General features: G+C 43.2%; 4 protein-coding genes and 1 pseudogene across 4 annotated transcripts; 3 read left to right on the top strand and 2 right to left on the bottom strand.

Annotated features, from left to right (window-relative positions):
• Nucleotides 1–24,341: 24,341 nt before the first annotated feature.
• On the bottom strand, nucleotides 24,342–30,955 carry LOC102712356 (protein CHROMATIN REMODELING 19). Its single transcript, XM_015836895.2, has 12 exons — nucleotides 29,915–30,955; nucleotides 29,724–29,841; nucleotides 28,705–28,745; nucleotides 28,155–28,405; nucleotides 27,873–28,053; nucleotides 26,799–26,984; nucleotides 26,553–26,726; nucleotides 26,319–26,477; nucleotides 25,906–25,983; nucleotides 25,377–25,513; nucleotides 25,082–25,300; nucleotides 24,342–24,914 (listed from the first exon to the last, which is right to left on the bottom strand). The coding sequence occupies exons 1-12, from the start codon at nucleotides 30,791–30,793 to the stop codon at nucleotides 24,752–24,754; spliced, it is 2,586 nt and encodes an 861-aa protein (XP_015692381.1). The 5' UTR covers nucleotides 30,794–30,955; the 3' UTR covers nucleotides 24,342–24,751.
• Nucleotides 30,956–33,213: 2,258 nt separating this feature from the next.
• LOC102712079 lies at nucleotides 33,214–35,329 on the top strand. The gene is made up of 2 exons (XM_006653618.3): nucleotides 33,214–33,627; nucleotides 34,753–35,329. The coding sequence occupies exon 1, from the start codon at nucleotides 33,264–33,266 to the stop codon at nucleotides 33,624–33,626; it is 363 nt and encodes a 120-aa protein (XP_006653681.1). The 5' UTR covers nucleotides 33,214–33,263; the 3' UTR covers nucleotide 33,627; nucleotides 34,753–35,329.
• LOC102711802 lies at nucleotides 34,885–41,277 on the top strand (annotated as a pseudogene).
• A 1,932-nt stretch (nucleotides 41,278–43,209) lies between these two features.
• LOC102700331 (amino acid transporter AVT3B-like) lies at nucleotides 43,210–44,743 on the top strand. The gene has a single exon (XM_040523335.1). The coding sequence runs from the start codon at nucleotides 43,297–43,299 to the stop codon at nucleotides 44,581–44,583; it is 1,287 nt and encodes a 428-aa protein (XP_040379269.1). The 5' UTR covers nucleotides 43,210–43,296; the 3' UTR covers nucleotides 44,584–44,743.
• Nucleotides 44,744–49,614: 4,871 nt separating this feature from the next.
• Nucleotides 49,615–51,264, bottom strand: LOC102700050 (cis-zeatin O-glucosyltransferase 1-like). Its single transcript, XM_006652584.3, has one exon. It carries the CDS (start codon nucleotides 51,243–51,245, stop codon nucleotides 49,842–49,844), a length of 1,404 nt encoding a protein of 467 aa, XP_006652647.1. The 5' UTR covers nucleotides 51,246–51,264; the 3' UTR covers nucleotides 49,615–49,841.
• Nucleotides 51,265–51,540: the final 276 nt, after the last annotated feature.

Genomic DNA, 51,540 nt, shown 5'->3' with positions numbered 1-51,540 from the left:
AGGACTGATGAATAGTCTAATTCGCATGGTGACCCCAACCAATATAACACTCACAGAAGGCATGGTAAAACTAGCGCACGATATCTCGTCGCTAATCTATGTCAAAAATATGCACAACTTGATTTTGTTTATAGCACACAAAGCATAATTTAATCAGCCGGCCGGCAACATATATAAGAAATAAGAGAAAAATAAATAAAACTAAACTGTGGGTGAGAGAGAGAGAGACTCTTATTGTAGACTTGTGACCTCAGTACTGTATATACGCCATGGTCCCGTCTCTGTCTCTCCTCCTTTCTCTCTCCCCCTGCGTGAGATGTCAACCTCATGGATCGCAGCTTATCCCGGAGTTATTCTCGGGCATTCTCCTCTTCAGCTCGATCGCATCCATGACCTTTGCAAAATGCAAGGACGGGGAACTGATCGAAGGGAAGGAATAACGAGGCAGCAAAGAGCCCTTCTTTCCTCTTTCAGCTCGATGAGGGAGCTTGTGGACGAAAGGCATTAGGCATGCAGAATATATAGCATCCAGAGCTCCTCTCATCAGCTAGCTAAGCTTTCCCCATGGCAGCACGTCACCCAGCTGGGAAGCTCAGCGGCAGCTTGTGACGATCTACCTGCACACACACACGCACATCCAGCAGTTGGAATGACGAACAGAATAAAAATTTGAGGCCCAATCCAGCACGCACGCGCATGTACAGTCTGATTCCAACGTTTGTTTCTTCTGCTCGATCGAAGCCATGCCTCTTGTCTCCCTTGAAAAGTAGTAGAAGTATTGCAGGCTATGTACGCCCCGTGCGTATGTACGTATTACGTTAAGTTGCTTATCTTAAACGGATGCATGTACAGATGTACTGACAGATGCCGTAAGTAACTAAGGATCGATCGATCACTGACTCATGTAGTTCATGTGTGTACTGCCCATGTGAATAGTCTATGGAACTCGCCTGTAGAAGATTGTACTACGTATAGGAAGTGTACAGTAGCTACTCCAACTAGCAGCCATGTTACCGGTCATGCTGTATTGTCAGATAATGCTAGGAACAATGCTGCACTGTGACGTGTGGTCTCGCCTGGCCACGTCGGCGAGAAACTACCACGGTGGAGAGACTGAGAGAAAGAGGGCAAAAAAAAAAAAAAAAACAAGTGGCTTGTAAAGGTTTCACCTGCCTTGCACGAAAACGGTTCAGGCACTATGTTGGGTGAGGATGGGACCGTACCCTTGCCCCATGAAACAGTCCTTCCTTCCAATCAGCAGTAAGAAGAAATGGGTGGTGTGGTGAACGAAATTTGTAGAAGATAATGGACATGGTAGAGGGGAAGAGAAAAGGAGCCTACCATCATCGGCGTGGCAGATCCTTCAGTCGCATACCTCAACCGCCCCAGCTATTGTTAGATTCACTCGCTAGAGAAAAAAAAGAGATGTGACGGCGACAGATCTAGAAGAGCAGGTATAATAGCATGCTATAAGCCAGCTATAAGCATATTTTAAGAAGATAAGAGAGGAGAGAGAAGGACAGCACCAGCTGCAGCACGGACTTCAAGACACATATGTATATGATAGGTGGGACCAAATATTGGTTATGTAATTTATGCTATTGTATAAATTGGTTATTAAGTTGGCTATAAACAAGTTAGAGCCAACAGTTAGCTATATTATTGAACTTGCTCGAAGGGCACAACATAGATCCATCAAAGAGGCTCATAGGCAGTGGTGCTATGGGTCCGGTGTAGAAGTTTGTTCACCATAGCCACCATTGACTTCCATTAGTGTCCTCGTCGCCTATCCGGCCATGATTTTTCTAAGAGATTTAAGAAATATTAAATAAATTATTTTTATAAATTATATTAAATTATTGAATAAATTAGCAAGTGAATTAATTAGGGATATTTCCATTAATAAATGATGGCTAGAAATATTTTTGTGATTCTCTTCATGCCCTAAATACTCTCTTGATTTTTCATGGAATTTTAAGAGGTCGACCACTAATTTAGATTGAATAAACTTCATTTCAACAATTAAATTTAATCAGAAAAACAAATGAGAAATCTCCTTCCTTGGCAGGGGCTGGCTACGATCCATCACCCTTTCTCTCCTCGGTCCAACCAACCCACTTGCTCGCTCCATCCCTTCTCTCGTGGATAGGTTAGGACCGCTTGTGAGTTGTACCCCTAACCTCCAGCCAATTCAGCCAAACAGGACCGTCGTGCTTCGCCACCGTCGATATCTACCCTTAATATCACCCATGCAACCGCGGTCGTCCACGTGAGCATATTTGAAGTCATGCATGCCCCTATTTTCCCCCTTCCGCATGGTTGTGCCCCACGTCGTCGCCGCACCAGCCCAACGCGCTTCTGGCCTTAGCTTGTCCAGTCCTATTTGAACCAAGGTTGCCTCTTCCATGCCATGGAGCCGCACCAGAACATCGCCCTCACCAACATCCCGAGTAGGCAGGCCTTGTCGTCAACCTGGTGCACCTGTGCCTATGTGCCCGTGGACAACGTCCACCATGCACCACCTCCCCTCTCTCGTTGATGCATGGGGGCCCAGTATATAGTCAGTGGTGGTTCCCATGTTGACGCAATAAATCTTGACTTTTAGTTTAAAAAATAATTAGTGTGTCATAAATCATGTATAATTCAAGAAATTCATTTTAATGGCTCAAAATTTCTAAAAGTCATAACAAATTCATATGAATTTTAAATTAGGTCATTTTAAGTATCAAGATTCTTCTAAAATTGAGTTCTGCGTTAGTTTTCTTTTATGTATTGTTTCAGTAGTTTTGTTTACTATTTTTCGTTGTATAGCATGTTGATGCACAGATTCTGCAGATATCAAGGTTGAAAAACAGAGAATAATCTAGATAAAAGCTTACAGAGAATAATCTAGATAAAAGCATACATCAAGGTTGAAAAGAAAATACTATAATGGTCTTTAATAATGAGGAATTGATGAGAGTGAGAGTGTAGTTGGCGATAAAATAAGAAGAATCTTGAATAAAAGTTATTGAGGTGATAAATAGTGTTGTAAATAGTAATAGAAATATTTATTTTAGAATAAGATTTAAATGCTAGAAATGATTATATTTTTAGATGGAGGGTGTATATACGTACTTCTATTTGGTATTTGATGCGTTGGAATTTCATGTGGCAACTAATACTCCCTCCGTTTCATAATATAAAATATTTGACTTTTTGCTTGCAATATTTAATCATTTGTCTTATTTAAAAATTTTGAAATATCATTTATTTTGCTTGTGACTTACTTTATTATCAAAAGAACTTTAAACATGACTTGTCATTTTTTATATTTATATTAAATTTTTGAATAAGACAAATGGTAAAAATTGTAACAAAAAATTAAACATCTTACGTATGAAACAGAGGTAGTATATCACAGTACGTATTGTCGCTGAATGTGACATGGGCTGTCAGCTGGGTCTCCATCAGTGCACAAAGTCCATCGAGTTTCCACCTTAGCTGGTAATACTACTCTACCAGATCTCTGGTAGCTTATCCTTCAGTTTACTTACCTGTAGATGTATCTATCTTAGGGAGAGATTTTAACTACCGGATCTCTGCACATATATATACGTCGTTGAGTCAAAAGATCGAATTTGTAGCTTCTCTTAGGTTTTATCATCTAGAGGGCAACATTGATACCGATCGACTGTTGTAGTGTATATATGGAGGGATTTCTCACGTTTTATGCAAGGATATTTTTAATCTTACGTGTATTCCCTTATAATATAAGATTTCTGTTTTTTCTAGATTTATTCACACATCAATTTATATATTTTTTATATGTGTCTAGACTTATTAATATATATATAAATCAAACAAAATTAAAAAGTCTTATAATAGTATAAAACCGAGGAATACTACTGACAATCGGTCCCATCGCCGGCGATGTATACGTGATCACAAGAGGGACTTGTCGTGGATGGAGAGGCAACACGGAGGAGGAGCTCGGCTAAGACCCGTTTCTCAAGCGTACGCCTACCACACGCGTGACGCTGCGGAGATGAGGAAATCTCACCGGCGTAATCCGTGCTCTATCGATCGGTCCAAACGGGGACATATTTCTAAATATTTCCACTGGAATTCCAGGTGAAAAAGGAGGGAGGGAGAGAGAAAGGATATTTTTGCTTTCAATTCACTGGATGTGACTTGATGTCGTAGTATACTGATTAAATTAACCGAATTTGTTTATTTAGAATTGATTGAGTAGCAGGGCGTTTTCCTCTTCCTGTCGAACCCGTCAGTTTTCCTTAGCTCCGGGCTTTGAAAACGACTCGAATTTGGACTTTTTGGGTCTCCGGCCGTATCGTCTAGCTCTCTATGAACACTGATGCATGCGTTGATAAAATCACGCGAGCGTTGATCTGATGAGCTTGCGCTCGTCGTCGTTTCCACAGAACCCATCATTAGCACAGCGAATTAATGGTCCGCGGATGCGTAATTAGATCGACCGATTGGTTTGTTTATTCAGGGAAGTCAGGCCGGCCGGCAGGGTGCTGCCAATCCACGGAATGTAGTGGTTGGCCGCGTTTTCTTCCTTTCCGGCCAAGAAAGACGCCGCTACAGGGACGCGAAAAGTACAGTCTCTTTTGCGTTTTTGCGTGACATCAGTGCTAGCCACGCACCAAGAACGGAACCTGTACGTAGTAGTGTAGCATAAAGTAGTAGCACATATGTTGTCGGTCTCAGAAATATATTATTATAAGATGTAAACGTATATATATATAAACGTATAGTACCGCCTGTAACTGATATGTACTAGCACAGGGTGTTTGATCAAAAAGAAAAAAGAAAAAGATGTAACACATGCAATTAACCGCGGATTAGCATGTCGAATTGCGTGGTGTAAAAATTTTGTAAGGTCTAGTTGTGTGATGTGCGGTCAAAGTTTCAAAATCGTAATTTTAATTTGCATTTCTTAGTTTGAGAAGAAAATTAATCTGGACCTTTTAATTTGCATCCGATTGGCACAATTGATTAAGTTTTTTTCTACTAGAACAGAATGAATTCACTTTTGGTGCCCTAGCATCTAGGCGATAACTCACAAGATATCTGTCTGTTTCAGATCCTACCAGGATTTGTTTTGACGAACCGGTTAAATAAATTCAGAACCATTTGGATTTCTTCGAATTTTGATCAAGCAGGTCAAATTGGAATTGAATTAAATTTCTTCCTAATTTGGAATTCGCTAGATGAGATTTTTCTCGAGATAGCACACATTAATTATTACTCCATGTTTCACATGCTCGACCGGGCCGGATGGCCGTCAGAAATTCAGAACACAGCATTACACGCAGGCAGACGCAAGCATGCAGGACAAGTCGATCCATATCGATCGATCCCGGCCAATTCCCAACTGCAAAGTAGATCCATCCTGTCGGATCTGCACGGCAACGGCAAAGTCACATGCGTGTGCGCGGTAGCGCGAGAGCTACGTACGCTGGTGTCCGTGTCCTTAATCAGAACGAAACCCTAATTAACCTGCAGACGACTCGATCGATCGAAATATCGGACTCGATCTACCGCGACGACGGCACGGTCGTACGCACAGCTACCCGTGTCTGGAGTAGTGTAGTGAGTAGTAGTAGTCCTGGACCATCGGCCGGTGGGCACTGGGCAGCAGGCCTGCCGGCAGCGTCGTCTTCGTGTCCGTCGTCGTCGATCGGCTCGTCGTGGCGTTGCCGCCCCCACGCCCACCCCCCTGCAAGCTGCCGGCACGTCGGGGCCCCGGCGCGCGATGGCTAGCTGCGCCCGCGCCGCTGCGTGGCATGCAGGACCGCTCGCTGGGCGCGTACGTACGGATGCGTGACGCCACCGGCCGGCCGCCAGCCGCTCACAACAGCGCGGCCGGGCGCTGCCCCGGTTGGTCGGTCTCGTACCGTCGTACGCGCGCGCGGTTCCACCACCGTGAAACCTGAAACGGCATCGGTCTGACCCCCCGGGCCGTTGCATACGGCCGCGCGCGCGCCCGCGTACGTGGGGGGCGTTGGCCGGCCGTGTCCGTCCAAAGCCGGGCGCTGTTGCTTAGCCGCACCTGGTGGGTTTCCCAACAGTGCGGTGGTGTGGATGGGCGCGCGTACGTGTAACGTGGCGCGCCCGCGCGCGTGCCCGCGGCTGCGCTGTGGCCAAAGCTGTCGTCTCGTGACTACGTGAGCGGCCAGCACGATGAAACCACCACCCCGCGAGCCCGACCGGAGTACTGGTCACCGGACTACCGGAGAGAGTAACTAGTACTGGTACGTGCACGCGATGTAATCACTACGGTGAGGCGGGAGAGACAGAGAGGGCGGAGGCATGTGATTTGGAGCCTTGGACCGATGGTGATGGATTGTAGATCAAGACAAGGTTTACAGATTTTATCCGATGATCCACCTGATGATTACATCTCAGACGGCACGCATGCATGGAAAAGGTAGTACTAATTATTAACCCTTTCCTTCTCTGGGCCTATATGTATGTGATCACGGGAGAGGTAGAGGGGACTTGAGCAATGCTGCAACAGGCTGTTAGGCAGTTGCAGACTCGCAGGCTAGCATGCACTCCAGAACGCCGCCAGGACAGATGCCTGTAGGGGTGTGCACATATATAGGACCAGCGTGCACGGACGGACATGGAGGAGGGAGAGCTAGCGTCGCCGTCCTTTTTCCCCCTGAGTTGTTCCAGTACCTCACTACCCCTGCCCCTGCCGGTGCATAACAGCGGCTATCCGGCTAATCCAACAGCCCAACACACTTCGCTCTGTTGTCTTGTGAGCGACTGACCGAGCACTGACTGCTACGTACAGGGTGGCCCCAATATACTTTTCCCTCTTGATTTACTGTCAGGACTGCGATCTCACGATTGTTCATGTGCACGCAGCCTCATGCAAGGCGCAGCATGTGGCAGTAATACACAGTCGCGCAAATGCACACAATACAGTAACATACAGGCCGGTCACTCCGACTTGATCTCCTTGCAGTAAAAGGCCCTGGTGCTACTTTGCCAAGTCGCTGGAATGTAAATAAACGACCATAAAACAAATTAAAGCAGTTGTGTCTGTTTGTGAGAGAGAGAGAGGGTAAAAGATGATGAGTGGGAGGCCGGAGAAGCAGCTTGCGACGTTCCCTCCCGTGACTGAGTGGTCCTTGCATGCAGCTGATGATCTCTCTCTCCGAATCCATTCCTCTTTCCTCTCTCTCTCTCTCTCACCTCCATGCGTGTCGTCCATTCTCTTTCCAGTGCCCATGCATGCACGGCGAGCATACCGAGAGGTAGAAAGAAGAGCAGGGCTGCGCTGCACACTGCACTGCACTGTAAAAGCCATGGCTTGTGTCATGTGGAAGGCACAAAAGGGGAAAGGGAAAGAGGGGCAGGGAAGAGGAGACAGACATCCAAAGGCCATGCAGGATAGATGCAGGCAGCTGCCTGCCCGGCGCCATGGAGCGGCTTCTTTCCGCGGACACACACACATTGCGCCGGACTGATCCGTCATGCGCGCGCACACACACACACGGAGACACACACGCAAGCCAGCGTTGGCTCTCGTACCGAAACCGAAGCCCCGCCCCCGCGGGCTCAAAAGCATAAACCTGGCGTTTTATTGCTGCAACATAGTAGTAGTAGTAGCAAAGGCGTGCATGCATGCTGCTGCAGCTATGTAGCGCGCGCGGCGCCGTGCCTGCAGGGTCGCCGCAGGCAGGCAGGCAGGCGCGCGGCCGCTCGATCGAGGGCTTTGCTTCCTTTGCTTGTCCGCACCCGCTTGGAGCGACGCGTTTGCACGTATATATGTGCTGATGTGCGTACGCGCGCGCCGGCCGGAGGGGCGCCAACGTTGGCGCGGTGGCGTGGACACGCGTGAGTGCGTGACTCGTAGCTAATAATATAGGGATTTCGGAAACCGGCCGGCACCCGGGCGTGTGTTGTGGTTTTTCACTTTTGTGCAGAGGTTATCAGACAGGTTGTGTCGAAAAACAGTCAGGGCTAGCTCATTTGAAACACAGATAGAAATAAAATGTATAAATGAAAAAACACATGATTTTGACAGTGTTGTAAACACAAAATCGGAGGACTGTAAAACATAGAAAAATGTATAGCAATGATTATTTAAATACACCATAGGACAAACACGGAAACCGGATGACAGAGATAAACTCAAAGAAAATTTTCTAAGACGATGGAGCTTTTGGTAACCGTCCAAAATTTCTGTAGGATTATCCATTCTATAGAAATTTCAAAGTAACTGATATAATTCTATACTTTTTTTAAGAACTTATTACTAGAAAATTTTCTTATAGGATTGAAATCCTCTAAGTTTTCTATGTTTTTCTCTCAAAGGGCTCCCCAAAATATTTGAACAATATTAAGAGAGTGGTTTGGTGAAGCAATCACCTTTGCACGGAACTATCACCCTCCGTTTTTTTTTTGCTTTACTTTATGCGTATAACCCAAAATTTAATTTTTAAATAAATTTGGAGTTGATTTTGGGTTTTTTTTCACTGAAGTTTATTTTACAACATTGTCTTCTAGATTACTAAGGATACATATATAAAAGTTTTTATTCACAAATTATTTTTTATTTGCAAATATTTCGTTTGATTTTTCGTAAAAAAGCCAGAAAAAGTTAAACAATCACCCCCTATAACATATAACTGTATTTTCTATTCAACTCTATTTTTTCTTTATTTCCCTTTTTGAGCGAACTAGCACATGATTGTTTCATTTTCATTGAATATATCCAGCAAAAAATACAATATTATGGAGGCTGCAATCAGGAAAAGAAAAACAAAATACACCATCACCACGCGCTAGCGGCTCCAAAAACACCCTTGAAGAAAAGAAACTAGCACCAAGTCGGCCACCATTGTGCGTGTGACTGGTCGCCACTAGTCTGCCATGGTTGTAAAAGAAGAACATCGACAGGCTTCTGGTCATCCGCACACAGGTGGGTTGGGGAGGAAGAGGGTGAGAGAGAAGAAGATCGGCTCGTCCCTCACACCAATCTATACAATTGTATTTTTATATAACTTGATAATATCAATCCATATCATTGTAATCTTTAAACCCATGATTAGATGGTGAAATTCGTCCTTTGGTTAATACAATAATTTGTACACTAGTCTCTTAGAGAAAATATAGGGACTCGTATTTACACCCTCTCACAAATTCTAATAGATTTTATGAACTTCCCTTCGTTTTAGATTATTACCATTCTAGCTACCATTCAAACTTTTTATCAAAATATTTGTCATTCTCATACTCCAAAACATTATAAGATATGACCTTTGAGAGATGATTGAGATGTAGTTTTGATGAGGTTAATTAATGATGTAATTTGTCACATCACCATAATTAATGTGAAAACTGCTAAAGTAACAAATAATCTGAAACTCGGGGGTGACAACATATATAGCCCATCAGTGCCTGGTGAACCATGGTTAGTGTCCGTGCAACTTTATGAACACATGATACATCACCCATATATATATATATATATATATATATATATTCTCTAACTACGGTGAGTTGCAACTCACGTGTTGCTCCGTGTCAGAGTCTAAAAACATATCAAATCACTTATAAATTTTGATTTATATGGCTCACTAGATTCTTTGTATCAAAATCTTGTCGCACGTAATTTTTTTTCATTTTTGGAGATTTTAAAGTATTTTTCTGATATTTTTAAAAGTGATACATAACACATTGATTATTTTAATAATATATTACAGTCACTTTTAAAAATCTCAAAAAATACTTAAAAATCTCTAAAAATAAAAAAACTTACGTGCTACAATATTTTGATACAAAGAATCTAGTGAGACATATAAATCGAAATTTAGAAGTGTTATATATATATATATATGTATGTATATATATGTATATATATATGTGTGTATATATATCTGTGTGTGTGTGTGTATATATATATATATATATATATATATATATATATATATATATATATATATATATATATATATATATATATATATATATATATATATATATATATATATATATATATATATATATATATATATATATATATATATATATATATATTCGCTTATGCTTATAAACCGAAATTTGAATTTTCAATCTTAAATTTAGAGTTGAATTTGGGGTTTTCATCGAAGTTTATTTTTCAGTCCTGTCTTTTAGATCGCTAAAAATACATATATAAAAATTTTATTTACAAACTATTTTTCATTTATAAATATGTTATTTGGTTTTTTCCTATGAAACACCCAAACAATCACTCCAGTGTCAAAAGACTAAGATACTAATCTGTTGTTGGCAATCCTTTGAACACATGATTGAATAAAATAGACATAATGAAAAATACAGGATTTTGGTAGGAATGCAAAACACAAGAATGATCATTTGAATAGACCGCAAAAAACATAGGAATCAGACGAGAGGAATAGACTCAGAGAAAATTTTCCAAGAGATTGGAGAAGCGAAACAGTGGGACCTGATTTCCTTTGATCTACTCCTATTTGGGGCTTGCACATGTTTAATTACTTATATATAATATAATGCCAACAAATCAGTCTTTTGGAAGGAAAAAACATAGTAAGTTGAATATGGAGAAAATATGTTTGGTTGGGTCAGGCCTCACGAGTTCTATGTCCACACTTACCTGATTTAATCATATATATATATATATATATATCCCTGCCATACAAAAGTTTGTTGTACCACCTACATTATTTGTATCTTTTTTATTTTCATTTCCATCGAGAGAGTTTTCAACGATTAGAACTCGATTATGGTATTCTTATACATATGGTTGGTAGGTACTGAGATACACGCCAAGAGAGGTAATAAAGAGCAAGAGGCCGGTATTTTTATACAAGTTTGGGTTCCTACTGTGAGTAATGGTGCTAGTATTGTTTATATACACATATATAAATCACACCGAGCATAATAATAAAAAAAAAGATAACACAACATCTAGCCTACCAACTAATGTAGGCGAGCAAAACAACGACAATGTAGTTAGCAACTGGCTCTGATAGGGGTGTCTCGTATCTACAGCTCCACCTGTACCAATATAAGTATTTCGAGCACTGTAGAGATAAATTGGTTATAAGAAAAATAAATTAAATGACTCTCATTCAATAAGGAGTTTGTATGGCGGACAAGGTAGATGGTAAAATACATGGCGAAGGTGATTGAATTGATGTGATAACTAGTACTCCACTAATGTATTTTTTAGGACAAATTTCAATTCTATAAAATATACTTATTATAGGACATTGGTAGTACACTAAATAGAGTATGTTCAACATTTTCTGAACAAAAAAACTATCTATCAAACTATACAAGCATGAATGTTAATTTTCAGCTCTTGTGTACAGTCAGCTGTCCCGATCAAGAGGCACGTTTTCCTCTTCCCTCGCCTGCAGGGTAGACGCAGAATGCTACGAAATAGCCACAAAAAGTCATTATTTCTAGGACATTTGGACAAAAATGATCGGCAGCAAAGCATTTCAAGATGTGATCGATGGACAAACTGGAATTTTTCTCCCCTAGCTAGCTAGGGTTCCTCTAGACGTATATGACAGCTACGTGCATGTGCAATGTCGTCGTAGTCTTTCTTGTTGAAGTTGTATCATCATCCAACAAAACCCCACTCCCCACATATATTGCTAGCTAGCTATACTTGCTTGTCGATCTAGAAGAAGAATCAAACCACCATGGTAGTACTCTCGAGTAAATGGTTAACTATTCCTAGGATATAGCAAAAGTAGGCTTGGGTACAGAACTATGTTTCCAGGTATGAGCTAGTAATTAATATAGCTCCGAATTGGGAAAAGAAAAGGAAAGAAAAAACACACTCTTATATATACAAGTGTACCTATAATAAATTAAAAGATATATATTCAGGTAAACTGGTTGAACATTTGTAAACACGATTACCCTTGTTCAATGTAAGGCCGTTCACCGGCCGTTACTGCAGCTAGAATTAACCGGGCTCTATAGTACACGTACCGATGTACGTAGCATCGGGTATTTGGAGCTCTTTTATCATTCTTAAAAAATATCTCAAGGTATCATATTTTTTAGTGTAAAAAGTGTGGTACCTTAAGATACACTGTAACTTAAGATACCAAAAATTTATACTAAAATTCTTGGTATCTCGAGTTTTTAAAAGACAGTAAAAAAGCTCGGGTACTGGACCATTGTGGTCAATTAAACACGGTCTTGCTAGATTCCCTCGCCGCGTTTCGCTGTCGAACCGGTCCGTGAGCGAGTGCTCGTCACAGGTCGAGGCCGTGGGCCGGCCGCGCGCGCGCGGGGGAAGCTTGGTCACATTACGCACGCACGCGATCGACCGATCGTCGAATGGGGGCCGGGAGGGGGGAAGCTACTCCTAGTCCTAGATTAGATTAACCGGTTGTGTGGTTCTGATACCGCGCGCCGCGAGCGCTTCGGGCAACGACTTGCCGTGCCATCGCGCCATTCAAGCCGCTCGCGCTACCTCTCGCCGTCTCGCGCGCACTAGCTACAGGGGATCGAACGGCCGGACGGACCGAGCGCGCGCTCACGCTCGATCGATCGATCGTGCGGTGCCCGGCCCGGCCGGTGGTCCTCGGTGCCGTGACACGTGCGTGCGCCTTGCGCGGTATGCATGCATGCGAGAGCCTTTGAGCCGGTGACTCGATCGCCGGCTATTTCAGCGTGAAGCCGGCCTTTGATGGAATTTAAGGGGATCAGCGGAGGGCCATACGTTCAATCTGGTAGACTCCTACGTTAATACATACCATTAGATTTGCCACGATATATATCGTATGCATGCCAACAACGGTTGCCGCTAGCTATATATTCTCTCCGTATTTTTATATATGATACCGTTAACTTTTAGGTTCACGTTTGACCGTTCGTCTTATTTAAAATTTATATCCAAATATACAAAATTATAAGATATACTTAAAGTTCCTTAACAATAAATCATATTATAATAAAATAATTAATATATATATATATATTTTGAATAAGACGAATGGTCAAACGTCGACTTAAAAATCAACAGCGTCATATAAAAAAAAATACGAAGAGAGTATACATAGCTGCAGCTGCATGGTAGGGAACAACATGAATCCAATTGTGTTGGTGGGCGCGAATAATTAACTCACTGCTACGAACACTGTTTTTAACCCCTCTTGCTTATATAGGTGGACTAAATTTCGAACAGGCTATGATAAGTTTCGTTCAAGAAAAGAGACATGGCCACATGTGGTTAATTAATTTTCATAAACAAGCAGCCCCGTCTATATATGAAAATACTTATATTTCATCAACGAGCTTCTCTTAAGAGTTCGCCTATACTAAATCTATATTTTTACTAGCAGACACTTAAAAGGTCCTCTTAGGAAATAAAAAGGCAACATAATCGATAGCAGCGGGTGCCCATAAAAATTAATTAAAGACACACCATCTTATCATCTCTTTCGTATCACTGTTTCCTTTCTCTTATCGTCACCATCATTAACAATAGTAGGTGCTTTGTCGCCTGCACAGCCACTCTTCATCAGCGAGCGACCACCGGTAGTGGTGAAGGGGATTTGGCGACGGTGGCGGATCCAACGGTGGCAGATCCGGTGGACACGGTCATCAGGAACGACGGATTGCGACCTCGGAAGGTGGCAGATCTAGTGCCACGGTCCCTATGAGTGACGGATCAGCGGTGTGTCCTTGGGAGACGGCAAATCTAATGGAGACCTATTTGACATGTGCACCCATGTCTCTTAGGTGCGAGCTTAATTATCTACCTACTCTGTCACGACCTGAGTTTTATCATAACTAAAACTCAATAAAATAATATATTAAAAATAATTTTTAATTAAAGTTCAGGAGAAAACCCAGTGTATAAATTAATTTAATTTAATTGGAAGCTTTTCGGACATTCTAAAATGTCCCAAAAGCATTTTAAATTATTAACAGGATTTATATTTGAATTACAGTCAATAAAATTTGGTCTAATAAACTTAATAAAAATCGGTAAAATTAGAGGCAATTTCTTTTTTTCCCTCCTTCCTTTTTTCCTTCTTTCTTTCTTCTTTTTTTCTCTTTTCTTTTCTCTTTTCCTTTTTTTCCTCCCTGGCCGAACTCCTCCTCCCTGGTCGCACCTCCTGCTCCCTCCCCCTAGTACGATCTCCTCTCCTTCCCCACGGCCAAACAACCAACCCCATCTCTATCTCCACCTAAAAAATCAATTCCAATTAATTAGGACTCTATTTCTTATCTCTTTTGAAACCTTATCTATTCCTTGTTAATAGGGGATGGATAACTAGATTTATCTCTAGCTCTCTCCTATAAATACCCCATAGAGCCTCATCTCTTTTCCCGTCTCCCACTCCCGTGCACCTCGAGCCGCCTCCTGCCGCCTCCTGTCCAGCAGCGAGCAGCAGTGGAGCCATCCGCCGGTTTTCTTCCCCCGATCTTCAGGTTCGCATATATTTTATTCTTGCGAATCAATCTAAATTAATCTACCGTTTAATTGTTTAGATTTACTAGCCAAACAGCGAGGAACAACCGCAATCCGTCGCTGATCTCTCCACCAAATCTCAGGTCCGCATACGTTTTACTCATGCGAATCAATCTATTTTTGATCTACCGTGTAATTGCTTAGGTTTTCCAATCTATTAGCTAACGTGAGATTGATCTACAGTGCGGACTTTAATTTCGTACACGTAGAATGGTTTTACGTTAAAGTTGTTTAGTTTCTAGTTTATGGAGTCGTTAAATCTCAATTTAAGGGGTCATTAATTCTCGTCGTTGTTTCGCTAACAGTGCACGGTTTCACGTTTCGGATCTAATTCGTCGTGCGAATCTATATTCGCGCATGTTTTAGTTCTGTTTCACGAGTACATGTTCTGTTCACGATTTCCCGAGCAGTGGCCCAACCCGCACTCAAAGTCCGCATCGCCTTTCTCGGTTCACTCCTCCTTTTTCCTCTCCTTTACCTGGGCCGGCCCAGTCCTTGTCCCGGCCCAGCTCGCCCCTACCTCTCTCCCTCTTGCACCGGGCCGAGCCAGGCCACGGCCCAAACCGCCGAGCCCGAAGTCCTCAACACCTCCCTCCTCCTCGGGACACCAACAGGTGGACCCCACCTGTCAGGCCCATTCCCAACCTCCTACCGCGTCGCGCGCCTGCCCACCGCGACGCGCCTCTGCTGGCCACGCCGTCGTCCCCGTCCTCCGCTCGCCGCGCTAGCCGCCCCGCGTTCGCCTTCCACACACAATCGTCGTGCCCTTCGCCTCGCCTCTGCCTCACCGTAGCGCCGTTCGCGCCGCCGGCCGCCTCACTGCCTCTTCCCGGTCGCTCTCTCCTTCCTCCCCTCCGGCCGAAGCCAAACCTGTCTTACCCCTCCCCTTTTCCTTGCTTCCGTCGTTGGTGCGTGCCCGTGCCCGTCGAGCCGTCGTCGGCGCTTCCCCGGGCTAGCCGCTGTCCATCTCCCTATCGGCTGCCGCCCATCACCCCTTGGCCGCTCGCGCCACCTTCGCCATCCGCCACCGGCCGCCGGCCTCCGTTGGTCACCATCGGCCGAGCCGATGCCCTGGCCGACGCCCCGCTCCCTTCTTCCACTAGTCGAGCCAATGCCTCCCTACCCCACGGCTGCACCGCCGTTTTCCTCCTCCTCCCACGCCGTGCGCCACACCGCGCGTTGCCGACGTCATTGCCGGATCGCGCTGCCGCTTCGCCCACGCACGCCCGCTCGCCCTCGCAATGCGCGCCGCCTCTTGCCACCCGCCGCCCGCGCCGGTGCAACGGCCGACGCCGTTTTTCCCGCGCCGGCCAACGCCGAATCCGTCGCCCGACGAAACCACCTCCCCACTTCTCCCGGTGCCGTCCCCTTTCCCACGCCCACTGCCAACAACCTCCCCGCCTCCTCCGCGCCTGCGCCGGCCGCCAAAACCACCTCCCGCACGCGCCGACCGCCACCATAAATCCCCCCTAGCCGCGCCGCCGCACCGCATCTCCACCGCCGAGCGCCAAACTTCGCCGTCGCGCGCCATCCTCTCCGCCATCCCGCTCGTCATCGGTCTTCGTCGTTACCGCGCCCACTTCTTCCTAGCGTCGCCTGGCTCTCGCCGCCGCCGCCGCTCGAGCGCCGACGCCGCCTCCTCAGGACGTCGCCGAACACCGCCGTGGAGTGCCACTCTCGTCGTCCTTGGACCATCACCGCAATCGCCGTCCCCGTGGTGAGCTCCCGCTCTCCTTCCCCTTCCTCCTTCCTCCCTCTCTCCCTTGGCTCGCCGCCGTGAGCCGCCCCCTCGTGCGCCCGTCACACGCCGCGCCGCCTTCGTGCCGGCCATCGCGCATACACACCATCGCCGTCGTCTCTCCCAACCTCCCGGTCCTTTCCTCTCTCTCTCATCGCCGCTCGGTCTCACCCCACGGCGCGTCGCGCCGTTGCCGGCAAGCCCCTGCCTTCCTTTTTCTCCTCCCCGCCTCCTCCCTTCTCTCTCTCGCTGCCTCCACGCGTGCAAGCCGTCGCCACCACCGTCGCTAGCCGACACGCTGCCGGCCATTGCCACTGTCTTCCCCTTCCTTCTTCCCTGCCCTCGCCGCGCGCCACCACTCCCCTCCTCACCGCTAGCTGCGCCGCGCTGCCGCTCGTCGCCTTGCTGCGCCCCGCCGCCGCTGCGTGCGCACACGCCGTCGGTGCTCGCCTCCTCATCTGCCATCGCCGGATGTAGCCGTCGCCTCCCCCCTTCCCCTCCTAGCTGCGCCGTCGCGCCGCTCGGCCTCGCCGCCACCCACCATGTTGCGCCGCTGCCATTCGTCGCCTATCGCCGTTGCTCGCCACTTGGTGCCGCCGGCAGTCGCCGCCGGTCACCGACCGCCGCCGCTCGTCGGAGCTCGTCACCGCCGACGCCCAGTCGCCATCTGACATCGCCCGGCTACCCCTTCCTCTGCCTCGGCCAAGCCGAGCTCACCCCGTCCCCTCCCCTATTTCCTCTCTCTAACCGGTAGGGTCCATGACCGGCCACTACCTCTCTGTGGGCCGTGGGCCCTACCTGTCTGTCCCTTGCTTCACCGACATGTGAGCCCCGCCCGACATTCCCCTCTCTCTCTTTCTCTCTCTGACCCGTGGGGCCATGCTATCAGCCTTCCCTCTCCCTCTCTCTCACTGCCCAATAGGCCCCACCTGTCAGCTTTAGCTCTCCCTTTCCCTTTTTGACTCTCTTCCCCGTGGACCCCACTGTCAGTGCCTACTCCTTGCCTTGTGTCACTGCCCAGTGGGCCCAGCCGTCAGCCTCCTCTCTCTCCTGATGCTGACATCAGCGCCTCCAATAATTGCGCAATAATTGATTTAGGACTTTTCTGTTTAGTTTAAAACACAGTTAATCTTCTAAAATTCATAGCTAATTCATCTAGTCTCCGTTTATGTCCATTCAAGTTTCATTAAATCCATAAAAATGCCAAGAATCCATTAAAAATAGTTTCTTTCTCTGTTTCAGTAGTTTTATAGCTTGTTTTGCTTTGTTTGTCGTAGGTTTTGACCCCGTCGCAGCGCCGTTCGTTCTCGAAGTCGTCGTCGAAGTTCCTCGTGGGTCTAAGCAAGGCAAGTGGCACCCTTCTTTGATCATATTGAACCTATGATTATAAAATCCCCGGATTTTACATTCAAACATGCATTGTAGTCAAATCTATTTATCGTATTTATCTATTCGGCTATTACCTTTATACCCGTTGATCCCCATTTATTATTATTGTCATCCCAGGGTTAATTTGACTAGACTTAGGGTTAGGCAATGCTTAGTCATGCTTAGTTCAACTAGCTCACCAATTATCATTTAATTACCGTTATACTTTGATAGACCTTTAATGGTTGTAATCATTATTAATCTCCCGATGTGAATTAATAATAACTAAAATATTACTTATGGTGGGCTGTGGGTGCATGGTTTTGAGAGTCGTGCCCATGGCAATTAAGGATCGGTTCTCAGGAAACCTTGGAAGTCTTACACGTACTAACCACAAGCCAGAATGGGCAACGGTGAGACTCGTAATCTAGCTTGTCCCTATTCGACGTACTAAGGCAAGGGTGAGCGTGATGGAGTATGGACGGGCAATCGTGGTGTAACGGAAGCCTCTGCTGCTTCCGGATTCACCAAGGCACAAGAGGGGACTGCCCGACTTGTTGTAAAGGAGGGGGTGAAACCTGAAGTGCGGTGTGATTGTCTAGGGAGGGTTAGCTGAAAGGTCTTATCATGGTTTCCGTACTAGAGGTATCGTGGTGATACGTTGGGGCATGCTAACATGCTTGGGAGTCATGTCTTGTGGGTAAAGTGTTACACCTCTGCAGAGTAAAACTATTCGAATAGCCGTGTCCACGGTTATTGGACGAACTGACAGATTCACTGGGATTAGTTGAACCCTTTTAATAATTTTATTAATCTTGGAACTGGTTTGACCCTGCGCAATATGGTGTAACGTTGGCAGTGGTTTGGGTCTATCGCAACGTGGTTTAACGTTGGATAGAGGGTTGACCCTGTTGCAGTGTGGTGTAACGCTGGACAGTGGTTTGGGCCTGTTGCAACGTGGTGTAACGTTGGACAGCGGATGATTATTTTAAATGTTCACTTTACTTTTATTTCAGTCTATTTTATCTACTGTTTTGCTAAATTACTGTAGCTTTGTGCAATATAACCTTAGCCTATCCTTGATACCCTATTGCATTCATTATTCTCCTCTCTTGGGTGTTACTTGTTGAGTACGGTGGTTTGTATTCAGCCTTGCTTAATTTTTCCCCTCACCAGAGTAAGTGCTAGAGCTTGAGTCAGAAGTCAAAAGAAAGTTATTCCCAAGGTTGAAGTGAGGTTCAGTCCGCCGTCGAGAATGCCTGTGGTGTGGAGCCGTCTTCGCCAGCTGAAGCTGAAGACTAGATGGTCTAGTTTGTTTTCTTTTTCCGCTGCATTTCGATAGATAATTGTTTTTATTTGTTTTTAAGTCGTGGAACTGTGTATTAATTTGTCATAGTGTGTACTCGGGCTGATTTCTGGATCGAGATTTAATACATGCTATTGTTCAGAAATTTAGTGTAAATTTCTCGGCGTGACAGTCCGCAACGAGGAGTTGATGGTAAGGCGGGGCCACCATATCTGAGGGATTATGCATGAAGTTATTTTTCATCTTGAAAGGGGATTAGGAGGCATGATTTGCAAATAAGTTTATGCTTGAATTGTAACAAGTTTGCGGATGATAAGGATTACTGTTTCAGGAATTTTTCCGATTGAACTCTGGATTTGATACTTATGTGGCATTTTCTACTGATTGAATCAGTGTGTGAGTTGAATTGGATTTGATAGAGCAAAAATTTGCTGGGCACCTAGATCTGTCATTTGGATTTTTATTTTTATACTGAAAATTATTTTCCTTGTCGGCTAGCGTAATATCCACCTAAGAGATCCACCTAGCTACGAAAAGCAATTTTCGCAAGTGGTTGTGCAACTATATGTAAAAAATGGTTATTTTTATAACGATTGGTGACAGCAGGCAAGTGGAACCAACTGTTTTGCACAAATACATTTTTGACCGCTTGCAAAAAAAAGTGTACATGTAGCAGTGCACTGATCGGATCGCAGTGGCGTTGTGCTACAAGCTAGCTAGCTGGGGATACGGACATTTCCGCACCGCTTCCAATGTCACCATAGCCCAGCTGCAAAGCTGTTGGTCACCATTCAGATCGATCAGATATGCGAGGGAAACGGCGAGCAGAATGTCAACGACTCGTGTACCGTATTTTCAAAGAGAGTGTGTCAAGGCTCTAGCTGCATCTGTTCGCGCTTGCAGCTTTCTCCATCAACAAGAGAAAAATTAGGAGAAGGGAGCGGACAAAAAAGGCGAATAAGTTAGCGTCGGCGCAGGTGCCGCAGGCCGGCCGGTGCATATCATGTATGCCAGCGACCCTTCGTCATTTTTCCTCTGTCCGTCTAGCTAGCTCACTTTCAGTAACGTACGACGACGCCAAATTAACCCCAGCGAAAGAAGTCAGTCAGTCGTTAATTAACTACTAGCGTATGTCTGAAACCGACGCTAAGCTTTCAATTACATCGCGAGGTGAAAGTGATTTGATGGGCCAGCAGCATAACCACGTGCACCACGCATGCTAGCTCGAGCAAGCATGGGGACGCCGGAGCGAGGGCCGGGGAGACAGTGGACGAATCCTAGAGAAACACGCACGTACGAACGTTCATCGACGGACGCGCGTGCATGCACACATGGTTTTCACCAACGCTTTCGTACGTTCGTTTCCGTGTGTGCCCGGCCGGCCGGCGTCTAGCCTGCCTAGCCCCCGCTGCTCGCTGCGCGTGGGGAAGAAGAGGACTTCACGGGCGCCTCCCCATACCATGCGTGGCCTCGTCTCGACCCCACACAGGTATACACGGTAGAACACACCACGGAGGCTACTGTGCGCGCGGCGCTAGCTCGCGGGGGAGAGAAAGATTCCCAAGCCTTAACTTGTTTTCTTCCGCTTATGCGCTTGTAAGCCAGCGTTTAAATTTTTTAATTTTAAATTTGAAGTTATTTTGAGATTATTTTTTGGCTATGGATTTTAGATCATAAAAAGCATATATTTATAACTTATTTTAGTTCAAATATATTGTTTGATTTTTCCGTGAAAATGGCAAATGATGACGTGAGGGTGTGACTGAGTTGTAGCCGGCGCGGTTGCCAGCAGGCAGGCTCCTCGGCCTCTGATTTGTTTTGGTCTTAATCCCACGCATCTTTTCGCTTATGCTAACTTATAAGTCAAAATTTAAATTTTTAACCTTAAAGTTAGAGTTAATTTGAGTTTTTTTATCAAAGTTTATTTTTCGACTTTGCCTTTTAGATCGCTAAGAATCCATATATAAATTTTTTATTCACAAATTATTTTTCGTTTGTAAATATATCGTTTGACTTTTTTCATATAAAATACTCAAACAATCACCCAAAACTAGAGACTGGTCGACCGATTGATTGTTCGTGGATAAGCAAGCTACAGCTGCATATATACATGATACATATAGCAGAGAAGTCGCATGGGCCATGCATGGATCGATCGATCGAGGCCATCGACGCCGAGACACGGGCACGTACGTAACATACACGAACCGATATATCATATATGCATGCACGCAAAGTTCGCAACTTTCACCAGCGGGCTCACGAGGAGCGTGCAGGGGGCGTGTACGTGCAGGCCGGCCGGGGATGACCAAGCAGCGGCACGGCACGCGACGCGAGCGCCATCGTACGCGTACCTCGCTCGCATTCCACAGGGACGGTGCGTACGTGTTCGCGGCATCCACATGACGGAAGCGCAGCGCGCGTTTCGCGCCCTGATTCGTTGAGCTAGCTAGCTCACTCTCCTCCCTCCTCGGGGGCTCTCGGTTGACAGGGCAGACGAAAGCGGTACGTACTGCAAAAAGGTCGGCATGGGGCATGAGCTCATCGCTGTCGACTCACTCGCTCACTGTACGTGCGTGACCAGGGTGAAGAAGATACTGCCGAACAAGGCTAACGATTTCAGGGGCGGGAGGGTGCGACTTGTGAGCAGTGTCGTAGATTGATGAGCCTGGACAAAAACGAGACCGGATAGCAGCAGTCTAGCAGTACGTGAAGCTGATTGAATTGATAACCTTTTTCTATCTCTCTCTATCTCAAAAGAGGAGTTGTCACTTTGCTTGCTTGAGTTCCCTTTAGTTCCAGCTTATGAATACTCCACTCTGGTCACACTGGACGGTACACAGCGGTGGCATGGCCATTTTTCCCGGTGTCGCTTGCCCTAACACCAAACGAAAACAGGCCGGAGCAGCCAGAGGAACATCCATCCGGACGAAGACGGTCAGGGGCAGAGAGAGCAACAAATGGCCCAGCGCTGAGCCCAATAAACCACACTTTACCCAACATTGACGAACAAACAAATCAAATCATATCAATCCACCAGAAGTCGTTTCCATCGTCCGGGGTTGGACAATTCCCTCGTTCCATCACGTACGCAAGCTCCTGACTCTCCTGACCTGAACAAGTTGCAAGGCTTTTCTCCTGATTTGAAAAAATCACAATCACGGCAGAGCTAGTACCACACGCCGTACTACAGCCATGCACTAGTACCCCGTACCTGCGTGTGGTATCAGGAGCAGTACCTTCAGAGTGGCTTCTCAGAGTGAACTATCCTTGGGAGTCATGTTGAAACAATAACGGACGAGTGAACAGCGGAACTGAATGATGAAACCGTCGGATTCTGTAGTTACTAGTATCTCCGGCTGCGTTCGAAACAGACAGTCGCAAAAGCTAATTAGCCGTACGAAAAACGATAAACATAATTAGCATATGATTAATTAAGTATTACTTATTAAAAATTTGAAAAATGAAGTTATTTGATCTTTTAGAACAATTTCTATATAGAAAATTTTTGCATGAAATACATCACTTATTAGTTTGAAAAGCGTTCTAACTGAAAATGAGTAGAAGTTTAGCATGACCGACTGAATCGAATGCAGCCTCCGTCCTATCCTATGTCAAAATCATTTTTCAGTTTTTAGATACAATATTGACTCTTCGTTTTATTTAAAATTTTTTATGATTAATGTTTTTATTATTACGAGGGTAAAACATAAATATGACTTTATACGTGACTAATTTTTTTATATTTTTTATAATTTTTTTAAATAAGACAAATAGTCAAACGTTAGGGCAAAGTTATTATAGATCAGTACATGCAGACCACCCAGCAGGTAAAACCATCTCAGTACATGAATGAAACATATGCCGTCAAAAGCTACTGCCATTTCGCATTTTTCCTAACGCTGTTTGTAGAGCATATTCCGGTCAAATGTACGCACTTGTTCTCTCACATTAGAGGCACCAGTGCGTGTATTGTGAAACCTGACAGATGCATATTCCATGGGGTACGGCTGTTCCTCTGGACCTCTTCCATTCATAGATCATTTCATCTTACGGTAAACAGGGGTGCACCGGCGTATAGCATGAAGAGATGCCCCACGACTATAAAATGAATTTTCTTGTCATACATCGTTTCCTTGACCTTTTTTTCATATACTAGACCCCAAGCCTTAAAGGTTGACAAGACACAACACAAAGTTAACGAGGCCTGTGGCTCTGACGAACAAAATTGTATGCACGGTCAGAGGTTAATAGCAGATTACACACGAACCAGTCTTGTACCGAAGCTATTAAAGTTGGGCTGATCAACAAGAAATGAGAAGCTTAAGTCTGAACAACACTTCTCCACAAAGGTCTATCGGTGACACCGAAACGTTTACTCTCTAGGTTCCAAAACAAATAAACTTTTCAGTTTTTGGTATAATGTTTAACTCTTCATCTTATTAAAAAAAATTTACGATTAATAATTTTATTTTATTAGATGATAAAACATGAATAGTGATTTGTGTGACTAATTTTTTAAAATTTTTAAAAAAATTTTAAATAAGACGGATAGTCAAATGCTCAACATAAAAACTAAAAAGTTGGTTTTTTTAGACGAAGGGAGTACATTGCGAGGGGGCGTACGGCAGCAAATAAAATGCATGCTATCATGGTAAAGTTGCCCATTAAACTCGTTACAGTATATGCCTTGATTGTAGCTAGAATATATTGCACACTTTTAATGGTCAGCAGAATACTAAGGCTATACTGGAGACTAATGCAATGGAGCTAATAAGTTATACTGATGGACCTAGTAGTACACAAGTTATTACTACAGTTAAAAATCAGAAAAGATGGTGCGCAGCAACTATACCATATTCATAATATTCAAATAAGAGAGAGGACAGAAAACAAATAATACAAGCAGTAGTTTAAACAAATTCATTGACAACACACCGCAATAAGCAATCCAAAATTAATAGGCAAGAAGCACCACCTTCAATGCAAATCTGTAATAGGGAAAAGGAAATGAACATAATCCAGGAGGCAGGCGTACGGTCAGAAAGGAACAGTCGATAAAATAGCAGAAACCATCTTTCTCTTAGACGGAAGTCCAATCAGAACCTCACAAATCACAAGCGTACCATCAAGCAACAACCAGGAAAGAATTTCAGCATAACATCACACTGCTAGCAAGACCAAAAAGAGGGGGGAAAACAATCACCCGTTGTCTATACTATTCAGGACAAAGAAGAATTTTGTATTAGGCGTGGTGCATGGTAACCAATGCAGCAGAAATGGCACTGCATGTAGCTAAGGTTCCTTTTACAGAAACAAGGAGATGAAAACCACACCAAAAATATAAGTGCTAGCAAAATGGTAGTGCAGTCATCCAGAGAACAAATATATGAAAAACTGAGGTATCCAGTGATGCAATTCTGACATAATGCGGCTTAGAAGTTAGAAGACTCATTTCATTAATATCAAGCTTGTAATTTCCAGCAGTACAGATGTATAATTATTTTTCTGAAACTTCTGGTTTGTCTTTTTCTACAGTAAAATTTGGTACCACCTATCTGCAACTCTTTTAAGCTTAATACAATGTCACTATGCTGAATCACACTCAAAACAAAATAGGAGTATGACTCTGCAGCACAGTTGACAAGCTCATTCATATTGAACAAAAGGTAGATGAGGCAGACAGCAACAAATCAAGATCCAATGCAGAATAAGCACCATCAAGCTAAGCATATTAGAACGGCCAAGCAAAAGTGTCTTTGCTTAGATGAAGTCTATAAGATTGACAGTTACAGACATCCTCAGGTGAAATTATGTACCCTTCAAGCATTCCATGACAAGAAATTCACACCAGGAGAAGAGATGCCAAAATTTCTCCCATTGTCTTCTCTGGTACATCAGTGCTATCTTCTAATTCGGCTCCAGACTGGAGAATTGCAGCATCTAATACTAACTTTCTCCTTGCTATCTCATATATGTTTTCATCAACTGAACCCTTTGTCACTAGCCTGAAAGAAAATGAAACCATGAGTTATCAGTTGTGGAGTTCAATATTAATTAATTCCGTCATTACTCTGTTAATATGAATGTGGTGAAATGCTCACAATCTGAACTGAAAAAACAAAAGTAACACAAAATATTCAAATGAAAATTAATTAAACTTAGCACCTATTACCTATATATAGTGACAGGTTTCTGTTGTCCAATGCGATGGCAGCGATCTTCAGCTTGCCTATCCATCTGGGGGTTGAAATCCATATCATGTATTATCACTGTATCAGCCCCTATTAAATTCAGACCCTGGCCTCCAGCTCTTGTGGAAAGCAAACATGCAAATATAGATCGGTCACTATTGAAAGTGTCAACTATAGTCTGCCTTTCAGTTACTGGGGTGCTGAAACAGAAGGCACTTTGTTGGTTAGGATTGAACAGCAACATAATTTAGAAAATAGTGCTGATGGAAAACTAACCCCCCATCAAGACGTCTATATGTTACTCCTATTACTTCCAGTGTCCATTCAAGGATATCAAGCATTGTTGTCCATTGGCTGAATATGAGAACTCTGTGGCCCTCGTTTGCTAAAGAAGGTAAAATCTCAGCTAAGGCCTGAAGAGCATCAAAATGAAGGAAAAAATGAGTTGTTAAATCCTAAAAGGCATTCTATTGAAGATATTATTGTACATATAAAATCATTATGGATTCTGCCATTAAACTGTCTGTTACAAAAAAAACTAACAATATACTACCTCTGTCCCATATTATAACTGCTTCTGCCCTTTGAAGAGATAAAGGAATGGAGTGAAATCAAATGAGAGAGGGTTGTAATTCATTGAGATGAGAAACACGAGAAAGCAAGTGAAAAATTAAACGAGAGAATATTGGATTAGTTGAGATGAGAAAGTAGGTGAAGCAGCTATATTCTGGGACAAAATTTGAAAGCTAGAACTATAGTATGGGACTGAGGTAGTATATATTAACAGATAAGGGGAAAACCACACCTGACACTTTGCTGATCCAAGAACATGTTCATCAGTTAGGGCACCCTTTGTACCAGAATCACCATATGAAATTAATAGCTGAAAAGAAGTGAGAAACAAATGGTATGAACGCACCACAGATAGGATAGAAAGCAAGCTAAATTTTGGACACGGAAAATGTTCCTCGGCAACAAAAAAACATACTTTGCCACATCCATATTATTCTCTTACGGCCTCACGGCCTAACCTACCCTTACACCTAAATATTTGGTGCAAAGAAAAAAAACTAAGTTACTAGCAATAAGCAGGATGACAGTTATGACCAAACAATTCAACATTGCAAGACATCAAACACCGGTATAATTCAGCCTGAGAAACCATTATAAGGTGGATAAGAAATGATCAGGTAGAACTGTAGAAGGAATGAACAATACTTGATGGATAGCAAAATCGTTGTAGCTCTTAAGTTCTTGGGTTGCTCTTTCCAAGGAACATTCAAAACCAAATGCACCTTTAGGATACAGTAACCTTGCAATTCGATCAACATCTTTGTCACTGTAAAAGCGCCTTATAAGCAAAGGATGGTTCGCAATCTGTGGACCAAAATAGAAAAGAACATTTGAAATGGGTATAAATATTTCCCTGAAATTTAAAAATGGTATGCTCACCTTACGGAACTGCATAAAATAGTTTGATATCTGTCTCTTTGGAATCAATCCAGAGACATTATTAGAAAAATTGGATGTAGATTTCAAACTACGAGCTTGGCAAGCAGCACGGTATTCATCTATGGCATGATTATAAGCTTGAAACTGCTCTGAGTCCATGGTGACAAAATTAACCTGTAACAGAAGATCAACATGAGTTGAAGCATGACAAGGAAAAAACATATGTTGATTTTTACGTCAACGTACATGTTGTATCTTTGGAACAAGTTGCTGCATAACATCTGACTTCAAGCGTCTGAGAATAAATGGACCTAAAATAGACTTTATACGTGAAATTAGCTCATGGTCTTCTGCATTTAACAGTTTCTTCAGATCAACATCTCCGGTGGCAAATATATCAGGCATCATGAACTCCAACAATGACCATAGCTCCTGTAAATCAGTAGAAAATATGAGGTGCTTTAAGATGGAATGAACTAAACTTAAGTAGTTGGAGCTCCTACTCCAAAGAACCGAAGCCAGAAAGCTATCCGAAAATTCGTGCGAAGTGTTTCATGGTTTTTCACTGAAGTAGTAATTAAAAAGTGATGTGCAGCAAACAGTGTTGAGAACCTGACTACTTGCTATGCAATCACCGTACGCAAAATACAAATGCTAAATATTGGTTTCACGTAATAAGGCCAATGCATAAAAGTTCTTAGTAAAGCCAAAAGCTTACGTGGATTTTTCTACCAAAACAAGTATTAGTTACAGATCTTTGATTGACATGCTAAGTGTGTGCTCAGGCCTTTGCAAACCTGTGGGTTCTGGTTATGCAGAATTATTAATGTATGCAACCTAACCAACATACTCTTGATTTTTACAGACAGTAGTACACTAGTACTCCTTCCATCCCAATTTGATCATCATATAAGGTATGGGCACTAAGACCAAGAAGAACAAAAACTTCCCCATAATCTATTTAATTTGCATTAAAAAGCTAGAGGGTCACAAATCCCAACCTGCATGCATACATGCAAAACGAAAATTTGCAAATCACATGGAAGCTGATTGGATAGATACATGCAAGCATTCGATCTGCGTGTGAGCTGAAGGGTTGTGCATCCCAACCGATGCACAGTAGACTTCCCTTATATTATGTTCAAATTGTGATTTCCTTTTTCTGCTTATATGATAATCAAAATGGGACAAAGGGAGTATGTGCTAAAATTTCCATCAAATAGGTGATTGATATATAGAAATTGCAAAGAACCACAATAAAACACATGCAGCAGAACTCACTTAAAACCAATCACCGGTCAAGTTGTCAGTGAAACTTACATGCAAATCATTTTGGAGGGGAGTTCCTGTTAGCATTAGCCGTTGACGAGCATGTTGTGCTACAGCCATAAGGTTTCTCCATCGAAAGCTACCCTTATCTTTCAGTACATGTGCTTCATCCATCAGCACACAACTCCATCGCCATCTTTTGAGTGCTTTGCGATCATCCTTCTGCTGAGCACTGTATTAAAGATAAAAAGGAATTTGATCTTATATAAACATGAATAAATCATTGATACTATCAAAATTGTGGTCCTAGACACAAAATAAATAACCACAGACCTCCGTCTTTCGAAGAGAGAGTAACCAACGAGGAGGACATTAAATGGAGGTGGGTAACCAGCTTTGCCTAAGGAGCTCAACTCCTTTGAGTAGGCAGCCCTTCCAGCACCATGAAACATGATGATCGAAAATGAAGGACACCATTTTCTAAGTTCCCTTTCCCAATTTTCCAACACAGATGCTGGGCAAACTATCAAATGAGGACCTGGGTCATTATATAGATGCCGCAAAAGAGTAAGGTAGGTCACGGCCTGTCATCACAAGAGCAAATATCAAACAGTATGAGTTTCCATTGAAGTATAGTATTAAAAAAATCAGCCTATCTAAAATAATACACATTATGTTAAATCCTGACAATATTATATGGTAATTGTGTACCCCCAAAAAGTCAACACGGCCAAATCTTTTTTGATAAAGAACTAGTGCATAAATCCACACAATAAAAAAGAGAACTTCCAATTTGAACTAGAATAGCTTATATCCTGATAAGATGTTATTTCACTAAGCTTATTTATTTTTCCTTTCCACCAAATAATGCAACATTTCGTACCTGGACTGTTTTACCAAGACCCATTTCATCAGCCAAAATTGCTGTAGGAAAAAAAAACATAGGTCAATACGAACAGTTTAGACTTTTTAGCATGCAGAAACAACAAATATATTACAAAAAACAACTAATATGGTTATTGGCTCAACATTACTTAAACCACAAAACAATTATTTCGCAGAAACTAAGCTTTAACATTGAACTTTAATCCCTTGGTACATTATAGAACAAGATTTTCATGGTAAAGACATGTGATCCTGAATATTTGGATCTTTTTGTAGTTATCACATGAATACAGGAATGCTGAAGGTATTATTTTAGTTGAGCTACCAATCTTAATAGTTTCATATTCTATCATATTTGGATCTACTCCCTCCATCTCATATTGTAAGACTTTCTAGTCTTGCTTAGATTTAACCATTGATCAATGTATATGGTCTGTATATATGTCTAAATGCATTACAATCCATATGAATCTAGAGCTTCTAGGCAAGGCTAGAAAGTCTTACGTTGTGAAACGGAGGGAGTATTTGTTAATTAAATTACAAAAGATTCAAAGGTATACCAGAAATGTGTTTTCCACAAGTTCATTTTGATTAACTGAAGATTGATAATTGATTGTAATTTCACACAACTGAAATCTAAACAATATAAAGGGAAAAAACAACAGGTCACAGGTGCATGTTTCAGAAGACAGAAGTGGCAGAAATAACAGGATATTTGCAAATAAACTTCATGTTATCATGTGTTTACTACTTAGGCAACATAAAGGGTGGTCTGTGAAGTGAATTACTGAAGTACTCCATCCGTTTCACATGTAAAATTTTCTAGCATTGTTTAAATTCATATAGATGTTAATAAATCTAGATACATATAAAAACAATGTGCATTAATCAATGAATGAATCTAGTCATAGTTAGATAGTCTTATAATATAAAACTGAGGGAGTACATCAATATTATCTCATCGTGTGCGCTAAAAAATGATCAAATGCATCAGTTTATGTCATTTTAGAAAAACACCTCCGCCGATACTTTTCCGGTGCAACAAAAGAAGAAAATTGACCCCCACAAGCTGGTAGGGCTTCAGCAAAGGCTCAAACTCCGAATCCTCACTTGTGCATGCAGCATCCACATCATCCTGCTCCCACACATCCATTGAATCAAAACTCTAGATCTTCAAGTAAACTACATAAAAACAGATACATGCATACCTGGGTAGCAATTCGGACACTGGAATCATCTATCTCAGCATAACTCTCACAATTCCGTGTTGATGAACCATACAGCTCCTGTCGCAGATCAGCCGAAATGCGTGCGCACTTGCGCAACGCGTTACCCACTACATCCCCATCCCCCACCTCCATCCTCGTCTCACCGTAATCCCCATCTTCATCATCCTCATTCTCCAACTCTGACCAGTTCACACCATCATCATCCTCTGCTTCTGCCCCCTCTACCTCCAAAGCACCCACATGACTGTCGCTGTCATCGTCATCCTTAACCACGAAGCGGCGAGCAGTGGCACGACGAGGCCTCGATGGCCTTGGGTCTGGGCGGTCAAAATCATCATCGGCAAGCTCTAAATCATCGTCCTCCTCCGATAACTCAGCGGCTGTTGCCAAACGCCGACCCGTGATGCGGCGCGGACGCGAATTTCTCGAAGCAGGGAGGTCGAAATCATCGTCTTCGAGATCAAAATCATCGTCGTCGTCGGAGACCGACACCGTGGCGGCGGCCTTCGAGGGTTTAGGGTTGTAGCTGAAGGACCCGATTGACGGAGGGGCCCGCGCACGCGCGGGGGGGCTGTGCTGACGCTGCGGACGATTGAGCACCTGGGAGCTCTTCCCGGCGCGGCGCAACCGCTCGTCTCGACCAAGATCGAAATCGTCGTCGTCGTCGGAGAGGACGACGGTGGCGGCGCTCGTGGCGGTGGCGGGGGAAGACCTGGGCTTGTAACGGAAGGAATCGATGGGCGGGGGAGGCTGCGTGTCCGGCTGGGCGCTCCGGCTGGGGCGCTTGAGGATGCGCGAAGGCTTGAAGCTGTGGTTCGACCACTCGCCGTCGGAGATCTCCTCGTAGGTCCGCCGCATCGGGGCGGCGGCTCCGTCTGCGGCGGCTGGTGGGCTAGGGTTTTGGAGGAGGAGGTGGTGGTCGGAGAGCGCGAGAATTGGGGAGAAGGCGAGGGGTCGGAAATTTTGGCGGCCTGAGGAGGGGAGTGGAGCGCCGCCGCGAAGAGACCGCCAACAGATGCTTTTCCGGAAGAAGGGTGATTCGTTACGATCTTTCCCATGAAAATGGGGGTGATCGATTTTGGCATTGATTAGTTACCAAATTTTTTTAAAAAAACATCTAATTAAATTTTTAGATATCTAAATAAAGCATTAAATATAGATGAACCAAAAAACTAATTGTACAGTTATGGAAGAAATCTTTAGACAAATCTTTTGAGCCTAATTAGCTCATGATTAGCCATAAGTATTGCAGTAACCAATATGTGCTAATGACGGATTAATTAGGCTTAAAAGATTCGTCTCGCGGTTTCTAGGCTAGCCGTGAAATTCGTTTTTTTATTCGTGTCCGAAAACCCCTTCCGACATCCGGTCAAACAATTGACGTGACACTTCTCCCAAAAATTTTCTCAATTTAAACACCACATTTCTATGGGTTATGGAATCCTTTTTCAAAGAGGAAATTATACAAGAGAAATGTGAAAGGTCTACCGAATGAACGTCCGCTCGTAACTTAAATGGCGTGAACATTTTATGTATATACACTTCCTATGCACCAATGACGTATCTAGCTAGCGAGATTAGGGGGTCTGAATAAATTAGATATAGATTTAGCCTTTCCTTCTATCGATCTTTGCTATAAAATTATAGGGGAGTCTTCGTGGGGGCTCCAACAGATTTAACGGGTAGCGGGGGCTCGAGTCCCGCTGCCCCATGTTAAATCCGCCTCTGCTATGCACAGACTTTACGTATACTAGCATATTACCCATACGTTACAACGAGATTTTATTAAAAATATCATTAGTATATTATTAAAGTAGAGTTAATAAGTGGTCTGATATATGTCTAAGTTATTTTTTGTTTTAAAAAATAGGAGAGAGTTGGTGGTGAGGTAGATGACAGATTCACCACCACCAATGCTCCTTTTTACAGGGGTAGATAAATATTTATATTTTTAGTGTCCATTAAACAAACCAGAATAAGGGCCATTTTTCAGCTTGCTTATGCTACCTCTACCACATATACTTTTTGACATTTGTTAGTGTAAAAAAACGAAAATCCAAATGTCTTCTTTAAGTCAACTTTGTTTTTGCTCTTCCTTATTTCGTACATAAACCATTTACAAGTCTATTTCTTCCTTAAATTCTCTTCATCCCATTTTCATCGATTTGTTATTTTTTAATTCATCGTATATCGTAGGCTTGTAGCTTGGAGAGACGATACGAACATATGCCGTTTTGCCAATGGTATAAACCTCATAGCTATGCAATTATACAAGTGAAATAATAGATCGATTCATCCAAAGCCCGCCCTGCTCGCTCCGCTCGCAATAGTCCAATTAATTCCCCAGGTGAAAAAACATTAGACATTCCTTCTTCGGAAACCCACACTTTTGATGTTACTTGGCGTATAATAATCTCTATATGTCTATTATGGATCTGTACCTCTTGGGATTGATAAACCTTTTGGATCTTATTAACCAAAGAGCTACGACTTTAGGCTATGGTTAGTTCAGCTCCAATCAAGAATCCCCAAGGACCCCCAAGAAACATGATGATTATATACTTTAGAGATACTCATAAAAGAAAAATGATTGTATTTCAACTATGATGAGATGAGAAGAGAACTCATATTGATGAATACAATGGTCCACATTATTCATATGCAAGCGTGCTGAACTTGTATCGAAATTATTTGTGATCCACATACTTCATATATAATGATCCACATATTTCCTGAGTATTTGCATCTTACGTGAAAAAAAGAAAATTTGTCATGTGAAAGCGTGAAACAATCCTAAATACCCAACGAGAATGGTATAGGGAAACAATGGTCATTGGTCCGCTGACCAAGGTTCATTAAACTTAGCTCGCCATTCTAGAATTTTATTTTTTTTAAGAACTTAATTTTATATATAAACCGTTTGGCCATACCTAATGACGATAGGTGTAATCAGCAAGCTGGAGAGCCATAGTAGTCGACCGTATATCAACCAAAGCTACATGTCCAAATAGCAATATAACGTTTGTATCGTGGTGCGGTAAAATAACGTTGTCTGTCATTATAACCAAACAATACTAACACCAGATCGACATACAAGTGTCATTGATCACAGCAAGCGAGCTATTGTGGTCAACAGATTCAGCCATTCAGATGATCAGATCAGAAATAGTTTTGGTACTAGGATTTAGGTTAAAATTGAAAAACTGAAATGTTCACAAATAGATAAAAAATTTTGTGCCGTCCTAGCCAGACCGCGATCATCATAAGCCGCCCGCGTCGCACAGACCGGCATCTCGTTCGTTCCCCTCCCCTGCGGCCACGAACCCCCATGTCGGACGCGTACAAGAAAGCGAAGCCCGGCCGCCTCGTCTTCAAGGGCGGCGAGGCCGCCTCCCTCCACAAGCCGAAGAAGCACAAGAAGGCCAAGCGGCCCGCCTCCGACGCCCCCGCCGACGCCGAAGCCGAGGCCGAGGCCGAGGCCGCGGCAGCGCCCGTGGAGGGCGGCGAGGGCGGAGGCGACGAGTACACCATCGACGCGGCGAAGCGGATGAAGTACGAGGATCTGTTCCCCGTTGAGTCGAAGAAGTTCGGGTACGACCCCGCCAACGCCGCCAAGGCCTCCCGCAGCCGCACCGTGGAGGAGGCCCTCGACGACCGCGTGCGCAAGAAGGCCGACCGCTACTGCAAGTGAGGTGAGACCTTTAGAAGCTAGGGTTTCCGGCTGTCGACGGAGCCGACATCCCTTTTAGTATGCTTTGATTTTAGTCGGATCTAGCTCCGGGTTGAATTCCAATCGAGTGCTTCGACTTTTTGTGCTGCCGCGGTGCCCCCATGCATGAATTGGCTTCAATTAGCTTGAATGGGGATCGCGTTATGTTTGATCGATTAATCGTCTCGTTTATGTACTGTGTAACGTGAAAGACATGCTGCAAGCCTGCAACTGCAGCTCACTGATGATTAATGTGTAATGTGATCTAGTAGTAATGTTCTTATTCGTTGTAGCAAAACCGTACTGTGTAAATTATAAACTATAACTGTTTAAATTTCTTGCAATTCAATGCATGGACCAAGCAAAATTTCTGCATAGATTAATCGCGAATATGACTGATTTTGTACTGGTTTGAGGGTTGCCCAGGTACAGTTTGGGGTTCTATTCAGTATAATGTAGGAACCTGTTGACAGGCTTATAGGAGTAACTCATAACTGGCTAGTTTCTAACCCCTATAATAGTTGTTTTGGAGCTCTTAAGTTGATCTTTGTTACTATTTTATTATGGCAGTCTTTGAATTGATGTTAGTGTTAGTGGTCTGGTGGTCTATATAATCATAAACAACTTTGTGGTCAGGTAAATGCTCATGTAGGCAGCATATATAGTTGTCAGATCTATAAGTTTACATGGTGATGAAGGTTTCTTATGTCATCTTTATATATCATATGTTTCTTCGGGCACCTGCTGCTGCTGTATACCTTTATTCCTTTCTGGTGTTGTATTGATTTGATTACAGAGGGTATTGATTCAGCATTATATGCATCATCTTTTTCAGTTAATATTTCAACTGTTCCTGTCTTTCTTCTCTGCCCATCCCTTTTTAGCTGCATCTCTCTCAAAATTCTATTATTCCTTACACACCGTCACTTTTTTCCTCCTGTACAGAAAGTGTGCTGACTAGCTTGAATAGTTAAGATATTCTTTTGTTATTAGCTTATCTTTTGTTTTATACCAAAAAAACCTCGTGACTATGAAAGAGTGTGTGTTTATCTACCCTAGCTGTTACAATCACATGTAATGTAGATTAATATGTCTTTCAACTTGACAGGTGATTCACTCATTCGAGTTCACAGTTCTTGTGGATGGTAGCTGTGCTCAATGTATCACAAAGGGTAGGTCCTGATGGCATATTGTAAATCAAGCTAGTTTAGTGAGTATTTCCTTACTAGCAAAGGAAGGGATGGTAGCTTCTGGTATAATCCTCTCGTTCACTCACTCTCACAGTGTCACCTGTTTTGGTCAATTAGATAAAACACTACTTGTATTTGATCCAGCTATAAGCCTGGTAATACTGTATTCTTTCTGTTGTGTGACTATTTTTGGTTTATACCTGCCTTATCCATAGTTATGGTGTGATGGGGCACCCTTATCCATACTTTATATAGCTCTACGTGTGGTTTTATTGTGGATTTAGGCTGCAGATGACTGCAGCACGTAGTGCTGTAACTAGAGGTGGTAATGTATGCAACCTTTTTGCCTACAAAACTCAAGGGTTGGGTCCAAAATAGGGTAGGCTAAAATTTTATAGATTTTTGAGCTAAAAATTTTTAAGGGTTATAAGTAGGGTTATGAAAGGACCCAAGGGCCTTGGCCTATTATCACCCCTAGCTGTAACCGCCCTTCTTCTGGTGCTATGTAGCATTGGACAGATGGCATCAGTATATCCATGTTTGGAGCTTCAGACAAGCATAAATATATTTTTGTCATAATTTAGAACTTCTATTTTGATAACGAGTGCTTCCCTGTTGTCAAATCTGGTAACCGGTAGGATTCTGAAATTATGTATTGTGCAGAATGCAAATTGCATATCTTCCATAAGTAATTTTTACAAGTAAAATGTGATTCTGAGTAATTTTTATAGGTAAATGTGATTCTGTTTCTTCCCTATAGTCATTGTGATTATCTTTGTCTGGCCCATCTTATGTTGCCAATGGTGTTTCCTCCATCCCAACAAACCTGTTATTTTTGTCCTGTTACTACTGCTGTTAAAACAGTGGGCTCCACTGAGCAAAGTCATGGCTTTCATTAGCATCTTACTTTGAATTTATCTGTTGATTTTCAAGTTCAGTTGAAAATTCATATTATGCTTTCCCTCTAATAACTTATGTCAGAATGCTCTTTCCATCTACCGTGGTTGTGCAGTTTGGAATAGTATTGGATATTGACAACTTTGACCTGATCCTGATAGTTATATTGATTGTTTCTACTTGACATAATGCTAAATTGTCATAGTACAAAACAGATTCTATTCTAGTGTCACATTTACAATGAGTCCATAGGTGATATGTACTGTTGAATTATCCCACCGTCATTTATCTTGTATGCTTCAGAAAACAAAACAATCAGTTTATGCATTACATTTGTGAATTCGCAGTTCTACCTCTGGACATAACACTTGCTAGGATTGTAGATCCTACTATATCCAGGCTACCCTTTTTCTCTATTCTGTACATACATCTGGCCTTTATTATTGTGTACTTGCTCTAGGAATGTTATAACTCACTGAAAAGAGGAAAATAAGTTGCTGTTTAGTTGCCAAATTTTTTTGGCAAAAACATCACGTTGAACGTTTGATCGGATGTCGGAAGGGGTTTTCGGACACAAATAAAAAAACGAATTTCACGGCTAGCCTATAAACCACGAGACAATCTTTTGAGCCTAATTAATTCGTCATTAGCACATGTTGGTTACTGTAGCCCTTATGGCTAATCATGGACTAATTAGGCTCAAAAGATTCGTCTCAAGATTTCTTCCATAACTATGCAATTAGTTTTTTGGTTCATCTATGTTTAATGTTTTATTTAGATGTCTAAAAATTCGATATGATGTTTTTGAAAAAAAATTTTAGGAACTAAACAAGGCCTAAGAGTACCTATCTACAAGATATACTTTAATGCCGTTAAAAATGATTGTCGACCATAAGTTTTCAGCCACTTTGTTTTAACTCCAGCTAAAAAAGAAAATCTAAACTATACAACGCATAAACATATAGCTGCAACGTTCCCTCAGACACCGCTGCACTACTGCATGTTTTTGTTGTTACAGTTGGTAACAGAACTAGTTTCATAAGCAATTTGTGTACCGCTTGTATGCACTATAAGCATTTCTTGTCTGCTCAATGCCTTTGACCGAAACAGTGCGAGCAGTATGTCACATTAGACATAAATTGATTACTCTCGAATGTTCCTCCCTCCCATTTTTTGCTCTTATCGTTTCGCTTATAGAAAGAATAAGCTGCACGGCTTATATAGCAACCAAAAAATAATTTATAGATAAAACATTTATATATATATGTTTATAGCGATTTAAAAGTAAATACTGTAAAATAAGCTGCAAGAAAATGTTACAAAATCAACTTTAAATTTAAATTAAGTTTTGTCTTATAAGTATAAGTCTTCCACCAGAGAAAATACACATCATAAGAAACTCCATAGAGTTTTAGTTCTCCCTCCATCTTGTATTTTATGATGGAGAACAATTTTGTAGTCCTTAAGCAGTTAATAAGAGGTATTAAAATTTTAATGCAAAATTTGATACCTTCTAGTACTCAGGGTACCGAGAGGTACTAAAATTTATATAGAGAAAAGTAGTACATTTTGGTATCTTCTTAAGGATCGTAAAATTGCTGACCGAATGCAACTTTTCATCCGTCATTGCTAGCCTCTACCAACCTGAGATCTTCACTTGTCTGTAGGAAGCATATCTGCATCCTTCATCTTTCAAGATGGACGATGTGCTGTCCCTACTTCCTAGTGTTTGACACGGAAGATGTCAGCATAGACTAAACAAAGGGTTTGATGCTCTTCTTGTTCATTTGAGTCCACATAGAACTCTTGATATGCTTCACCTCTTATTATCCTCTGATAGAATAAACGGCACGCATGCTTATCGCTAAGATATCGTGTCGTGTCTCTTTAATCCTTTTCCAAAAGGCTGGAAGGGGCCACCATGGATGCGCTTGAGATACTTTATAATCGAAGCAATAGCTCAATTTACATTTAAACTGATGTTGCAACGTATCATTTGGTGCAAGAACTATAATTTTGAAAGCGAATTTTCCCTTCCAAAATGGGTTATCAGTTTGATAAGCTGCTGACCAAATCCCTAATGACAACATGGTGATTAGTGCTCCCCTGAGTCCCTTCCAACAATTAACCACTTGATTCAATCTGGCCATGTTGGCCCTTGGTGCTTATAAATTACTTTGCTCTTTTTTTTAATAGATGTTGTTGTTGACTCTTGATATGTTTGATCATTTGTCTTATGTAATTTTTTAATAAATATAAAAAAGTAAGTCATAAGTAAAGTATCTTTAATGAGAAACTATAAGTCACACCAAAATAAATAATAATTATATTTTTTCGAATAAAATGAATGATCAAACATGCACTTACAAGCCAACGACATCATCTAGGAAGCATTAGAACACACGGCAATAGAAATTCGAGATAAAGACTAGTAAACATTAGGTTCTGTTTGTGTAATCTAGATTATTAAAAATAATCTAAAACAAATAAATAGATTATAATGATAAGTTATTATAATCTGAAGCTTATATTACTATAAGCTACTTCAAGAGTGATTTTACCATTGAGTACTCTAAAGTAATTAACTACCTTACTATTCATTACCTACTTTAATTTATAATAATTTAATTTAATAATCTAGATTACGATAATTCTAAACATAAACAAACAACCTTTGTTCACCAGAGACAACTTGAAGTTACAGGCTTTCGACTTGACCAATCGAGTAATCGAGTTCGTGGCGAAGTTAGAGCTGGTTCATGCTCATTGATATGATCCAATAACACCCACTATACCACATACCATCAGTATAATGTACTAAATGTGCACCAACATTTAGGCCTCTACCAAGAAACTGCTCACGTCATGCCGACGCGCCGGCATATCATCCTCAGGAACCCCCACCGCTGGCTAAAAAAAAAAAAAGGCCACTTCGATTTGGTCCACCACTACCGCATACACGCATGCACTGCAGCCAGCGTCGTATCGTGTATTTCATGGCCCGAGATGCACCCGGAACCCCGGCTGGTCGCTGCAGCTTCTCCTCCACTTCACCAACCAGCTAGCCGCGGCATGTGGGAGAGCCATCGGATCATGCAGATGCATGCACTCTTCGCCGGCTCCGGCGCCGACACGACCTTCTCGTCGTCGTCGGCGGCGGCGGTCGACGCCTGCCTCCCGATCAGCAAGCACATCGCCGGCCACCTCTGGAACCAGAGCGTCCTGTGAGTATAGAATATGCACATCTAGACCATACCTAGTGCTGGTTGTCGCGAGTGATCAAGTTAAGACGATCTGCGATGTTTTGCAGTGGCAGACAAGAGGATGGGATCAAGGAGGACAGCTTCGGGGAGAGCTTCCTTTCGTTGCTCAATAGCACGAGAGACGACGTGATGGCGCCGGAAGTGTTCGAGGGCGTCCCCGTGGCATGCGACTACCTCAAGGGGATGGACATGGACGACGCCGGCGACATGGGCGCAGCATCAGCTGTCGCCGCCGCCGGCGCCCATAGCCTGGATAGCAACGGCCCGCACGCTGCCATTCGTTCAATCGAGCGCGGCATCGCCAGCTCGCCGCTGGTGTACCAGCAGCTGGGGAACGACGGTGCTGTGGTGCAAGTGCAACGTTGCATCCAGCCGCAGGATCAGGCTGGAGCTTCCATGGCCGCATTTCTGCAGCAACTGATTCCTACTAGTGTTCCCGATGACGATCATCAGCCCGGTATAGAGATCGGCAGCGTTTCTCCGGACGTCGTCTGTTTCAGTGGATACAGGTCAAGAACCCCAGAAGAACTGATGTGCAGAGACACAAAGGAGCAACAAATTACCCAGCTGGTAAGACTGAATAGTTGTATATTGGATCAGCAAGTAACTACTAACTAGAAGTCAATGTGTAAAACCCATACAATTCTTGCAGGCAAGGACTTGTAGCAGCAGAGGAAGTGATCCTAACAAGAAAAGATCAGCGGGAAGGGTGGGAGGCAACGGGAAGAAGTCCAAGTCAGAGACTTCACTTACATCGTCTCCCAAGGTAAACTAACAGTGAGAGCTGACAGGATAGTTGATTGACCTCGTGAACCTTTTTGATGATCTAGCATTTGAAGAGCCTGTTTCGAATTATACGCAGCCACAAGCCCCCAAAGTGAATCTAGGGGAGAAGATCACGGCATTGCAGCAGATCGTCTCGCCTTTCGGGAAGGTATGAGATCATTGGACGCACACTTTATGATAAAATTATTTTTTTTCATCACTTGGGTGGATATTCCACTTCATGCTTCCAAACTAGTGTATCTGTTCTTCCAATTTTTGGCCGCTAAATATATGCAACTGTCTCGTTTGGACAGACGGACACAGCGTCTGTTCTGTTGGAAACCATCAACTACATCAAATTTCTTCATGGGCAAATACAGGTGAAACACTATCAGCACGATCCTTTCCGCTGTTTCGCATATGCCCCTGTGTGTTTTGTCTCTCAGATGTTTCTAGAAATTAGTAGAAGATACTGCCATGATCCAACGTGCACTGCATGCAGCTGAGCGATGCGCTGTACTGTCGAGATGCAATTGATCATTCATCTGCACCTACTGCTTCAGCCTTTTACCTTGTTTCAGTACGCACTTGGGCATTTGGCATATTGACCTCTTGCTCGTGCCTTTTGTCAGTGGACTTCCAAGTCATGTCCAAGTCTTAGTAGTATATCGTTTTCCTGACACTAATGAGCATAAAGAAAGGACATCCGTACTACCACAACCATTACTGATTTGCCAATCTTTTCTGAAGCCAGGTAATGCTGACTAACAACCCTTCCGTTTTTCTGATTTGGTACAGTTATTCAGCGAACCGTATCTGACGACGAATAGCACAAACAAGGTAGTGTTTCGGAATGTACAACTCCCCCTTTTCCCCTTAACGATATTCCACCCGTTATAAGATTTTTTGGTCTTACCTTGATTCACTTATATACTAATGAATCTAGACATATATATAAAATATATACATTAATGCATGAATAAATCTAGAAAAACCCCAAAAAATTTATAATATAGAACAAAATGAGTATCTATTTGCAAATTCTAAGAACAGAGTTTGGCCAGGACTGATCATACATTTACCGACTTATCTTCAGGATCACAGTGAAGAGAAGAGGAAGGCAGGTCTGGAGCATGATTTGAGGAGCAGAGGGTTTTGCTTGGCCCCTGTTTCGTGGACCCCTGAGTTATTATACCACGATGACGTCTTGCCGGAATGCTGGACGCCGGCGTACAGGAACTACTTTTACCGATGAGCTCGATAGACGTTCGACGGCTGCATAGTTGCTTTCGTCAGCCAGCCTTTACTGCCCGAGTATCGAGCACGTTGGAACTTGGAAGATGTTGAGATAGGACGCTGATCTTCATCGGTTTGCTTACTGCGTTTTCTCAGCTCCCATTGTTGCGTTCGTAGTCTAGACTCTAGAATAACGAAATATGGGACATTGATTTCGTGTTTCAGAAATGCAGTAGCTGAGGCCCGGCTATTTTACACTTTGAATTTAACTTGTGTTGGCGATACAGGGCGATGGATTTTTCTGTCCTTGGTTGGATATCCACCCCTATGTCGTGCTTGTCATCTAAATAGTCATTAGATTTTTTAAAAAAATAATAAGATATATTAATATAACATATATCAACAAGCATTAAATTCAAATTAACTTCTACAATTTGCAACAAAAAAACTGAAACTACTATGTGTATATTCCCAGTTAAGTTCATTATTTTTGTTCAAACTTATATAAATCAAATTTGAACATACATGTTTATGAAGTGGCATATCTTATATTAATATATCCCATCAAATTTTCTTAAAATGTTTAATAACTATTTAAGTGACATAAACGAAAGAAGGGGACATTCCTAACTATGGGCCGTCGGCGTCAGCCATGAGGCATGCATATCTCCCTTCCCGTTTTCCTGGCCCGGGCGCAACGTAAAGACAGGATCACAGATTGATGGGCCGTCCGGTAGCCTACTCTGTAGTTTAGCTTCGACATGGCTCTGCTGTGAGTGTGCATGATAGGCATGGGATTGTTTTCTTCTTTTTTTTTTCTCTTTCTTTTTGAGCTTGCATCTTGACGAGCGTTTAGTTGTAACTGTGTTGGTACATACACTCACGTCGCTCGATTCATAAACACGTACCAGCAAGAGTTATAAATGAATTAAATAAAGCGATGGTGGGGTGGGTCCAAGCAATGCAATTCTATAACCCAAAAGACTTAACAGAGGCCGAAGTTCGGACAACTCCGTACCTAACTTTCAACGAGATATGAAGAAATTTGCAAACTGACATGGAACGTGATAGTAAAGAATGATCGGATCACACATGGGTTTCGAATAAACAGCCTAACACCTACAAGCTTGAAATAACTATGCGTACGCACGCTGATAGCCTGATATGGAGTATGTTGCAAAGAAGGCTCAATAACTTACCAGTTATATCACGGTAACGCCAGCTTCCAATCGCTAAGCACAGCCATTAAAACCGCACCAATTTACCCAAGGTCGTCAAGGATGGCAGCTTCTTCACCGAGAGAAAAAAAAATAGAAGGCGATTGGTTAACGCGCGTGAGCAAGTGCATGCACCAGCTGCGTATTGACAGAAGACGCAGTACACACTGCGACATCAACGTTACTGTGTCTGTGTTGGCTCCTGGCAGTTGGCACACGATCACAAAACGCACACATACATCCTACCTAGCCATGCATCCGCGGGGCCCCGGATCCTGCTCGGAGTAGGCCGCATCTCGCGTTTTTTTTTGTCCAGATGCATTAGCGGGTCGGCCATCGATCACCCGGTTACTTAGCGCGTTTGTTCGGCTACACTGCACCCAGCCTGCCGGCTACACATTTACACGAAGATATAGCGCGTTAATTGTCGGACTCGTAGTGATCCTCCCATTAACAAAAGGAGACGGGACCGAGTTGAAACTTAAACACAGGGAGTGGGAGAAACACAACTAAAGTTGGGCAGTATCATATAGAAAAATATTAAATAATATATTTATAAATGAATTATAATTTATAAATTAGACTTATATATATTCTTAGCGATTTAAGAGTTAAATACTAAAAATTAGACTATAATAAAAAACCCAAAGATAATTTTTAAACTTAAAGTTTAATTTTTGGTTTATATAAACATAAGCCGAATCCAGAAGTCCATGACCACACGTGCCGAAGAAGTACTGACCGTTCCATTTCCAATTGGAGCCGCGAACGATCGTGTGCACCTCGTCCATGAGCCAGCCTAACAGCGCGTCATCACGCGAGTACACGACGCACAAGGAATGTCGTGAACCAGGCGCAGGATGGTTTTCTTTTTTCTTTTGGCGAAGAAAAGTCCACGAGACTTCCGTTCCCGCGACATCATGACCCACCTCGACTCGACTCGACTGATTGCGCTGCTTCGTGGCTCGGTTCCCGCTACAAGAGGGGAAACGCGCGGCGAGGCGAGCCACCCGAATCCCCATCTCGTCGCGGGGCAGCGAGCTCGTCGGCGTGCGGCGGCTGGTCCGGCGAGCGAGCGATCACTATGGGGTTCCACAGTAGGGAGGCGAGCTCGTCGTCGTCGCGGCTGGACGCGGCGCCGCTGCTGCCGCACCATGGGCACGGCGGCGGCGCCGGCGGCGGGGGGCACCACCTGTCGTCGCAGCCCAAGACGTTCGCCAACTTGTTCATCGCGGTGGTCGGGTCGGGCGTGCTGGGGCTCCCCTACACCTTCTCCCGCACCGGCTGGGTGGCCGGGTCGATCCTTCTCCTCGCCGTGGCCGCGCTCACCTACCACTGCATGATGCTGCTCGTCGCCTGCCGCCGCCGCCTCGCCTACGACCACCCAAAGATCGCCTCTTTCGGGGATTTGGGCGCCGCCGTGTGCGGCGCTGCGGGGCGGCACGTCGTTGACGCCATGCTCGTGCTCAGCCAGGCTAGCTTTTGTGTCGGCTACCTCATCTTCATCTCCAACACCATGGCGCACCTTTGCCCGATTGGGGATTCGTCCCCCTCGTCGCCGCTCCTCACGGCGAAGGCGATCTTCATCTGGGTCATGCTGCCGTTCCAGCTGGGGCTTAACTCCATCAAGACGCTGACGCTCCTCGCGCCGCTCAGCATCTTCGCCGACGTCGTCGATCTCGGCGCCATGGGCGTGGTCCTCGGCCAGGACGTGTCCTCCTGGCTCGCCAACAAGCCCCCCGTGTTCGCCTTCGCCGGACCCACGGAGCTCCTCTACGGCCTCGGCGTCGCCGTCTACGCCTTCGAGGGCATCGGCATGGTCCTCCCGCTGGAGGCCGAGGCCGCCGACAAGCGCAAGTTCGGTGGCACGCTCGCGCTGTCCATGGCGTTCATCGCCGTCATGTACGGGCTGTTCGGCGCCATGGGGTACCTCGCGTTCGGCGCGGCCACGCGGGACATAATCACCACCAACCTCGGCACCGGGTGGCTGTCCGTCGCCGTGCAGCTGGGGCTGTGCATCAACCTCTTCTTCACCATGCCGGTGATGATGAACCCAGTCTACGAGGTCGCCGAGCGTCTGCTCTGCCGCAAGCGCTTCGCCTGGTGGCTGCGCTGGATCCTCGTCATGGTCGTCGGGCTCATGGCCATGCTCGTGCCCAACTTCGCTGACTTCCTCTCGCTCGTCGGGAGCAGCGTCTGCGTCCTGCTCGGGTTCGTGCTGCCGGCGGCGTTCCACCTCAAGGTGTTTGGCGCCGAGACCGGGTGGACCGGGCTCACCGGTGACGTCGCTGTCATCGTCGTCGGGACTGCGCTTGCGGTGTCCGGGACATGGACATCGCTCGCACAGATCTTCAGTTCTTCCGATTTGTAGACCAATGCGCAGCAGGCAGCGCAGCTACTAGCTCATTTGTACATTGAATTAAGCAAATAGAGTCACCCAATTCAGCTGGCATATTGATCTGGGCATGGTTCACGTGGTTAAAATTGAATACAGATTATACTTGCATTGCCTTATAACTGGCATGCACCAAGCTAGGAAATTGGTAAAAATCCGTACGGTTTTGGTCAATGATAGTATGATGCTACCAAGTAGCAGATCATGATTTATTTGAGATTTTGTGAGTACTAATAGATTTGCCTCGGTCCAACAAAAAGTATCTCGAGGTATCAAATTATTTCTCATCATTAGATCTAGCTAAGTAGTATGCACACTGTTAGATCCAACGATCAGAAATAATTTGATACCAGGTATCTCGAGATACTTTTTATTTAACTGAAGCAAATCTCGAGTACTAAAGCACGATGAATCGATGTATTCAGAACCACAGAGGCTATAAGAGCATATGCTTCGATATGTAAGACATTCCATGCATGTGGGTATACTCATTCGGTCCAAAAACATATACATGTGGGATACCAGGATATGGATATACCTGTGTAATGTACATATTTATATAGTGAAGGGGATTCAGAATTGTAAAGAATAATGTAAATATAGATATTGTGGTAAGCGATTAGGAATATGACAAGTATTAGTATTATATGTTCGGGTTTTCAGAACTAGTTGGGTATGAGTCAGATAGGTTTAGTCTTAATATATTATTTAGTAAAGTCTATAGTCGGTCCTTAAACTTGTGGCATGGTACCACTTAGGTCCATAAATCCATGAACTCGTTTTAACGTCTAAAATTATGGACCTAGATGGTACATTAAAACGAATTCATGAACCTAGATGATACATTAAAACAACTTCATGGACCTGGATGATACATTAAAACAAGTTTATGGACCTAAACGTGTATTTTTTAAGTTTATGGACCTAAGTGGTACCGCGCCACAAGTTTAAGAACCGGCCATGTATTTTACTCTATATTATTTCTCTATCACTTGTAACCTTGCCCCTTCGTATATAAGAGGATGTAGGAGGTCCTTAAGGGATCATATGATAGAAGATTGTGCAACATCTTGATTGCGCTCTGTTTACACCAAATAATACACATACAACCGGAATAGGATCCTATCTCTCATTGAGACCCCGAACCTCGTTAACCCATGTCCTTTGCCTACCATTGTTCTTGGCTTTTCATTTGTCACCCATGTATTTAGTACCAATACAAAGCATCGACAATACCTATATAGTTTAAGTATATAGCTGACTAGGAGATGTAAAATGTGAATTTCTAAACAAAACTTCTTATCCTATATCTGGTGGTGTTGCACAAAATCTATACCAACGTCGCTAAAGTCTTAAGAGATCTACTTAACTGTAGATCCCAAACCTTGAAGTTTGGGGACGTGCTAGTTAATTTGTTGCAGTTGGCAAGGATGATAGAAAAAATGGATCAAATAAGCATTTGATTGGTTAACAAGCCGATGAGAGCCGTTGAGATAAGCTGATTGACCTAGAAGCATCGTAATAGACAATTGGTTATGTTATCAGTGAGACCAATAAATATATAAGAACTTGTATATATCTTCGACTACAACTAATTGATAACCAACTAAAATTTATAAAATATCTAATCTAGTTTACCAATAATAATATTGATAGATAGAATTTAACCGAAACAACATAAAATTATGATTATTAAGGATAGATTATACAATTTAATAGATCAAAATCAACTACCACTATAATGAGCCGATGATGGCCGTTGGCTACGACCAAATGAGATCCTACGTAGATTTGTCAAAATAATCAATCCAATTTATTGAGAATAACTTTGATAAATTGGACCTAACCGAGAGAATATATATAGGATTATGCTTAAAAGATATACAATTAGTATATTCACACTATCTTTTGATATCAATAACTTATATTGTTTATCTAAACAAAATAACTCTTTGATTAGAACATCGATGAAACAATAAGCAATATACGTCAACTTAATATGAACTATTTGATGACCATATTCTAATAGATTAGCCCTAACTGAGACATTATGAAATTAAATATAGCAAATAATTTAGTATTAAGCCGATATAAATTGCATTAGGTGATTGATCATAACAATTACATAGTCAAAAGTAACATAAATTAAGCTGATACGATAAAAAGCAACAATATATGATTAATCATAATATTGAATTTAACCAAGAAAGTTCCAATCTTGCCAATATGGTTATAACTCACTCAAGTGTCGGAGATTGAGACCGATGCAGCTCAACTGGTAGCTCACTATGTCAAAAATTACAGCTAAGGGTGATGATGCTCCGAGGGTCGTATGTGCTGAACCGTTATTGTCTTTACATGGGGGCATTTAACTTTTTGCCATTCTTATGGGTGGTGATAATAAATTTGTCATTGGACCCATATGCCATATACTCATAAGGGTCCACATAACATAGACAGCGAGTGATAAATCTGTTTTAACCACTCGTAAGAGTGACAAAAAGTTAAATATCTCTTTACGGGGGGCCGGTGCACATATTTATAGTTTTATACCCTGGGGACCTTATTCTAGTCCGATGAAGTCACATGCAACCGATCGGCAATGATTCAAAAGGAAAAAGGAGAAAAATACTATATCCAATTATGATTCAACTAGTATTTGCCCTTTTAGCTCTTTTACGAAAGAGCAATTTTACAGTAATTGAGTAAGTATAGAGAGATACTAAAATTTTAGTGTAAAATTTAGTATCTTATAGTACCTAGGTACTAAAAGATACCAAAATTTTATTCTGGTACCTTGTTAAATACTGTAAAATTGCTCTTTATGAAATGAAGAAAGTAAGTTAGGCTCTTGTATCCAATTATTTACCTTACACCGCAATTCTTAATCATTCCACAAAGTTTCAGGGTAGCTATATTATGAAATGAAGAAAGTAATTTAGGCTCTTGTATCCTGAACAATTAATTTACCTAGTTACGAACATAGTCGCTGCAGACATGCAAAGTTTCTTCAATACTCTATAATGACTAAGTTTAGTTTGGTTACTCCTCCCGTCATAAATATTTCTTGTTTAGGATGATATTAGGTAAAAAATTAAATATTAGATCATGAATTTTATATTAGAATATATTCATAAAATCTACTCCCTTCATCTCAAAATGTAACAGCCTGCTTTTCACGATAAAACTTGTCTATGAAAGATTCACTATGAAAACATATGCTAAATTTAGGACTTGAACCAGCGCGAGCATGTTTCATTACATAGAATCTAAAAGATATGCTCAGCTTGTCATTTTAGAAATGACCATAGCCAAAGTTATAAAAGTTAACCAAATTTTATTTTAAACACAAAATATACACGACCGAGGAGAGTTTTTTTAAGTGCTTAATGCGATAGCTATAGGCAACAGTGCCCGTCCTTGAAAATATTTCCTTGTGAAAATATTGCTCAATTATGAGACCTACTGCTTGATCAATAGACTAGATGATAGTGAAGCCAGGCGCGCAAGCTGTTCCAGCTTTCAATGGTTGCTACATCTCTTTCCAGCTGGGACACAACCATTAATCTTCATGGGCAATAAGTAAGTGAAAATCTGTAACACCCTAGTCTGTTTGAAGTCTGTTAGTAGTGTGTGTTTTGTCCATGCGGTCTAGAAGTAGAAGTGTAGCGATGATTTAGTATCACATTAGAAGTTTAAGTAGGTGAGGATCTGCTTATAAACCTTGGTGCTCCAACCATGATATTCTCAGATTGACCCTTTTACATGAAGTGAGGACGAAAGTATAAATAGGATACCATGCGAACGTGTGTTACAGTTGGTAGCGCTCTAGTAATGCAGATTTTGGGATTTTGGAGGTAGTGTGTTAGCATACTTAGAGTGAGTCAAGGTGATGTAGCCAGATACGAGAATTGACATATTGATTCGTGCTTATGTGGAGGAAAGAAGCGACGAAAGATAAAAACAAGTTGTATATTTGTAGTTAGGGATAATTAAAAATAATCTAAAGTTAAGAATTTTATAAGCTTGTTCTTAGTGATATAAAAACAAATAATAAAAATAAACTATGATTAAACCCCAAAATCAACCGGGACTTTAAGTCTTAAAATTCAAAAATTAGCTAATAAGCTCAAGTATATGCGAACGTGCTATAGGTTTAGATGGATTTCACACAAACTCGTTTTATCAATTGCACATGACTAATTAATTATTAGCGATTACAATTTTTAAAATATACTTGATTTTAAAAAGAAAATCCCACGTAGAGTTTTTTCAAAAAATTGTTTAATAGTTTGAAAATATGGTAACGAAAAACAAGAAAATTTCTATCCCCCATCCACTAAAGAAGGGTGATGGCTATTCTCTCGGTTCTGATGTCAGCACTTCGATCATGGTGGTGTGTGTGTGGAGCTGGACTCGTTTGGATCGTTGTGCTCTAGAAATAAACGAAAGGGACCGTTTTGCATGTGCCCTTTTGTCATGTTCGAACCATCGGACTTATTACAAAGTTCATTCAGAACGCAACTTTATGTGGTTACATACTTCATTTTTTCAATTGACACGTGGACCCTTAGATCTATATTTGATAATTTATCTTATATAAAAAATTAAATTTAAAAAGTATTTTTATGATTTGTTTGATTACTAAAGTAACTTTAAGCATGATTTATAATTTGTATATTTTTATAAAATTCTGAATAAGACAAAGGTCAAACATATATTCAAAAGTTAACGATATCGATTAAAAAAAGGAGGGATTAGTATTTTTTTTTCAAATGCTTTCTCCATGTAAAGCCAGCATACAACACAACAAAAGAGCTTTGTTGATCTTTTAAGTAAATTATTCATTGGCTTTTGCACTCATGTTTTCTGAACCGTCAAATAGTGTATTTTGTATAGAAATAATATATATATAGACGGTTATCGTATCATTTTTATGGAGTAGATTTTTCATTTTATATTAGTTGATTTCATCATTTATAGTTATTAAATAGCTAAAAAATCAGATAATCTTTTATTAAAAAAATACAACCAAGGTACACCCTGTAGAAAACTGGAATGAGTTGGACATCTCCAAGTTTACAACACCATATGTTTATTTCATTCGACCCAAATACAGAGTCACCTGATTTAAGACTCGAGAACCATTTACTTGGATCCGTTAAACTCCAAATTGAAATCAAACCGCCACTCCATAAGTTTAAAGGTTGTTTTTTTGACACGGCGTTCTTTGATCACCTTGTGATGTGAGCAATGAAGTCATCCAGGTCACTGCGCGATGAACGGACGGCATCACCGAGCTCCTTGGCGCGCTGCCGCACCGCCAACCCTTCCTCAGAGTCCATCAACTTTTCGATCACCTCCTGTATGGTTGTCGCCGGCACCACCTCGCCGTGCTTCTCCCATGGCCTCACTAGCAGGCCGGCCTTGAAGTATTTGCATACCAGCTCGGCGTCCCATGGCTGGTCGGAGTGCATGGGCCACGCAAGAATCGGCTTCCCGTGGCTCAGGCTCTCCATGGTCGAGTTCCAGCCGCAGTGGCTCATGAACGCCGCCGTGGCGGCGTGCGCGAGGATGTCCAGCTGCGGCGCCCACCCAGTGATCACCAGCCCCGTGCCTTCGGTTTGCTTGGAGAACCTGGACTGAAGCTCCGCGTACCGGCGCTCGCTCTCGCCGGAGTCCGCGAATATGTTCCCACGGTCGGCGTCGCGCAGCACCCAGATGAACCGCTGCCTGCTGCCGTGCAGTGCGGCGGCGAGCTCTGCGACCTGCTCCACTCGAAGGGAGGACGTCGTGCCGAACGACACGTAGAGCACAGATTCCGCGGGCTGCTTGTCGAGCCAGTCAAGGCATTCGTGCCGCCGCCGGCCCAGCTGCTGCTGCTTCAGTGTGCCCATGTCGAGCACTGGGTTTAGCGGCCCGACCGCGAAGAGCTTCCTGTTGCCATCAGCCTGCAGGTTCTCGGCGAAAGCGTCGATGAAATCACCCTCGAGCGCTCGGCACGTGTTCGCGAGCATGCCGGCGCTGGACGAAAACGATTGCCACGGTCGGGCCCGTTCGTTCACGTAATCCTCCAACTCCTCCGTCATGTAGGTGTTCATGGGGACATAGTGGAGGTCATTCTCGCGCAGGAGCCGGTGGCCGGTGCCCATGTTCAATAGGACGGTCGAGATGGCCGTGCAGTTCAACCCGAACGCCTCGCCGTTGGGCAGCCGCGCCGCCTCCTCGACGGCGAAGGCATTCATGGTGTCGGTGACGACGACGGCCCGGCGGAAGGAAGCGGACACCCTGTCAAGGAGCGCCGAGAGCGGGGCGCGAGCGCCCGCCGTGTACGTCTCCCAGAGGGGCATGAAGTGGGAGGGGAAGGGCGTGTCGGCGGCCGGGTCGGGAGGCGGGGAGACGAACGCGGAGATGTCGAGGTCGTGGAACTGGATGGAGAGGAGGGCCTCGTCGCCCCAGCCTTGCACGCGCGCCTTTGCCTGGCGGACGTGCGGCGCCGGCGCGGCGTAGTAGACCGTCAGCCCGTGCGACGCGAGCTGGAGGCACAGGTGCAGCAGCTGGTTGAGGTGGCCATGCGCCGGGAACGGCACCGCCACGACGGCCACCGTATCCGCCGGCTGGTTCCCGTTGGCTGCCATTCTCAGTGCTGTCCGAGCGGGAGAGTGGCCTGAATGATCGAAGTATGGGGATGGGTTTTAATAGGCCATTTTAATACCACTTTTGCTAGTGATAGAACATTTGATTTTTTTTCTTTTTCTGTCAAGCACATAACGTATGCGGGACTGAGGAGTGCGTGTATGAAATTTTTTTTAACTTGCTTGTATGTCTTCAAATTATCATCTAACGGTAGTGAACTGATCTGAAAATTAAAATTTTCAAACATTTAATTACTAGGTGGACCCTTTTAATACGTAGTACTCGAGGGAGGTTCTC

The sequence above is a fragment of the Oryza brachyantha genome, chromosome 4 (assembly GCF_000231095.2).
Source record: "Oryza brachyantha chromosome 4, ObraRS2, whole genome shotgun sequence".
NCBI classification, from domain to species: Eukaryota; Viridiplantae; Streptophyta; class Magnoliopsida; order Poales; family Poaceae; genus Oryza; species Oryza brachyantha.
Note: the sequence above shows the minus strand (reverse complement) of the source record. Positions and strands in the feature narration are given on the sequence as shown.

What these genes read in the sequence shown, in the direction of transcription:
- LOC102712079 (XM_006653618.3), top strand. Translation starts at nt 33,264, where the DNA reads ATGTCGGACGCGTACAAGAAAGCGAAGCCCGGCCGCCTCGTCTTCAAG.
- LOC102700331 (XM_040523335.1), top strand. Translation starts at nt 43,297, where the DNA reads ATGGGGTTCCACAGTAGGGAGGCGAGCTCGTCGTCGTCGCGGCTGGAC.
- LOC102700050 (XM_006652584.3), bottom strand. Translation starts at nt 51,245, where the DNA reads ATGGCAGCCAACGGGAACCAGCCGGCGGATACGGTGGCCGTCGTGGCG.
- LOC102712356 (XM_015836895.2), bottom strand. Translation starts at nt 30,793, where the DNA reads ATGCGGCGGACCTACGAGGAGATCTCCGACGGCGAGTGGTCGAACCAC. An exon ending in TCTCTCTTCGAAAGACGGAG is followed by an intron (nt 28,054 to 28,154) that starts GTCTGTGGTTAT and finishes TCTTTAATACAG; the next exon opens with TGCTCAGCAGAAGGATGATC. An exon ending in TTGGATCAGCAAAGTGTCAG is followed by an intron (nt 25,514 to 25,905) that starts GTGTGGTTTTCC and finishes GATGCTCTTCAG; the next exon opens with GCCTTAGCTGAGATTTTACC.